The sequence below is a fragment of the Ictidomys tridecemlineatus genome, chromosome 6 (assembly GCF_052094955.1).
Source record: "Ictidomys tridecemlineatus isolate mIctTri1 chromosome 6, mIctTri1.hap1, whole genome shotgun sequence".
Taxonomy (NCBI): domain Eukaryota; kingdom Metazoa; phylum Chordata; class Mammalia; order Rodentia; family Sciuridae; genus Ictidomys; species Ictidomys tridecemlineatus.
Genome location: NC_135482.1, coordinates 58,616,995 through 58,677,942, shown reverse-complemented (window position 1 = coordinate 58,677,942; position 60,948 = coordinate 58,616,995). Strand labels below are relative to the sequence as shown.

Sequence of the window (60,948 nt, the reverse complement as noted above, 5' to 3'; positions counted from 1 at the left end):
TATCTGCTTCAATAAACCTTTAGTGTCCATTGCACACCACTGGATCTTATTTGTTTTTAAAGCTATAACTAGAAGAAAAACATATCTCCTTCTCTATCAGCATACTACCTGCAATTCATAAATGAGCATTGCATAACTCTACCTGAAACATAATTTTGCTAACCATAACTTGAGTACTAGCTATCACTGTTATTAGATAGAGCTTTCCTTCTACTCTCACCATTCATACATGATAAAAGACACAACATGGTAATGGGAAACCATACAATAGTGACAGTGTTTATCTTAGTGAATTCAAATGACCCACATTTGAATGTTGTGTTATTTATGTTCCAGCTTCACAAATATTTGTTAAGCACTGCTTTGATCTGATCATCCCCTCAATCACCCTGCTGTATATTCACTGGATTCTCATATATTTTTTCTTTCTTAGAAATTTTCTATACTATTATATGTGTCCATAAATTTCTAGTTATTTTGGCTACTTGGAAGAAAACTATTTCGTATAATCATTGTGTCACCTGAATGATAATTTGCTTGATCACACAAGCTAGGCATGGTGGTGAACGCCTATAAATCTAGCAGCTAGTGGGGGGCTGAGCCAGGAGGCTTCTGAGTTCAAACCCAGCATCACCAACTTAGTGAGTCCCTAAGCAACTCAGTGAGAATGTGTCTCTATTAAGTGTGTGGGGAGATGCTGGGGATGTGGCTCCATGGTTAAGTACCTCTCAGTTCAATCCCCAAGACAAAAAAAAATCAAATATTTGAAAATCTATTGTCATAAAGTATTTGAAAGATTAGTTATAGATTAACATGAATCAAATTGAGGAAATACATTTCAAATGACTATTAAATGTCCTATAAACTGGTGAGTAGGTCACACTAAGTTCTAGATAAAGGAAGGATCTCTCAGTGTTCTCATAAAGATGATGAATGAAGTGTGGATTATGTTTCTTGTGATGAAATCTAAGCTGATTTGAGAAATATTTGTGAATTGGTAAATTTTTGAAAATGGAGTTTTAGATAGCTGAAAAGAAAGAACTAACTTCTTACTTATGATATTAGTTTTTATTTTCTGTAAATTTGATAGGACAAAAGAGAAATGAAGAATCAATCAGTGGAGATAGAGTTCATTTTACTTGGACTGACAGATGACCCTGTGCTACAAATTGTGATTTTCCTGTTTCTATTTTTCAATTATATCTTGAGCCTGATGGGAAACTTAACCATCATCTGCCTCACCCTGCTGGATCCCCGCCTCAAGACTCCAATGTATTTCTTCCTCCGAAATTTTTCCTTCTTGGAAATTTCCTTCACAACAGTCTGCATTCCACGGTTCCTGATAAGCACTCTCACTGGAGACAGAACAATTTCCTACAATTGTTGTGCAACTCAATTATTCTTTTTTTTCCTACTAGGGATTACAGAGTTTTACCTCCTGGCTGCCATGTCCTATGACCGCTATGTTGCCATCTGCAAACCTCTGCATTACCCAGTCATTATGAACAGCAGGGTGTGCTACCAACTGGTGTTCAGCTCCTGGGCAGCTGGATTCTTAATCATCTTTCCCCCTTTGATCCTGGGACTCAAACTGGATTTCTGTGCTTCCAAAGTGATTGATCACTTTCTGTGTGACACTTCCCCCATCCTGCAGATCTCTTGCACAGATACACATTTAATAGAATTGATGGCCTTTGTCTTAGCTGTGTTAACACTTGCCCTCACATTGTTATTAGTGATCCTCTCCTACACATTCATCATCAAAACCATTCTCAAATTCCCTTCTGTTCAACAAAGAATGAAAGCCTTTTCCACCTGCTCCTCACATATGGTAGTTGTGTCTATTACTTATGGAAGTTGTATGTTTATGTATATGAAGCCATCAGCAAAAGAAAGGGTGAGTTTAACTAAAGGTGTAGCTGTGCTCAATACCTCTGTTGCCCCTTTGCTCAACCCTTTCATTTATACCCTGAGGAACCAGCAGGTGAAAGAAGCTCTCAAGTATATGCTCCAAAGGTTTTGTTCTTTTGAAAACAACAAGGCAGAGTTTAGACATAAATAAAAGTTTCTCCTTTGGAATCAAAATAATTACAAATAAGTTATTTGTAAACATAAATAAATGTCATTTGGAGTAAAAATAATTGAACACCAGGCTTTGGTTCTTACTTCATAGTCTCTGAACCCTAAAGATGATACTAACCCATGAAAGAAAGTCAACCTACAATTCATTATATATAAATTTTTATGTTGGTTTGGAGAAATATTTATATATTTAAAGCATGTGTATAAAAACATTTCCATCTGCCATTGAATCAGAGTATACAATGATGATCTTTAGTAACTGTTCTGAATGCCTGTCATGCCAGTTCTGAAATTTTATCAGAAATGTTTGAATTACATGTCTGACTTCTTTTGTTCAAAATAGCAAAGTTCACCCATGCTATTGTATGCATCCACAGCTTCTTCTTTATGCTGTTGTGATTTAGCAGCATGTCTCCTGTCCTTTTGATAGTTTTTCCTCCCTTACTCCAATACTGTGATATTTTACTTTCTGAGGAATCTCTCCACAAAAAGGAATCTTTATTTTTTTTTGGTGTGAAAAAATGAATAAATTGAATGCCAATCCCTGAAAATTATCCTTTCATATGTCCTTTTGAAATAAAATCTGTCAAAGGGGAATTAATAGGAATGGACTATCTCCTCATGTCTTGCTGATTTTATTCCTCAATTCCCATATTCCAGAGAAGCTTAAGAAAGTATCCCTTAAGTAAAAAAAAAAAAAAAAAAAAAGATGCCTGTAGAGAAATTCATTCCACATTTTGTTGCTCTCTTTATGACCCCCTTTAGCTGAAACTATACTTGAGTTATTTGTTTTTATAATTCAATAGACTCCAAGATTCATCTTGCTTTTAAAGACCTGAGGGAGCCAAAAGCCAAAGTGTGAGTGTTGATGACAAAATGTGTAGGAAATTAATACTGAAAATTTCAGGTTGGAGCCATACAGAAAAGGTATAGAAACTGTGAGTGGAAAATGGCAATGAACTTTAGTAATTTCTTGGAGAGTGCTTATAAAAACCTTAGCAGCAAAGTAGGTAATTCTCAAATACTTAAAGAGAAGATACTCTGGGTATCATGTTAACTCAGCAGCCTGACTACACCTCTGGAGAATAATAACCTTTGCTTCTCTCTAACATCCAATTTTTGCACAATGTCCTTTCATGGTTTTAATTTACTATTCTGAGAAGGAAACTCTGGGAAATGGCTTCTTAATTGTTCCTCTACTGTTAGTGAACAACTAGGAAAGTCATGTGTGATGTTGACTCAGCAACCTATAATTCAATGAAGATTTAATGACTAAAGCATGGTATCAGAGAATGCAAAGCACTGCTTCTATCACTGGCTCTGCTCAAAGAGTGGCACATGCCTGTAATCCTAGTGGTTTAGGAGGCTGATGCAGGAGAATCTTGAGTTCAACACTAGCCTCAGCAAAAGCAAGGAACTAAGCAGCTCAGTGAGACTCTAAATAAAATATAAAATCGGGATGGGGATGTGGTTTAGTGATCAAGTGCTCCTAAGTTCAATCTCATTACTCCTCTCTCCCCGGAAAAAAAAAAAAAAGAGCGATATCAGTGTTGTGGACAGGTGGGGAGGGATAAGAAGTATTTTTCATCTTCTTACTCAATTTCCTCCCATAATATAGGGCTGTTTGAAATTCCTGTTTATTATGAATGCTTAAGTCCATGAAATCTACTAATGTTGATGTCCTGGTTGGTAAGCATGGTTTTACAGGGCAAAGTAGATAATTTCTGATGTAGTGAAGAATCAGGAAAAAAGAACAACCTATGTAAGAAAATATATTACTATTAAAGCAATTTAATTTTGCCAATCTAAAACAGGTCTATGTTTTATGATCTCTATATATTCCTGTAGAACAATATCTCTACTCCAAGCTCTTCTAGGACAAATACTTCTTAGTCATTGAATTACAATCCCTAGGGGAAAAAAAACTATGCTCATTCATTCTTTCATTTATTACTACTCCAAACAGTTATCTAAGAACATGTATTGTACTAGACAAAATAGACATGCTCCTGGAATTTGAATAAAGATAGTTTCATTGACAGTGGAATGAGGTTTATAAAATAAAATGCATAGGACAAGAAATATATTTGAATGCATGTATGATTATATCAAAATTAACTGAAGTATTATGTATAGTTATGGTGCACTACAAAAACATTTAATAAAGATTGGCCTTAAGTCGATAACTTCTTAATACTCTGATAGATGTATTCCTTATGAAACTGTTATCTATTTCTGTAAATATAAAATTATTAGATATAAAATGCTTAGCATATGACCTTGCATAGCATAAGCTTTCAAGATTAACATTTTTTGGACATTTCAAGAAATTTAGGATACTAGCTGTGAAAAAAGGCTCTGAATATGGCCTGCTGTTGCTTCTCAGTCTGGGACATTAGATCTTCTCTAAGTGAACCCAAAGGTGTTGATCTAAAAAGTGGCATAATTTACATATTTCCATTCCAATTGTTTATATTGAATTATTTATGCAAAATTTAATTTTTTTCCAGAAAATCTCAAATTATACTAGTGCATCACAACACTTAAATTTTTATCCAATAGTTCCTTTAGTTGTTAACCCATAAGTAAGTTTCATTTGCATAGTATTAATCTTATATTGATAAGATGCATTGACAAAACATTTTTAAAATGTTGATAGTTGGAAATGTTAACAGCAAGGTAGTTTGATCATTATACACCTTATGTCTATATTGAATTATTAAATTATAACATTATATCCCATATATTGTACCATTAAAATAATAATTAATAAAAAAGGTATGTTGCATTGAGATTCTTTCATTATGGCTGTTAAAAACAGCCAGGTGTGGTGGTGCATAGCTGTAATCCTAGCCACCCTGGATGCTGAGGCAGGAAATCCACAATTTTGAGGCCAGCCTCAGCAACTAAGCAAGGTACTAAGCAACTTATGAGACCCACTTTCAAAATAAAAAAGAGCTTGGGGATATAGTTCATTGGTAAAGTGTATCTGGGTTCACTCTCTGGTGAAGAAGAAGAAAGAGGAGGAGGAGGAGGAGGAGGAGGAGGAGAAGTAGTTGTTTAGATTGCAATAATGTCCCTTACCTATTATGAGATCAACAGATTGAAAACTTGAAATAGAAGGAGATACAGCTTTCATAAATTTACATTGAGTTGTAGTCATTTATATGGCTAATTTACATACATTCCTTGTTTTTCAATTTCTTTTTCTTTTTCTTTTTCTTTTTTTTTTTTTTTTTTTTTTGGTGATGCAGGGATTGAATCCAAGGCCTTGGGCATGCTAGGCAGGCATTCTACCTACTAAGCTATATCCACAGCCCCTCACAATTTTACTTTTTAAATAATTTTATAGTCATTTAATAATTATAATTTCTTGACAGCTAAAGAGTAGTTATAGATAAATCATAAAACCAAATAAGTTTATAGATACATAAACATTTGCCTTGCAAATAAAAATCTTTCAAGAATTTTGGGGGCTAGTGTTGTGGTTCAGTGGTAGAGCACATGCGTACCATGTGTGAAGCACTGGGTGCAATCCTCAGGACCAATAAAATAAATAAAATAGAGATCCATCAAAACTAAAAAAAAAAATTAGAAAAAGAATATTTAGCATTTTACATCATGTAAATTCTATTAAACTTAGTTCATTTGCCCTCTGACTTTCAGAGTATTCAAACTTGTAGGATTTCATATTTTATAATTCAGTTTCCATGTTGAAATAGACATTTATACAGATGTTTATTAAACATTGAAATGCATCTGCTTTTTAGTTGTTACTTTTTTGTTTATAATTTACATGTAATAGGTTTTATCATGTTTTTAATTCACTGCTTCCATAAATCCATTAAAACACTAGACTCAAAAGGACAGGAAATTAGTGGGTTTTATATTTATTTCATCCCCACTGCCTGAAATGGTGCCATGCTTTAGAAAAAGCTTTCAATATTAGAATTTTATATAAAATCAATAACCATGAACCAAAGTCATTTCTGCATATCACTGATATTTATTTATTTCATTCCCACTGCCTGAAATGGTGCTATGCTTTAGAAAAGGCTTTCAATATTAGAATTTTATATAAAATCAACAACCGTGAACCAAAGTCATTTCTGCATATCACTGACCAATCATCAGAAAGAGAAAGAAGGAAAACTACACCATTTTCAATAGCATAAAAAATAAAACACTTGGGGATCAATTAAATGAAAGAGGTGAAAGATATAAATAATGAAAATTACAGAACGCTGAAGAAAGAAATCAAAGAAGACCTTAGAAGATGGAAAGATCTACCTTGCTCTTAGATAGACAGAATTAATATTAACAAAATGACCATACTTCAAAAAGCAGTATACAGATTTAACGCAATTCCAATCAAAATCCCAATGACATTCCTCATAAAAATAGAAAAAGCCATCATGAAATTTATCTAGAAAAATAACAGACCTAGAAAAGCTAAAGCAATCCTTAGCAAGAAGACTGAAGCAGGTAGCATCACTATACCAAACCTTATAGAGCAATAGTAGCAAAACAGCATGGAATTGGCACCAAAACAGACTGGTAGGCCAATGGTACAGAATAGAGGGCACAAAGACTAACTCACAAAACTACAATTTTCTTATATTAGACAAAGGTGCCAAGAACATGCATCGGAGAAAAGATAGCCTCTTCAACAAATGGTGCTGGGAAAACTGGAAATCCATATGCAACAAAATGAAATTAAACCCCTATCTCTCACCAGGTACAAAACCCAACTCAAAATAGATCAAGGACTTAGGAATACAACCAGAGACCCCATGTCTAATAGAAGAAAATGTAGGCCCTATTCTCCATCATGTGGGATTAGGCCCCAACTTCCTTAATAAGAGTCCTGTGGCACGAGAATTAAAATCAGGAGTCAATAAAAGGGATGGACTCAAACTAAAAAGTTTCTTTTCAGCAAAAGAAACAATCTGTGAGTTGAATAGAGAGCCTACATCTTGGGAGCAAATCTTTACCCCTCACACATGTGATAGAGCACTAATCTCTAGAGTATATAAAGAACTCAAAAAGCTAAATACTGAAAAATCAAATAGCCCAATAAATAAATGGCCCAAGGGTCTGAAGAGACACTTCTCAGAAGATGATGTACAAAAAATCAATGAATACATGAAAATATGTTCATCATCACTAGCCTTAGAGAAATGCAAATCAAAACCACTCCAGTCAGAATGGCAGCTATTATGTGTAAGACAACAATAAGCCTTAGTGATGATGTGGGAAAAAGATATATTCATACACTGCTGGTGGAACTGCAAGTTGATACAGCCAATATGGAAAGCAGTTTGAAGATTCCTTGGAAAATTGGAAATGGACCCATGATTTAACCTAGCTATCCCTCTCCTCAGTCTATAACCTAGGGATTAAAAACAACATACTACAGGGACACATCCACATCAATGTTTATAACAGCAAAATTCACAATAGTTAAACTTTGGAGGCAACCTAGATGCCCTTTAAGAGACAAATGAATTAAAAATGTGGGATATATACACAATGCAATATTACAATTAAAGAATAAAATCATGAAATTCGCAGGTAAATGGATGGAGTAAGAGAAGATAATGCTAAGTGAAGTTAGCCAATTCCAAAAATGCAAATGCTGAATGTTTTCTTTGATATAAGGAGGCAGATGCATAGTTGGATAGGGAACAGGGGCATGGGAGGAATAGACGAACTCTAGATAGGGCAGAGGGGTTGAATGGGAAGGGAGAGCGCATGGACTTATAAATGATGGTGGAATGTGAGCAACATTATTATCCAAAGTACAGGTATGAAGACATGAATAGGTGTGAATATACTATGCATACAACCAGAGGTATGAAAAATTGTGTTATATATGTGTAATAAGAATTGTAATGCATTCTGCTGTCATATATAAATAAAAATATTAGAATTGAGAAAGTCTATCAACACAATTACTCAATCCCAAATATGTGGTGAATGCATTGACTCTGTTTTTTTTGCAGGTTCTTTCAGATTTTCTATTTTGTGAAGTCCTTTAGTTGCTTGGAAGTAGGTTTTCTTTTTGAGAACACTTATCCTAAAACTCTTTCTTTGCAAGAAAAGGAATGATGTAAAAAGTCAAAGACACATATTTAGAGATCAACAATCTTTTGAGTACACATAGAATACTTTTACACTAGCAAATTCTCTTACTTATTTAAGAACAATGCAAATCTTTTGACTGAGTCCTTGAAAGCCTGTTTTACTTGCTTGTTCCTCAGTGTGTAAATAAAAGGGTTCAATATGGGACTGATGGACGTAACAAGGACTGTCACCCCCTTGTTAATAACCACTGAATCTTTTGCTGAAGGCTTAACATAGATGAAGATACAGCTCCCATAGGTTATGGAGACCACAATCATATGGGAAGAACAGGTAGAAAATGCCCTTTTCCTTTGTTGGGCAGAAGGGAATTGCAGAATAGTCTTAATGATGTATACATAGGATAGAACTACACATATGAGAGTCATGATAAAAGTTAAAACAGCACAAATTATAACCATCTGCTCAATGAGCCATGTGTCTGTGCATGAGATTTTTAGAATGGGTTCTGCATCACAGGCAAAATGGTCAATAATATTAGAGTTGCAGAATTCCAGAATCAGGACCAAGCTAAATGGTGGGAGTATGAGCAACAAAGCAGCTGTCCAGCAACAAAGGATGAGTCTTCTGCAGACCCTGGTGTTCATGATGGTCACATAGTGTAGGGGTTTGCAGATAGCTATGTATCGGTCATAGGACATGGTGGCGAGGAGAAAAAATTCTGTTACACCAAAGAGATCAGTGAAAAATATCTGAATGGCACAACTGTTATATGTGATGGTCTTATCCCCTGTTGATAAGCTGTACAAGTATCTGGGAATACAAGCAGTTGTGAATGAGATTTCTAAGAAGGAGAAGTTTTGTAGGAAAAAGTACATGGCAGTCTTGAGGCGTGCATCCAGCAAGGTGAGGGAGATGATTGCCAGGTTCCCAGTTATACTCAGCATGTAGGTGAGAAAGAGAAAGATGAAAACCACGACCTTCAGTTGTGGGTCATCTGTCAGTCCCAGCAGGATAAATGTTGTTACTGTGTGATTTCTCATAAGTGGATCCTGACTTCTACTTAATTTGCTTTTAAAATTCAGAGATGTTTGTGTAGGATAGTAATTCACAGAGGAGGAACCTGGAAAACGCATTCATATGTATTTAAATATTTTGTTTACAAATATTGTCATTCACTGGTAGCATAGGTTCTATAATTATATATATTTGGTCATTTCAGGGTAGATTAAAAAATCAAATTACATTATCTATACCAATTCCAAAATGTTATGGTTGCTTCCTTATTATTGCATTCTATTCTTATTTTTTTTCCTGCATCTCAGATTTAATTTTCCCAAACAATTAGATTTGACTACTAGTGTTTTCTGAGACTGAGCAATTTTCCTTATTTATACTGTGAATCCTAAAGCTGAACCATAAACTTTCTTTTTTTATATTTATGTTTCCTTGAAGTCTTGTTATTAATACAATTATATCACACAGACAGTTAATTATACAGGCTCTCCTTCTGTGGCTGAGGATGTCAAGTACACTTTTGTTTTCTGTAAACAACTACTTCCTTATTCCCCTGGGTTTTCCTCATAATTTTCTATTTAAAATATTCTTTTCCTATTGCAGTACATAAGAAAGAGTATTTTGAGGTTGAATTTATTGTATAGGATCATAATATAAGTTAGGTATGGAATATACACCTGTTAAAAATCACATTTTTTTTTTATTTTTTGATGTCTATAAGTGTGAGGCACAGCCCAAAATACTGTATTAGTATCCCAAGGTCCAAAATATATCATGTTTAAACTATTACATATTTCTTCAAGCATGATTTAATTTCACTGTGACTCAGTTTGTTAGTGTAAAATGGAAAAAAAAATATTACTCTTCATATATATATAATCTGTGATAGTATATTATATAAAACATTTATAAAAGTACCTGTCTAATAATGAGTAATAAATATAATTTAACTACTTCAGTGCCCTGGTTCATAATTATTTTCCCTTTGTTGCTTACCATACAGTCAATCCTTATTATCCTGAAATCATGTTTTGCCCCCATGTTTTTAAATATATGACTTACATGAAAGTTTATCAAATACCTCCCTTTTTCTGTTGAAGTTTAGGAAATTTCTAAGTATAATGTTATAGTGTGTGTTTTCTTTATTTGCTTTTCCTAATTTTGAGACAGGGTCTAACAAATTGCACAGGCTGGCCTTGAACTTGTGATTCTCCTATCCCAGCCTCTCCAGTCGCCTAGATTATAGGAATGTGCCACCCTTCCCAGCTCAGAAGTGTTTTCAACCACCCAGTATTTCTAGTAGCCTCTGTTAACTTGCTGATTGTTACATACATATTGAACCTGTCACCTTTTTGCTTTGTCATTTCTAGACATTTTTTTCTTGCTGCTGTCTCTTATGTTGATAGTTCTTAGTGCTTCATTATTTCTTTCTGATAGATTATTTTCCTGAATTTCTCAGCTCTAAAATGTTATTGTTCTTTATGATCTCAATCATATAATTAGATGTACCCCAAACATGACGAAAGTGAAAAATCATGATTTTCCACACCCCTTTTTACTTCTCACCTTGTATTCTTTATAATCAAATTAGTATGCTCTAATTATTAAAACTTTACTACAGAACAGACATTGAAAAAACACTTCACATGGATTATCTGGAGTAATATTAACTTCAATGCTCTGTATTTCTCCATTTTAACTGTATCCCACAGTATCAAATTTTGCTGGAAATGTGCATATCAAGCCATTAGTTTCTAGGTTTTAGTTTCCAGAAATTTTTGTTGGGGATGTTACTACTTTTCACATGACATAAATAATGCTACCTTTTTATTGTTGCCTAATATAATCTTATAAATATCTATACAATACACAAGATTAAAGCACTCTAAAAATACTGTTTAATTAATACATTAATTTACATTTCTAAATTTTAATGAAATCAGGAAAGATTTATTTATTAGAGTCACATATGACCCAATTCTCAAAAAAGAAAATGAAACAAATGACAGCATTTATTATACTTACCCTCCTGGCAATTAATCATAACCTTCCTCTATTAGTTGTTTACATGTATTTTTACAGACACAACTTGAAAATGTTGAGAATAAACTTGATAATTTTTAGCCAATACTGATCGAATTTGGTCACTTCAACACTAACACTATCCTGGGAATACATGATTTTCTTGGATTTTGTCTTTTATCAATTGCACCAAATTTCTCACAGTTTATGATACAGTTCTATCATAAGCCCAGGAAATAATTTTTATTTTTAAGTATCACTGAAAAGTGTGTTCAAGGGAACTCTTGTTACCTTTAGAATAATTGATATTCAGAACTCTTTTGCTCAGAGAAAGGGTTTTCCAAACTGAAGCTAGATATTTATTTTATTTGCCAAATCTGCAACAAATTAATGAAAAAAAGTCTTCTGTGACACAGATTCAAAAAGCACTAATGAATGATTTGTGTAATGAACTTGGGGAAAAACAATCAAACCTACCATAGTAACAATGGGAACATGGACTTTAGAGACAAGAGAAAGCATGTGGATCATTAAAAGAGACTTGTGGGACAACTTTAAGAATCTCATTAAAAACAAAACCTAGTCCAGTTTTCTTTAATTAATTGTTAGCACACAAGGTAGCTAAAAGATCTTTTTATGTTTTATCAATTTTTATGCAAACAATAAATTATACATAAAGATTTTAAAATATTACTCAGCTTTACTTTCTCAGAATGTTATTCTTATTATACAAACCATAAAAATTTTTCAGTCAAAATAATTAAATAATTTTAACAAACTTGCCAATTTTAACTGTGAGCATTCTAAAAGAAAGCAGAAATCTCAATTTCTTTTTGTGCACTAACTTATCTGATATTTTAAATTATGTTAAAATCTAGTACCCCAGCATTTATGTGTCTTCAAATCCACTGAAAGTTCTTCACAACATGAAATTTTTTCTTTCATAAAATTGATTATATAATTCTCTCAGGAGTAGAAATATAATAGAATGCATTAAAACATTGTTAAACAAATTTCTTATAATACAACTAAGTATACGAATATTTTTAAAGCTCACAAACAATAAATATATTTTTATTATTATTAATTTGACAAACCATAATTGTATGCAGTAATGTCATGCAATATGTTTTGATATATGTGTACAATGAGGACTGATCCAAGTATGCTAATTAGCATATCCATTGAAGGGTTATGGAAAATAATATTTCTACAAGACAGCGCCCAAGGAAAAAAATGAAGGGATAGTGTGGCTCCAGAGGAGGAAGAGAAATTAGCCAAACATTAAGAATAGGCCTTGATGAAAAAGCAAACTTTCATCCTTTCCAGGTTCATCACAACACAAGCATCTCCACCAAAAGTAAACCTTCACCCCTTCCCAACCACAATGGGTCCTGAAGGAAGGAGGAAAATACCAAAACTCTGGGCCCTAGATTTTTACAGTCTCCCATTGCAGTGAGTCTTGGAAAGAGAAAATCAAATAGTGAAGCTCTAGGTGAGCTCTAGGTGGGTTCAAGGGAAAAGCAGTGAACAATTGACTTGGGAGCTTTTCCCAGTGATAAGAAGTTTAAATCTTTTTACAATTACCTTCCCGAGTAAAAATTTTAACCTACACAACGTGGTCCCTGACTGTCCAAACTGCACATCTGCAGTCTCCATTGATTAAGTCACCCTCATTGTAAACTATAAAACCCAATTTCTTCTGTAATCCAGAGGGCCATTTCCTGTACTCAGAAAATCAGCACTTCTGAGCCTGATCAATGGACTTTGCTGCAGAATAGAAGAAAGCTTGCTAAAGCAAGGTTTGCTTCCTGTCTCCTGCCTCTGTCATTTGGTGGCCATGTGCTTCCATCCATCACCTCCCATGTTTTAGTGCTTAGAGATTTGAACTTATTTTCAACTCTTTTGTAATATACAATATACTGTTATTCAATATATTCACCCTGATATACAACAGATCTCCTAACTGAAATTCTGTGTTCTTTGACCAGTTAGTGAAGAAAATATATTTGTTGTTACAGGCTGCAAAGAAATGTGGAAAGAGATAGATGAAAAGTGATGGCTGAGGATAAGAGGGTTCCTTCTGGGATGATAGAAATGTTCCAAATTTAGATTATGGTGAGGTATGCACAACTTTGTAAATATAACAAAATAATTTGATTATATATTTCATTGTACAATTATAATCTATTCTTCAAATACTTATATGTATATAAGTCACATATTAATAAAGGTGTGTTTATTATTTTTTCCTATGTATATTTAAAGTGTACTCTATGGTATTTGATTTACTAATACAGCTGTTTTCTTAAAAAATGGGTCACGTTCTTCAATTAAAAGGAAATGACTGAAGTAGGCTGAGTTGGTAAAAATCTCATGGCTAGTGGAATGATGACAGGATCTGGATTTAGATACTATTACCTCAAGGTTAAGTTTTCAAAGAGTTAACTCTTTTGAAAAGTTTCAAGAGTTGAAAACCCCAGGATCTGTGATTTTATATCTTTTATTAGAGAACATCAAGTAACTGGGTACAAACTGGATGCACCTTTAGAAAAATAAAATGTATGATATTCAACCAATCTATGCAATGTAGGTCAAAGGGTACAAACTTGCAGGTATGCAAAATGAATGAATTTAGAGATAGTTTACATCAGGAGGACTATAATTAATAATATTTTATTTTATACTGAAAAATCAATAAGAGATATCAGATGATTTTACTATACACAAAACAAAGACTTTTTGAGATGATGGGTATATTAATTTAATTGATTGTAGTAATCAGTTCATCACGTATATCATATTGTTTACTTTAAATACATACAATAAAATCAATAAAATGATACAAAAATAATAAATATATATGCATAATAAATTGCAACTCTATATTCACTGAAAGCAGCAATCAAAAATGAAATGCAGAAAGCATATTTATGTTATAATCAATATAGCATAAATTCAACTTTGTTTTCAACACTGATACATTCAATTCCTCTTGTTGGAGATATTTTTCTCTTTTATTTTCTGTTACAATGACCCAAATATTTCTTGTGTCATTTTTATTGTGGAGAAACGTGGACTCTCAAGATATTTGAAATTATTCATACTCAAGGACAAAAACTAAACTGACAAAATTTTGTCTTTCAATACTGCCTACAACATGATTCTTCAATACATGTATACATTGTATAATATTCTAATCAGGGAAAAATAATCTGTCTTTGCAAACATTTATCATTTCCTTATGACTGAAACACTCAAGATCCTTTCTTCTAGCTTTTTGAAATATCTGATATATTAATGTTATCTGAAGTCACTCTTCCGGGCAGTAGCACAGCAGAAGTTCTTACTCCTATCTGTAACTTACTACTGATCAATTTACCTTTCCCCCTTCTATTTTCCCCAGCCTCTTGCAACTGCCACTCTACAAACATCTTCAATGAGATGCACCTTTTTATATTTCACACATAAAGTACTTGTCTGTCTGTTCCTGGCTTATTTCTATTTGTGTCTCTCTTCTTTTGGACTGAGGATTATAATAGAAGCACTTAACCACTGAGCCACTTCTCCTGCAATTTTTATTTTATATTTTGGAGACATGGTCTCTCTAAATTCCTGAGGGTCTCACAAGTACTGAGACAGGTCTCAAACTTATGATCCTCCTCCCTCAGCCTCCTGAGTCACTGGAATTACAGGCATGCACCACTGCACCATCTTATTTCTCTTAATGCAATTGTTTCTACTTTCATCTATGTTCTTGCAAATAACAGAGTTTAATTTTATTTTATGTCTGGGAAGTATTCCAATGTGTATATATACCACATTTTCTTCATCCATTCTTCAGCTGATAATCACTTAGCTTGGTTGTCCATTTCTTGTTATTATTTCTGAGTGTGCATAAGAGGATTTTTTTAAATTCTGATTTTTTTTTGTCCTCTGTTTGTAAACCTAGAACAGTACCTATCCTAAAGAAAGTACCCAATAAATATTTATTAGGTGAATTAATAAATGAATCATTTGGAAGTTTTGGATTGGAAGAAATAGTGGTGATGATTATTTGTTCTGTTGTCCCTGAAAATGTGAAAAATGACAAGAAGTTTATATCTATTTTATTTTCTTTTATCTTATTTTTTGGTCTTCAAATTTGAAAATGAAGCAAGGATTTTAAATTTTGAAAGCTATTAACATGCTTATTATAAAATGATGTGATCTTAAAAGATGCTTTTTGAGAAGATGCCACTGGGTGATTATGAGCAAGAGCGTTTTGAATAGTTAACTTGCAGCGGACTTTGGGAAATTCACCAAACTTGTTCATCAACTTCATGTCCCATATTTCTTGAAAACTATAAAAATTATTTTCACTGACTCCTTCAAGGGCTGTTGTACTTGCTTGTTCCTTAGTGTGTAAATGAAGGGGGGTTCATCATGGGAGGGATGGAAGTAAGTAGTGAGGACAGTCAGCCCCTTATTTATTGCCACTGAGTCCTTCCCTGAAGGTTTAATGTAGATGAAGATGCAGGTGCCAGAGGTAAGGGAAACCACAGGTAGAAAAGGCTTTTTTATTCCACTGAACAGAAGGGTCTTGATGATGTAAATGTAGGACAGAACTATGCACATGAGTGTTATAATGAAGGTCAGTACAGCACAGATGATAATGGTCTGTTCCATAAACCAAATATTTGTGTAAGAGATTTTCAGAGGGGAAATGCATCATGAAGAAAATAAATGAAAAAGGCAATATCACAACAGATGCTACAGAAATACAGAAGACAATTAGAAATTATTTTGAAAAACTTTATTCCAATAAAATAGAAGATAGTGAAGACATTGATAAATTTCTTAGGTCATATGACTTGCTCAGACTGAGTCAGGAGGATACACACAATTTAAATAGACCAATATCAATGGATGAAATAGAAGAAGCAATCAAAAGACTACCAACCAAGAAAAGCCCAGGATCGTATGGGTATACAGCGGAGTTTTACAAAACCTTTAAAGAAGAATTAACACCAATACTTTTCAAGTTATTTCAGGAAAGAGAAAAAGAGGGAGCTCTGCCAAATTCATTCTATGAGGCCAACATCACCCTGATTCCGAAACCAGACAAAGACACCTCAAAGAAAGAAAACTACAGACCAATATCTCTGATGAACCTAGATGCAAAAATCCTCAATAAAATTCTGGCGAATCGGATACAAAAACACATCAAAAACATTGTGCACCATGATCAAGTAGGATTCATCCCTGGGATGCAAGGATGGTTCAATATAAGAAAATCAATAAATGTTATTCACCACATCAATAGACTTAAAGATAAGAACCATATGATCATCTTGATAGATGCAGAAAAAGCATTTGACAAAGTACAGCATCCCTTTATGTTCAAAACATTAGAAAAACTAGGGATAGCAGGAACTTACCTCGATGTTGTAAAAGCTATCTATGCTAAGCCTCAGGCTAGCATCATTCTGAATGGAGAAAAATTGAAGGCATTCCCTCTAAAATCTGGAACAAGACAGGGATGCCCTCTATCATCACTTCTATTCAATATAGTTCTCAAAACACTGGCCAGAGCAATTAGATAGACGAAAGAAATTAAAGGCATAAAAATAGGAAAAGAAGAACTTAAATTATCACTATTTGCGTATGACATGATTCTATACCTAGAAGACCCAAAAGGGTCTACAAAAAAACTATTAGAACTAATAAATGAATTCAGCAAAGTGGCAGGATATAAAATCAACACACAAAAATCAAAGGCATTTCTGTATATCAGCGACAAAACTTCTGAAACGGAAATAAGGAAAAACACTCCATCACAATATCCTCAAAAAAAAAAAATAAATAAAATACTTGGGAATCAACCTAACAAAAGAGGTGAAAGACTTATACAATGAAAACTACAGAACCCTAAAGAGGGAAATAGAAGAAGATCTTAGAAGATGGAAAAATATACCCTGTTCATGAATAGGCAGAACTAACATCATCAAAATGGTGATATTACCAAAAGTTCTCTATAGGTTTAATGCAATGCCAATCAAAATCCCAATTACATTTCTTGTAGAAATAGATAAAGCAATCATGCAATTCATATGGAAAAATAAAAGACCCAGAATAGCAAAATCAATTCTAAGGAGGAAGTGTGAATCAGGAGGTATATCGATACCAGATTTCAAACTATATTACAGAGCAATAGTAACAAAAACAGCATGGTACTGGTACCAAAACAGGCAGGTGGACCAATGGTACAGAATAGAGGACACAGAGACTAATCCACAAAGCTACAACCATCTTATATTTGATAAAAGAGCTAAAAACATGCAATGGAGGAAGGATAGCAACTTCAACAAATGGTGTTGGGAAAACTGGAAATCCATATGCAACAAAATGAAACTGAATCCCCTCCTCTCACCATGCACAAAAAAGTTAACTCAAAGTGGATCAAGGAGCTAGATATCAAATCAGAGACTCTGCGTCTGATAGAAGAAAAAGTTGGCTCCAATCTACATACTGTGGGGTCGGGCTCCAAATTCCTTAATAGGAGACCCATAGCACAAGAGTTAATAACAAGAATCAACAAATGGGACTTTCTTAAACTGAAAAGTTTTTTCTCAGCAAGAGAAACAATAAGAGAGGTAAATAGGGATCCTACATCCTGGAAACAAATTTTTACTCCTCACACTTCAGATAGAGCCCTAATATCCAGAGTATACAAAGAACTCAAAAAATTAGACAATAAGATAACAAATAACCCAATCTACAAATGGGCCAAGGACCTGAACAGACACTTCCCAGAGGAGGACATACAATCAATCAACAAGTACATGAAAAAATTCTCACCATCTCTAGCAGTCAGAGAAATGCAAATCAAAATCACCCTAAGATACCATCTCACTCCAGTGTGATTGGCAGCCATTACAAAGTCAAACAACAACAAGTGCTGGCAAGGATGTGGGGAAAAGGGTACTCTTATACATTGCTGGTGGGACTGCAAACTGGTACGGCCAATTTGGAAAGCAGTATGGAGATTCCTTGGAAAGCTGGGAATGGAACCACCATTTGACCCAGCTATTGCCCTTCTCAGACTATTCCCTGAAGACCTTAAAAGAGTGTACTACAGGGATACTGCCACATCGATGTTCATAGCAGCACAATTCACAATTGTTAGACTGGGAACCAACCCAGATTCCCTTCAATAGATGAATGGATAAAAAAAAAAAATGTGGCATTTATACACCATGGAGTATTATGCAGCACTAAAAAATGACAAAATCTTGGAATTTGCAGGGAAATGGATGGCACTAGAGCAGATTATGCTTAGTGAAGCTAGCCAATCCCTAAAAAAAATACCAAATTTCTTCTTTGATATAATGAGAGTAACTAAGAACAGAGCAGGGAGGAAGAGCAGGAAGAAAAGATTAACATTAAACAGAGACACGAGGTAGGAGGGAAAGGGAGAGAAAAGGAAAAGTGCATGGAAATGGAGGGAGACCCTCATTGTTATACAAAATTGCATATAAGAGGTTGTGAGGGAAATGGGATAATAAACAAGTAGGGAAATGAATTACAGTAGATGGGGTAGAGAGAGAAGATGAAAGGGGAGGGGAGAGGGGATAGTAGAGAATAGGAAAGGTAGAAGAGTACAACAGTTACTAATATGGCATTATGTAAAAATGTGGAGGTGTAACTAAAGTGATTCTGCAATCTGTATTTGGGGTAAAAATGGGAGTTCATAACCCACTTGAATCTAATGTATGAAATATAATATGTCAAGAGCTTTGTAATGTTTTGAACAACCAATAAAAAAAAAGAAATGATTGATGATATTGAAATCACAAAACTCCATATTTAGGCCTAGGCTGAGTGAGGGGATTTAAAGAAACAGACCAGCTACTCAACAACAAAAGACAAGCCTCCTGCAGACTCTACTACTCATGATAGTCACATAATGCAGGGGCTTGCAGATGGCCACATAGCAATCATAGGACATGGCAACCAGGAGAAAAAAAATTCAGTTACACCAGAGGTCAGTAAAAAATACTTGGCTGACACAGGCATTGTAGGTAATCATCTTGTCACCTGTTGCTGTGTTACATAAGTATCTGGGAGTACATGTAGAAGTTAATGAGCTCTCCAAGAAAGCAAAATTTTGTAGGAAATAGTAGATGGATATTTTAAGGCAAGGATTCACTAAGATGAGAGAGATAATAGTCATATTTCCATTTATGCTTAACACGTAGGTAAGAAATAGAAAGATTAAAATCTGAACCTGCAGTTATGGGTCATCTGTCTGTTCCAGTAGAATGAAAATTGTTACAGTATTTAGCATTGTTGATTGCTGACTTCTGTTAAATCTACAGGTAACATTCAGAGACAGTTTGATACAGAGTATTTATCAGTTTTACCTCAATCATTTAGGTTTTTTTTTATTCACAATGGTTTTAAAAAATATTTCATGTTTACATTTGAGCACTATTTACCTTTGAAGTGTATATTTAAATGTTTCATGTGTGTATTTGTATATATGTGTATATCTATGTATATAGGCATAGGCTCTAAAATAGCAAATAAATTTTTAGATAAAAGAGATTACATTTCTAAATAATCTTATCATGATTAAAAGAAAATGTGATGATCTCAATGGTTTTTTTGAAAATTAATAATGAAACATATTATTTGATGTTTTCAAACTCCCAAACTTCATCTTATTTACTTGGGATATTCCTAAAGCAAATTCTAAGTGATTTGTGAGTAACTGTGAAGTAAGAAAAATTCTAATTCTGTTTTGTTTTCAGATACTATTTGTCTGACCTATATGTCACATCTACATGTAAAGAAACACTGTTCAAGTTAAATGGTTAGCTGTCAGCTATTCTGAAATATTTCATATATTAGTTTTCTGAGCCCTCTCAAAATATCAATTTTCTTAAGTACCTGTTTCCTCATTTCAAGTCAGAGTTATCAATCTCTTCCCTGTGCTACTTCAGTCATAACACATTTTTTTTAGTAACTCAATGGCACCTATTCCACAAAGTCATTTTAATTTGCCAGTAATTTACCCATTAAATTAACTATTTGAATTAAGTTTTTTTTCAAAATAGATACTTATAGTTATACACTTCCATTCTGAGATTGCATACAGCCATGTATTGTGTATTCATAAAATTAATCTTTCTGAATTGGAATAAATACTTAAAAGTGAAAGACCTTTATTATTCAAAAGAAAACTGTCAGAATGTTCATTATTTTTAAAAAATATTTTAGTTATCAATGGAGCTTTATTTTATTTATTGATATGTGGTATTGAGAATTGAACCAAGTGCCTCACACTTGCTGGGCCAGCAATTAGCCACTGAGCCACAACCCCAGCCCAGAATGTTCATTATTATTTCAAAATAAATATCTCCAAATTTTGGTCAGTTAAATAATAATACAAAATCTTTTATCCAACAAATAAATAATTTTATTTGTACATTTTAATGGAAATATTTATTCATTAATTTTACTAAGATAATAAGTAATTTAACATTATTTTGGCATTAGTCTATGATTAGACTTTTTAAAAGGTCAATATCATTTACAAATAAAATAAGTTCTTAAGCAGAATTTTGCAGTCTGTTTCTGAATGAGTGAAAATATATTGTTTTCTAAATTTTATATTATTTATCCTTACTGCTCTCTTTCCCCAAACATGTCATGATCCCAACATTCAGATATTCTTAAAAATTTATATTCATTTTCTTAAGATAGTCACAACATAAAATTTTTACTAACAGATTCTATTTTACAAACTTATTTGTTGGGTTACTTTTACATTCAGATCCTGAATTTCTATTGTGGTCAAAGTACTTGATATATTATGGCTTTTGATTCAGAGTGATATCTCAGAAAATGAATTTGTAGGTGTTCCCTGTACGTATATTTTTTTTCAAAGATTTGAAAATTGGTATTAATTCTTCCTTGAGTTTTTGTCAAATTCATCTTCAGAACCATTTTATCTTGGGCTTTTCTTTTTCAGGGAAGTTTTGACTACTTCTTCCATCTAATTGTAATTAGTTTGTTCAGGCTATTCTTGATTCAGCCTTGGTAGGGTACATACTTCTAGAAATCTGTCCAGTTCCTCTAAGTTATTCCATTTTGGTGGCATATAATTCTTCATAACAGTTCATTATGATTTTTTTTGAGGTATCTGTCATAATGTTTTCTTTTTCCTTTATGATTTTATTTATTTCAGTCTTCTCTCCTCTTATTCTTAATTAGACTTCCGTAGAATATGTTGTTTTTCTATATTGAAGAAAATAACTTTGTTTGAATAATGTAAAACATTGTACACACTCCCTACAGGTAGAAAGGAACAACAAACCCTTTCTTGTGATTCAATAGAATTATTTTTTATAAAATGATGAAATGTCTGTTATTTTACTAAAAGTTTAATATGATTACAGATAAATCATAAAACCAAATAAATATATAGATATATGAATATTTGCTTTGCAAATACAAGTCTTTCAAGAATTTTCAGGGCTGGAGTTGTAGTTCAGTGGTAGAGCACTTGCCTATCATGTGTGAAGCACTGGGTTCAATCCTCAGCACCAATAAAATAAATAAAATAAAGATCCATCAAAACTAAATAAAAATAGAAACAGAATTTTTAGCATCTTACTTCATGTAAATTCTATTAAACTTAGTTCATTAGCCCTGTGATTTTCAGAGTATTCAAACTTGTGCAATTTCATGTTTTATAATTCAGTTTCCATGTTGACATGAACATTTATATAGATGTTTCTTAAACATTGAAATGCATCTGTTTTTTAGTTGTTACTTTGTGTGTATAATTTACATGTAATACGTTTTATCATGTTTTTAATTCATTGGTTCCATAAATACATTAAAACACTAGACTCAATAGGACAGGAAATTACTGGGTTTTCTATTTATTTCATCTCCACTGCCTGAAATGGTGCCTTGCTTTAGAAAAGGCTTTCAATATTATGATTTTATAAAAATTCATCACCCATAAATCAAATACATTTCTGCATATCACTGACATAAACTTAAAAAAAGACACGAGGAAAATTAGACCATTTTCAATAGCCTAAATAAAATACTTGGGATCAATTTAATGAAAGAGGTGAAAGATCTATAAAATGAAAATTACAGAACCCCAAATAAAGAAATCAAAGAAGATCTTAGAAGAAGGAAAGATGGAAAGATGGAATGTGAGGAACATCAAAAAAAGGTATGGACTCAAACTATAAAATTTCTTTTCAGCAAAAGAAACAATGTGTGAGATGAATAGAGAGCCTACATCTTTGGAACAAATCTTAACCCCTCACACATGTGATAGAGCAATAATCTCTAGAGTATATAAGGAAATAAAAGCTAGACACCAAAAAATCAAATAACCCATTCAATAAATGGGCCAAGGGCCAGAAAAGTCACTTTTCAGAATATGATGTACAAGCAACAAATGAATATATGAAAAAATGTTCAAAATCACTAGCAATTAGATAAATGCAAATCAAAAACACTCTAAGATTTCATCTCACTCCAGTCAGAATGGCAGCTATTATGCATACAGACAACAATAAGTGTTGGTGAGGCTGTGGGGAAAAAGGTACATTCATACACTGCTGGTGGAACTGCAAGTTGATGCAGCCAATATAGAAAGCAGTATGGAGATTCCTTGGAAAACTGGAAATGGAACCACCATTTAACCCAGCTATTCCTCTCCTCAGTCTATAACCTAAGGACTTAAAAACAGCATACTACAGGGACATAGCCACATCAATGATGATAGCAGTACAATTCACAATATTTAAACTTTGGAAGCAACCTAGATGCCCTTCAAGATGAGTGGATTAAAAATGTGGGATATATACACAATGAAATATTACAATAAAAGAGAATAAAATCATGAAATTTGCAGGTAAATGGATGGAGTAAGAGATGATAATGCTAAGTGAAGTTAGCCAATCCCAAAAACCCAAATGCTGAATTCTTTATTATATATAAGGAGGCAGATTCATAGTTCGATAGGGAACAGGGGCATGGGAGTAATAGATGAACTCTAGATAGGGCAGAGGGGTTGAATAGGAAGGGAGAGCGCATGAACTTATAAATGATGGTGGAATGTGAGCAACATTATTATCCAAAGTACAGGTATGAAGACATGAATTGGTGTGAATATACTATGCATACAACCAGAGGTATGAAAAATTGTGTTATATATGTGTAATAATTGTAATGCATTCTGCTGTCATATATAAATAAAAATATTAGAATTGAGAAAGTCTATCAACACAATTACTCAATCCCAAATATGTGGTGAATGCATTGACTCTGTTTTTTTTGCAGGTTCTTTCAGATTTTCTATTTTGTGAAGTCCTTTAGTTGCTTGGAAGTAGGTTTTCTTTTTGAGAACACTTATCCTGAAACTCTTTCTTTGCAAGGAAAGGAATGATGAAAAAGTCAAAGACACATATTTAGAGGTCAACAATCTTTTCAGTACACATAGAATACTTTTACACTAGCAAATTCCCTTATTTATTTAAGAACAATGCAATTCTTTTGACTGAGTCCTTGAAAGCCTGTTTTACTTGCTTGTTCCTCAGTGTGTAAATGAAAGGGTTCAACATGGGACTGATGGATGCAACAAGGACTGTCACCCCCTTGTTAATAGCCACTGAATCTTTTGCTGCAGGCTTAACATAGATGAAGATACAGCTCCCATAGGTTATGGAGACCACAATCATATGGGAAGAACAGGTAGAAAATGCTCTTTTCCTTTGTTGGGCAGAAGGGAATTGCAGAATAGTCTTAATGATGTATACATAGGATAGAACTACACATATGAGAGTCATGATAAAAGTTAACACAGCACAAATTATAACCATCTGCTCAATGAGCCATGTGTCTGTGCATGAGATTTTTAGAATGGGTTCTGCATCACAGGCAAAATGGTCAATAACATTAGAGTTGCAGAATTCCAGATTCAGGCCCATGCTAAGTGGTGGCAGTATGAGCAACAAAGCAGCTGTCCAGCAACAAAGGATGAGTCTTCTGCAGACCCTGGTGTTCATGATGGTCACATAGTGTAGGGGTTTGCAGATAGCTATGTATCGGTCATAGGACATGGTGGCGAGGAGAAAAAATTCTGTTACACCAAAGAGATCAGTGAAAAATATCTGAATGGCACAACTGTTATATGTGATGGTCTTATCCCCTGTTGATAAGCTGTACAAGTATCTGGGAATACAAGCAGTTGTGAATGAGATTTCTAAGAAGGAGAAGTTTTGTAGGAAAAAGTACATGGCAGTCTTGAGGCGTGCATCCAGCAAGGTGAGGGAGATGATTGCCAGGTTCCCAGTTATACTCAGCATGTAGGTGAGAAAGAGAAAGATGAAAACCACGACCTTCAGTTGTGGGTCATCCGTCAGTCCCAGCAGGATAAATGTTGTTACTGTGTGATTTCTCATAAGTGGATCCTGACTTCTACTTAATTTGCATTTAAAATTCAGAGATGTTTGTGTAGGATAGTAATTCACAGAGGAAGAACCTGGAAAACCCATTCACATGTATTTAACTATTTTGTTTACAAATATTGTCATTCACTGGTAGCATAGGTTCTATAATCATATATATTTTGTTTCAAAGTAGATTTAAAAAATCAAATTGCATTATGTATACCAATTCCAAAATGCTATGGTTGCTTCCTTCTTATGGCATTCTGTCTTATACCTTAATCTTTCTTTTTCATATTTAGCTTCCTTGAAGTCTGTTATTAATACAATTATATCAGACAGACTGTTAATTATACAGGCTCTACTTCTATGGCTGAAGATGTCAATTACACTTGTGTTTTCTTTAAAAAAATTACTTCCTTACTTATTCTCCTGCTTTTCCCTCATAATTTTCTATTTAAAATACTTCCTTCTGATTGTGGTACATAAGAAAGAGAATTTTTTTAAGAGAGAGAGAGAGAGATAGATCTTTTTTTTGAGATGGGCACAACAAAATTCCATTTTTAATTTTTCATGTGGTTCTGAGAATCAAGCCCAGGTCCCACCCATGCTACATGAGTGCTCTACTGCTGAGCCACATTCCCAGTCCCAATAAGAAAGTGTATTTTGAGGATGAATTTATTGTAGAGGGTGATAATATAAGTTAGATATGGAATATATACCTGATAAAAATCACAATTGTTTATTTTTATTTTTTAAAGTCTATAATGTGGAGCACAGTCTAAAATACTGTATTAGTATCCCAAAGTTCAAAATATATCAGGTTTAAACTATTACATATTTCTTCCTGCATGATTTAATTTCACTGTGACTCAATGGAAAATAAAACATTACTCTTCATACATATACTCTGTGATAGTATATTATATAAAATATTTATAAAAGTACCTGTCTAACAATGAGTAATAAATATAATTTAACTACTTCAGTGCCCTGGTTCATAATTATTTTCCTTTTGTTGGTTACCATACAGTCAATCCTTATTATCCTGAAATCATGTTTTGCCCCCATGTTTTTAAATATATGACTTACATGAAAGTTTATCAAATACCTCCCTTTTTCTGTTGAAGTTTAGGAAATTTCTAAGTATAATGTTATAATGTGTGTTTTCTTTATTTGCTTTTCCTAATTTTGAGACAGGGTCTAACAAATTGCACAGGCTGGCCTTGAACTTGTGATTCTCCTATCCCAGCCTCTCCAGTCACCTAGATTATAGGAATGTGCCACCCTTCCCAGCTCAGAAATATTTCTAGTAGCCTCTGTTAACTTGCTGATTGTTACATACACATTGAACCTGTCACCTTTTTGCTTTGTCATTTTTAGACATTTATTTTCTTGCTGCTGTCTCTTATGTTGATAGTTCTTAGTGCTTCATTATTTCTTTCTGATAGATTATTTTCCTGAATTTCTCAGCTCTAATATGTTATTGATCTTTATGATCTCAATCATATAATTAGATGTTCCCCAAACACAACCAAAGTGAAAATTATAATTTTCCACACCCCTTTTTACTTCTCACCTTGTATTCTTCATAATCAAATTAGTATGTTCTAATTATTAAACCTTTACTACAGACTAGACATTGAAATAAACACTTCACATGGATTATCTGGAGTAATCTTCTCTTCAATGCTCTGTATTTCTCCATTTTATCTCTGTCCCACAGTATCTAATTTTAGTGGAAATGTCCATATCAAGCAATTAGTTTCTAGCTTTTAGTTTCCAGAAATTTTTGTTGGAGATGTTACTACTTTTCACATGACATAAATTATGCTACCTTTTTATTGTTTAAAATAAAACATTCTTTAAATATCTATACAATACACAAGATTAAAGCACTCTAAAAATACTGTTTAGTTAAAACCACATTAATTTACATTTCTAAATTTTAATAAAATCAGGAAAGATTTATTTATTAGAGTCACTTATGACCCAATTCTCAAAAAAGAAAATGAAACAAATAACAGAATTTATTATACTTACCCTTCTGGCAATTAATCATAACCTTCCTCTAGTAGTTGTTTACATGTATTTTTACAGACACAACTTGAAAATGTTGGAATAAACTTGATAATTTTTAGCCAATACTGATCAGATTTGGTCACTTCAACACTAACACTATCCTGGGAAAATGAGATTTTCTTGGATTTTCTCTTTTATCAATTGCACCAACTTTCTCACAATAGATACTGTTCTATCATAAGCCCAGGAAATTATTTTTTTATTTTTAACCATCACTGAAAATTATGTCCATGAGAACTCTTGTTACCTTTAGAATAATTGGTGTTCAGAATTCTTTTGCTCAGAGAAAGGGTTTTCAAATCTGAAGTTAGATATTTATTTTACTTGCCAAATCTGCAACAAAGTTAATAAACACAAAAGTCCTCTGTGACCCAGATTAAAAAACCACTAATGAATCATTTGTGTAATGAACTTGGGGAAAAACAATCAAACCTACTGTAGTAACAATGGGAACATGGACTTTAGAGACAATAGAAAGCTTGTGGATCATTAAAAGAGACTTGTGGGACAACTTTAAGAATCTCATTAAAAACAAAACCTAGTCCAGTTTCTTTTAATTAATTGTTACCACATAAGGTAGCTAAAATTTCTCTTTTTCTGTTTTACCAATTTATGCAAAAAATAAATTATATGTAAAGATTTTAAAATATTACTCAGCTTCACATTCTCAGAATGTTATTCTTATTACACAAAACATAAAAATTCTTCAGTCAAAACCAATAAATAATTTCAACAAACATGCCAAGATTCAACTGTGAGCATTCTAAAAGAAAGCAGAAATGTCAATTTCTTTTTGTGCACTAACTTATCTGATATTTTAAAGTATGTTAAAATCTAGTACCCCAGCATTTCTGTGACTTCAAATCCACTGAAAGGTCTTCACAACATGAAATTTATTTTTTCATAAAATTGATTTTATAATTCCCCCAGTAATAGAAATATAATAGAAGGCATGAAAATATTGTTAAACAAATTTCTTATAATACAACTAAGTATAAGAATATTTTAAAGCTCACATACAATAAATCTTTATTAGTATTAATTTGACAAACCATAATTGTATGCAGTAATGGCATACATTATGTTTTGATATATATGTACAATGAGGACTAATCCAAGTATGTTAAATAGCATATCCATTGAAGGGTTATGGAAAATAATATTCCTACAAGACAGCACTCCAAGAAAAAAATGAAGGGACAGTTTGGCTCCGGAGGAGGGAGAGAAATTAGCCAAACATTAAGAATAGGCCTTGATGAAAAAGCAAACTTTTTCATTGACTAAGTCACCCTCATTGTAAACTATAAAACCCAAACTTCTTCTATAATCCAGAGGGCCATTTCCTGTACTCAGAAAATGAGCCCTTCTGAGCCTGATCAATGGACTTTGCTGCAGAATAGAGGAAAGCTTGCTGATCCAAGGTTTGCTTCCTGTCTCCTGCCTCTGTCATTTGGTGGCCATGTGCTTCCATCCATCACCTCCCATGTTTTAGTGCTTAGAGATTTGAACTTATTTTCAACTCTTTTGTAACATACAATATACTGTTATCTAATATATTCACCCTGATATACAACAGATCTCCTAACTGAAATTCTGTGTTCTTTGACCAGTAAGAGAAGAAAGTATATTTGCTGATTCAGGCTGTGAAGAAATATGGAAAGAGATAGATGAAAAGTGATCCTGAGGATAAGAGGGTTCCTTTTGGGATGATAGAAATGTTCCAAAGTTAGATTATGGTGAGGTATGCACAACTTTGTAAATATAACAAAATAATTTGTTTCTATATTTAATTGTACAATTATAATCTATACTTCATATACTTATATGTATATAAGTCACATATTAATAAAGGTGTGTTTATTATTTTTTCCTATGTATATTTAAAGTGTACTCTGTGGTATTTGATTTACTAATACAGATATTTTCTTAAAAAATGGATTAAGTGCTTCAATCAAACTGAAATGACTGAAGTAGGGGGAGTTGGTAAAAATCTTATGGCTAGTAGGAATGATGACAGGATCTGGATTTAGATACTATTACCTCAAGGTTAAGTTTTCAAAGAGTTAACTCTTTTGAAAAGTTTCAACTCTTTTTTAAAGAGTTGAAAAACCCCAGGATCTGTGATTTTATATCTTTTACTAGAAAACATGCAACTAACTGGGTAGAATCTGGATGCACCTTTAGAAAAATAAAATGTATGATATTCAACCAATCTATGCAATGTAGGTCAAAGTGTACAAACTTGCAGTTATGCAAAATGAATGAATCTAGAGACAATTTACATCAGGAGGACTATAATTAATAATATTTTATTTTATACTGAAAAATCAATAAGAGATATCAGGTGCTTTTCCTATACACAAAACAAAGACTTTTTGAGATGATGGGTATATGAATTTTCTTGATTGTAGTAATCATTTCATCATGTATATCATGTTTTTTACCTTAAATACATACAATAAAATCAATAAAATGATACAAAAAATAATAAATATATATGTATAATAAATTGGAAATCTATATTCACTGAAAGCAGCAATCAAAATGAAATGCAGAAAGCATATTTATGTAATAATCAATATAGCATAAATTCAACTTTGGTTTCAACACTGATACATTCAATTTCTCTTGTTGGAGATATTTTTCTCTTTCATTTTCTGTTATAATGATCCAAATATTTCTTGTGTCATTTTTATTGTGGAGAAAGGTGTACTTTCAAGATATTTGAAATTATTCATACTCAAGGACAAAAACTAAACTGACAAAGTTTTTTCTTTCAATACTGACTATCTACTAAAAGATATAGACAGAGAGAAAATTCTTAGAAGGTGTAAATTTTATTTTGAGAACCGAGGCATAAAAAAATGAGGATTTTTTTTTTTTGGACATATAAACATTATATGGAAAAGATGAGGAACAAAAAAAATTAGAAAAATGTAAATTCAAATGCCATTGGGATGGGAATTAGTTTCAGATGATGAGCCACATGAGCTTTTTCGGGGGGGAATCTGATAAACAATTTATACTCATATTATACTGCTGTTTATGTCCTAAAAATGTAGTTCTATATTTATAGCTTTTCATATTCCTTTTAGAAATTATTTAAATTTTAAAGATACTATATATTTGGCTGCTTTTATTTATTTGATTTCTTTTTACTTTTTTTGTGTGTTTGCTTATTTCACTAACATTTTGGGTAGATATATTAATATAGCTATCTATATCTAGCATAATTTTTGTAGTACAAAAACATTCAAATTTCTCAAAATAGTATTTTTAACCTTATTCCTTTTTTATTGAGAAAAGCCTATCCTATTTACAATTTTGACTTTATTAATTTGATATAATTTAAAATCTCACAATACTCAACTTTTAGTATTTTAGAGGTTTTTCCTAAATTGAAAGGTTTGTAATTACCTTTCAAGACAAAAACACTAATTTTTGGTGCAATCTAAGCTTTTTGTTTTTATTATTTAAATTTACTTTTTAAACTAACAAATAAAACATAAAAAGTATACATACTTATGGGGTACAACATGATTCTTCAATACATGTGTACATTGTCTAATATTCTAATCAGGGTGAAAATAATCTGTCTTCACAAACATTTATCATTTCTTTATGACTGAAACATTCAAGATCCTTTCTTCTAGCTTTTTGAAATATCTGATGTTTTAATGTTATCTGAAGTCACTCTGAAGGCAGTAACACAACAGAACTTCTTACTCCTATCTGTAACTTACTACTGATCAATTTACCTTTCCTACTTCTACTTTCCCCAGACTCTTGCAACTGCCACTCTACACACAACTTCAATGAGATGTACTTTTTGATATTTCACACATAAAGTACTTGTCTGTCTGTTCCTGGCTTACTTCTGTTTGTATCTCTCTTCTTTTAGACTAAGGATTGAAGTAGGAGCACTTAACCACTGAGCCACTTCTCCTGCAATTTTTATTTTGTAGTTTGGAGACATGGTATCTCTAAATTCCTGAAGGTCTCACAAGTACTGAGACAGGTCTCAAACTTATAATCCTCCTCCCTCAGCCTCCTGAGTCACTGGGATTACAGGCATGCACCACTGCACCAGCTTATTTCTCTTAATGCAATTGTTTCTACTTTCATCTATGTTCTTGCAAATAACAGAGTTTAATTTTATTTTATGTCTGGGAAGTATTCCAATGTGAATATATACCACATTTTCTTCATCCATTCTTCAGCTGATAAGCACTTAGCTTGCTTGTTCCATTTCTGGTTTTTATTTCTGAGTGTGCATAGGAGGATTTTTTTTTATTTTGATTTATTTTTGTCCTGTGTTTTTTAGGATCTAGAACAGTACCTACCCTAAAAAAAAGTGCCCAATACATATTTATTAGGTGAATTAATGAATGAATCATTTGGAAGTTTTGGATTGGAAGAAACAGTGGTGATGATTATTTGTTCTGTTGTCCCTGAAAATGTGAAAAATGACAAGAAGTTTATATCTATTTTATTTTCTTTTATCTTATTTTTTGGTCTTCAAATTTGAAAATGAAGCAAGGATTTAAAATTTTGAAAGCTATTAACATGACTATTATGGAATGATATGATCTTAAAAGAGGCTTGTGGATAAGATACCATTGGATGAGGATGAGCAAGAGCGTTTTGAAAAAGTTAACTTGCCAGCGGACTTTGGGAAGTTCACCAAACTTGTTCATCAACTTCATGTCCCTTATTTCTTGAAAAATATAAAAATTCTTTTGACTGACTCCTACTTGCTTGTTCCTTAGTGTGTAAATGAAGGGGGGTTCATCATGGGAGGGATGGAAGTAGTGAGGACAGTCAGCCCCTTATTTATGGCCACTGAGTCCTTCCCTGAAGGTTTAATGTAGATGAAGATGCAGGTGCCATAGGTGAGGGAAACCACAGGTAGAAAAGGCTTTTTTATTCCACTGAACAGAAGGGTCTTGATGATGTAAATGTAGGACAGAACTATGCATATGCATGTCATGAGGATCAGTATAGCACAGATGATAATGGTCTGTTCCATAAACCAAATATTTGATCAAGAGATTTTCAGGAGGGGAGATGCACCACAAACAAAATGATCAATGGTATTAGCATCACAAAACTCCAGATTTAGGCCTAGGCTGAGTGGGGGAATTAAAATAAACAGACCAGCCACCCAACAACAAAAGAGAATTCTCTTGCAGATTCTGTTACTCATGATAGTCACATAAGGCAGGTGCTTGCAGATGGCCACATAGCCATTAAAGGACATGGCAGCCAGAAGAAAAAATTCAATTACACCAAAGAGGTCAGTAAAAAATACTTGGCTGACACAGGCATTGTAGATAACCATCTTGTCACCTGTTTCTATGTTACATAAGTATCTGGGAATACATGTGGATATGAATGAGATCTCCAAGAAAGCAAAATTTTGTAGGAAACAGTAGATAACTTTTTAAGGCAAGGATTCACTAAGATGAGGGAGATAATATTTCCACTGATGCTTAACACGTGGGTGAGATACAGAAAGATAAAAATCAAAACCTGAAGTTGTGGGTCATCTGTCAATCCCAGTAGAATGAAAATTGTTACAGTATTATTCACATTGTTGATTTCTTACTTCTGTTAAATCTACATGTAACATTCAAAGACAGTTTGCTACAGATTATTTATCAGTTTTACCTCTATCATTTAGGTTTTTCTTATTCAAGATGGTTTTAAAAAATATTACATTTTAACATTTATTACATTACAGTAAGCATACTTTATTTGATCAATTTAAACTTTTGCTTTAAGCCCTCTGGAAAGTTTTCTGCAAGTCTGATGACTTCTGTCACGTACTCTAGTAGAAAATGGCATGTGCTACTCTATTAACACCTAACAAAGAATACTAACTTGGGGCAGGGATCAGGCTGCGTGTGTTTTTTCATCATCACAGTCCCCACAATATACACTGTTATACACATGTTTTTCAATTGTCCAAAAATGTTTCTAAATGAATTCATCTATTGCATATTTTCTAATTAGATGCCTACTAAACTATTTTCCTTTCAATTTAGACTCTTAATTTAGACATTAACTTTGTTTATTTAAAGTTTCTGTGACTTTGAACCACTGGAAATTTTGTTTTTAAATTTTCACTTTTCAAGAGATCAACTTTTCTGCTTTATTATTACCTTTATTTATTACCTTCATAGCTCATAAAAGAGAAACTACCTTCATCTTGCTACTATTTTCAGGTATAAATCCTTCCTCCAGTTGCCCTTCTGATCTCTCAGATCATATCATTGAGTCCAATTAAACAGCCCTATCATCATTGGATATTGCTCATGCTTTAAATGAGACTATTTTTTGTTTATTCTGTTTTCAAAGTGTGTGTTTGTAATGAGGACAGAGAACTCTAATGAGGTGATGAAACTTATGCCAGTTTGTCATTCTTTTGGAGGGCTGGGGGTTGTTATATGCACATTTATCAGTTTCCTATGTGAGTTGATAAATAGGTAATATATTTCTGGATAACTACCAAATTTTAACATTTCAATGTCAAATTGAAATGCATAAACATCTCCCCAAAGTGGCATTTTATTATGCAAGAAAACCAGATTCTATAAAGAAAAAAAAATATGCTTTACTAAATATAATTTTTTTTCTTTTCCACAAATAATAATATTTAGATTACAAAAAAGTAAATATAATTAAAATAAAATAATAAAATTTATTGCACTTACTATTTTAACAGTCATTTATAGTTTCTGTAAATCTTAGAATTTCTAAACTGGAAAAGGTAATTAAAATGATTTTCATATGAATTTCTTGTTACATTTGCTTGTGAATCCACTGTCAAGTTCATGACAACTCTAGGTTGCATAAACATCTCAGAGGTATCCATCTTCAAATAGTTCCTTGGACTTCCTTCTACTGTTTTTATACCCTTAAAATAAAAGAAAGAAATAAAGAAAACATTTTAATATGAAGACTGTGGAATGTTAGGAATCTGCTTCTGAGGATAGTTGGCACTGATTTCTCAGGACAAGGGCACCTTTGTTGTATCTAGCTTAAAATTTGCTGTTTGATAAAAATGCAACCAAATGAAAAACGGGGTCCCTGGTGACCTACAAATGGTTTCTAATGAATCTTTGGAGTAACGAAATTTGAGGTTATAAACAAAAGTATCCTAATTTTGGCTTCCTTGGAGACAGTGTCCTTAGAGACAGGAGGATGCAGCTGTGGACAAAAGTCAGCAGAACAAAAGAAGAATCTAATGGTGAAATAAAACACAACTTTAGCTCCTTTTTAAAAACTTTCACTTTACATAAACTGAGGGAGGATCATAAGAAACCACATTAAAAGTTTGTTACATGAATTACTCATTATAGTTGGGAAATTCCAATTAGAAAGGAAAAATGTAAAATTACATAACCCATGTTGAAAGGGCACTCGCAAAGTCCAAAGACCACACCACACGCCAGAGATTTATTGTCAGTAGCATGGAGCAAACCAACATGGCTGTCCCTCTGAGCAGCAGCATGTTGGCACTCCCAGAGCAGCTTTATAGCCTCCAAGAGGAATTTCACATGCATGATTAGGGGTTGTGACATGGGCTGGGGTAGGGTTAACCTTTTAGCAGTTACATGTTTTAGGGGAAGCCAAGCAGTTGTGCCTCAGAATGGAAACTTTGGGAATTCCTAGATAAAATGATTCTCTACCCCAAATGGAAGATCACATGCCAATATATGTGTTTACATTTCTAACTTTTTTCTGCAAATATAGCAGTATATTTATAAGTGCTATTTAAAAGTAAACATTAACAACATAATTTGGATAATTGGGTATATAATGCCAAATGTTCTTAAACTTTTTTGGGGGGTGGGTGGGTGGCATTGGTGGTTGAACTCAAGAGCACTCCACCACTTATCTACATCTCCAGCCCTATTTTGTATTTTATTTAGAGACAGGATCTCACAGAGTTGCTTTTAGTGCCTCACATTGCTGACGCTGGCTTTGAACTTGCTATTCTCCTGCCTCAGCCACTGAGCTTCTGGGAATACAGGTGTGTGCCACCATGCCAAGCTAAATGTTCTTAAACTACACATAATTATATATATTTATGGGCTATAGTGGGATATTTTGATTCATGCATATAATGTGTAATGATCAAATTAGAGTATTAAGCAAGTCCATCATCTCAAACATTAATGATTTCTTTGGGACATTCAGATGTTTTCTTCTAGCTATTTTGTATATAAATAACTTATGGTCAAGTATCATCACCCTACCATGCTTTAGAACATTAGAACTTGTTCTTTATTACTATATTTTGGCCTTCAATCACTAAGCTCTCTCTATTCCTCTTTTACTTTACTCCTAGTAGCCCTTGATGACCACTATTCTACTCATGGCTTCTAGGAAATTAATCATTTTTTGCATTCTACATATGAGTGACATCATGCAGCAGATGTCCTCCTGTGCCTGGTTTTCAATATTTTTATGGATGAGTTAGTATTCAATTATATAAATGTGTGTATGTGAGTGTGAGTGTGCAAACACTTTCTTTATCCTTGTATCTGGTCATGGAGAGCTGGGGTGATTCCATATCTTGGCTATTTGTGAATAATGCTACAGTAGACACAGGAGGGCAGATATCTCTTCCATATACTTATTTCCTTTTCTAAAGGAAATAATCCAGCAGTAGGATTCCTGGATCATATGGTGATTGTACAGTTTTGAGGACCCTCCATTCTGGTTTTCATAATGGGAGTACTTACTTACATTTCCATGAACACTGTATGATGGAAACAGCCAAACCAGTTGTCTTTTGTTTGTTTGTTTGTTTTCTTGTTTTTGTCTTTATGTTAATAGCCTTTCTACCGGGCATTAAACAGGATCTCATTGAGGCTTGCTTTCATTTCCCTGATTATCATTGAGGTTTAGTGTATATTCATAAACTTTTTAGCCACTTGTAGGTCTTCTTTTTTTGTACTGGGGATTCAAATCTGGGGCACTCAACCACTGAGTCACATCCCATCCCTATTTTATATTATATTTAGAGACAGGGTCTCTCTAAGTTGCTAAGTGCCTCACCATTGTTGAGGCTGGCTTTGAACACTCAATCCTCCTCAGTCTCCCAAGCCACTGAAATTACAAGCATTTCCCACCGCACCCAGCTGTAGGTCTTCTTTTTGAGACATTTCTATTTAGATCATTTGCTCATTTTAAAATTAGATTTTTACTACTTTTGTTATTGAGTATTTGAGTTCTTTATATATTCTTGTTATTCATTCTTTGTTGAATAAATAGTTTGAAAAATTTATTTTCATTCTGCAGGTTTACTTAACTCTGTTGATTGTTTCATTTGCAGTGTAGAAGATTTTTCATTTGATATAATACCATTTGTTTATTTTTGTTTTGTTTCCTGTGCTTTGTGAATTATCCAAAAAGGACTTTGTCCAGACCAATATCCTAAAGTGTCTCTCCTATGTTTTCTAATAATTTCAAAAGTTTGTGTATGACATTTAAGTCATTTTGCGTTTATGTTTGTATATAGGGAGAGGTTGAGATCTAGATTCTGCATATGGATACATGTTTTCCCTACCACTATTTGTTGAAAAGACTGTCATTTACGCATTGTGTATTCTTGAAAACTTTGATGAAAAATAGTTGGCTGTGTATCTGTAGATTTACTTCTACCTTATCTCTTCTGTTGCTTTGTTTTGTGTATTTACTTTAATGCCAGTACCAGGCTGTTTTTGCTACCATAGTTTTATATTATGTTTTGAAATCAGAAATTGTGCTGCTCTAGTTTTGCCTCTGTTGCTCAAGATTGTTTTTGCCTATTTGGAAGTAATGTGAAGAATATATTTGGTAATTTGATGGGGATTGCACTGAATCTGTAAATGATTTGGGTAGTATTGCATTTTAACAATATAAATTCATCAAATCCATGAACATGAAAGATCCTTAAATTCTGGGCCTTGTTCGGTTCTTTTTATCAATATTTTATAGTTTTCATTATAGAGATATTTTTGCTGCCATTGAAAAGTATTATTCCTCATAGTTCACATTTTTTTTAATTTTTCTATTTTTAGATTTAAGAATTATTGTAAAATCATCAGTGGGTAATAAATTTATCAAATGCTTTTCTAAAATCTATCAAAATACCTGTTGATAATGTGCTTTTCATTTCATTCTTTTTTTTTTTTTTTTTTTTGATACTGGGGATTGAACCCAGGGGCATTTATATACTGGGCCACATCCTCAGCCCTTTTTTGTATTTTTATTTAGACACAGGGTCCCACTGAGTTGCTTAGGGTTTTGATATGTTGCTAAGGCTGTTTTTAAACTCACAATCCTCCTGCCTCAGCCTCCCAAGCCACCTGGATTATAGGCATGTGCCACTGTGTCTGGCTTTTATTTGATTATTATTTTTTTTTTTTGGTGGGGGGTGGTTACCAGGGATTGAACTCAAACTCAACTATTGAGCCACATCCCCAGCTCTATATCATATTTTATTTAGAGAAAAAGTCTCACAGAGTTGAATAGTGCCTTGCTTTTGCTGAGGCTGGCTATGAACTTGTGATCCTCCTGCTTCAGCCTCCCAAGTCACTGGAATTACAGGCATGTGCCACTGTGTCTAGTTAATTTGATACTTCAAACATTATATATTATAGTGTTTAAAAAAATTAAAATTAATAAAATATATTTGTGTTTTTTCCCTATTTTCTAAATTTCCTTTTCTTCTATGCATTGACAATGAGACCTCAATTTTATTCAACCACATGAATCTGTCAAATTAAAATGAACCCCTGGCAATAACTATAGGGCATGCTTCTGTATTGGAGCTGAGATTTTTTTTTGTTTGTTTGTTTGTTTTTTGTTTTTTGTTTTTTGTTTTTTTTGAGCTGCACTCCCAGCCCCTGGGTTTAACTTTTTAATTTTTTTTTATTAGTTGTTCAAAACATTACAAAGTTCTTGACATATCATAAGGAATTTGGAGCCCAACTGAACAATCTGTAGATCAGAGCCAACTTTTTCTTTTATCAGATGCAGAGTCTCTGATTTGATATCAAGATCCTTGATCCATTTTGAGTTAACTTTTGTGCATGGCGAGAGAAAGGGATTCAGTTTCATTTTGTCGCATATGTATTTCCAGTTTTCCCAGCACCATTTGTTGAAGATGCTATCCTTCCTTGATTGCATGCTTTTATCCCCTTTATCAAATATAAGATAGTTGTAACTTTGTGGATTAGTCTCTGTGTCCTCTATTCTGTACCATTGGTCCACCTGCCTGTTTGGGTACCAGTACCATGCTGTTTTTGTTACAATTGCTCTGTAGTATAATTTGAAATCTGGTATAGCTATACCGCCTGATTCACACTTCCTGCTTAGAGTTGCTTTTGCTATTCTGGGTCTTTTATTTTTCCATATGAATTTCATGATTGCTTTATCTATTTCTACAAGAAATGCCATTGGGATTTTGATTGCCATTGCATTAAACCTATAGAGAACTTTGGGTAATATCGCCATTTTGATGATGTTCCTTCTGCCTATCCATGAATAGGGTATATCTTTCCATCTTCTAAGATCTTCTTCTATTTCTCTCTTTAGGGTTCTGTAGTTTTCATTGTATAAATCTTTCACCTCTTTTGTTAGGTTGATTCCCAAGTATTTTATTTATTTTTTTTTTTTGAGGATATTGTGAATGGGGTGTTTTTCCTCATTTCCATTTCAGAAGTTTTGTCGCTGATATACAGGAATGCCTTTGATTTATGCGTGTTGATTTTATATCCTGCCACTTTGCTGAATTTATTTATTAATTCTAGTAGTTTCTTTGTAGACCCTTTTGGGTCTTCTAGGTATAGAATTATGTCGTCCACAAATAGTGATAATTTAAGTTCTTCTTTTTCTATTTTTATGCTTTTAATTTCTTTCATCTGTCTAATTGCTCTGGCCAGTGTTTCCAGGACTATATTGAATAGAAGTGGTGATAGAGGGCATCCCTGTCTTGTTCCAGATTTTAGAGGGAATGCCTTCAATTTTTCTTCATTTAGAATGATGCTAGCCTGAGGCTTAGCATAGATAGCTTTTACAATGTCAAGGTAAGTTCCTGTTATCCCTAGTTTTTCTAGTGTTTTGAACATAAAGGGGTGCTGTACTTTGTCTAATGCTTTTTCTGCATCTATCAAGATGATCATATGATTCTTATCTTTAAGTCTATTGATGTGGTGAATAACATTTATTGATTTTCTTATATTGAACCATCCTTGCATCCCAGGGATGAATCCTACTTGATCATGGTGCACAATTTTTTTGATTTTTTTTTTTTTTGTATCCGATTCGCCAGGATTTTATTGAGGATTTTTGCATCTAGGTTCATCAGAGATATTGGTCTGTAGTTTTCTTTCTTTGAGGTGTCTTTGTCTGGTTTTGGAATCAGGGTGATGTTGGCCTCATAGAATGAATTTGGAAGGGCTCCCTCTTTTTCTATTTCCTGAAATAACGTGAAAAGTATTGGTGTTTATTCTTCTTTAAAGGTTTTGTAAAACTCTGCTGTATACCCATCCAGTCCTGGGCTTTTCTTGGTTGGTAGTCCTTTGATTGCTTCCTCTATTTCATCCATTGTTATTGGTCTGTTCAAATTGTGTGTATCCTCCTGATTCAGTAGGGGCAAATCATATGACTTAAGAAATTTACTGATGTCTTCACTATCTTCTATTTTATTGGAATATAGGTTTTCAAAATAATTTCTAATTGTCTTCTGTATTTCTGTAGCATTTGTTGTGATATTTCCTTTTCATTTCATATGTTAGTAATTTGAGTTCTCTCTCTTCTTCTCTTTGTTGACATGGCTAAGAGTCTGTCAATTTTATTTATTTTTTCAAATAACCAACTTTTAGTTTTTTCAATTTTTTCAATAGTTTATTTTGTTTCAATTTCATCGATTTCCGCTCTGATTTTAATTATTTCTTGCCTTCTGCTATATTTGCTGTTGTTTTGTTCTTCCATTTCTAGGGCTTTGAGATGAAATGTGAGCTTATTTTTTTGTTGTTTTTTTTTTCTTTTTTTGAGGAATGACCTTCAGGCAATGAATTTCCCTGTTAAAACTGCTTTCATTGTGTCCCATAGATTCTGATATGTTGTGTCTGTATTTTCATTTGTCTCTAATAATTTTTTTTATTTCCTCCTTTATGTCCTCTGTAACCCATTGATCATTCAATAACATATTGTTCATTTTCCATGAGATGTATGATTTTTCTTTTCTGCTTTTATCGTTGATTTCCAGTTTCATTCCTTTATGATCAGATAAAATACATGGCATTATCTCCACCCCTTTATATTTTCTGAGGGTTGCCCTATGGCATAATATATGGTTTATTTTTGACAAGGATCCATATGCTACTGAGAAAAAAGTATATCCACTTGATGATGATTGATATATTTTATATATGTCAGCTAAGCCTAGGTTATTGATTGTGATATTGAGTTCTATGGTTTCTTTATTCAACTTTTGTTTGGAGGATCTGTCCAATGGTGAGAGAGATGTGTTGAAGTCACCCATAATTATTGTGCTGTGGTCTATTTGATTCTTGGACTTGAGGAGAGTTTGTTTTATAAATGCTGCAGCACCATTATTTGGTGCATAAATATTGATAATTGTTATGTCTTGTTGGTGAATGGTTCCTTTTAACTATATATAATGTCCTTCCTTATCCCTTTTGATTAACTTAATCTTGAAGTTGATTTTATTCTATATGAGGATGGCCACCCCTGCTTCTTTACAAGGACCGTGTGTGTGGTATGTTTTTTTCCAACCTTTCACCTTTAGCCTGTGTATGTCTTTTCCAATCAAATGTGTCTCCTGGAGGCAGCATATTGTTGGATTTTTTTTTTTATCCATGTTACCAGCCTATGTCACTTTATTGGTGAATTTAAGCCACTTACGTTTAGAGTTACTATTGATATATGATTTGTACTTCCAGCCATGATTAGCTTTACCCCCCCCCCCTTCTGTAATGTACGGAAGTACTTCCCACTGTTGGTTTTGGTTATTGTTTTTCATTTCTTCCTCATGTAGTGTTTTGCTCAAGATGCTTTGCAATGCTGGTTTTCTGGCTGCAAATTCTTTTAACTTTTGTTTATCATGAAAGATTTTTATTTTGTTGTCATACCTGAAGCTTAATTTTGTGGAGTACAAAATTCTTGGTTGGCATCCATTGTCTTTCAGAGTTTGAAATATGTTGTTCCAGGATCTTCTCACTTTCAGCATCTGTGAAGAAAAATCCATTGTTAACCTTATTGGTTTACCCTTGAATGTAATCTGCCTCCTTTCTCTTGTAGCTTTTAATATTTTCTCTTTGTTCTATATATTGGATATCTTCATAACAATGCATCTTGGCGTTGGTCTACTGTGATTTTGTATGCTCAATATCCTGTATGCATCTACAATTTGTACATCCATTTTCTTTTTTATGTATGGAAAGTTTTCTATAATTATTTCATTTAGCAGGTTGTTCATTCCCTTGGTTTGAACTTCTATGCCATCCTGCTGGCTTCTACTTGCTCTGCTCTGTTAGTGATACTCTCATTTGAGTTTTTAATTTGGGTTATAATTTCCTTCATTTCTAAAATTATTGTTTGATTTTTTTTATAATCTTTATCTCCTGATAAACATGCTTATTTGCTTCTTTTATTTGCTGTGTATTTCATTTTCAATAAGTTTTTTCATTGTTTGAATTTGCTGTCTCATATCCTCTTAAGATTCCATTCCATCTGTCTAAGGTATTCTTTGAGTTCTTTATTTGGCCATTTTCCTGATGCCTCTAGGTCCTCCTGTATATTTAGACTGTCCTGCATTGTTTGTACTCCTTTTCTTCCTTGCATTTTCATGCTGCTTATGTTACTTCTTGCTCTGTTTGACTGCTAAGTTACTGATTACTCTTATAAATTTATTTGCTTTTGTGTGTCTTTGGGGTCTCTCTTTTGTGGTGGGAGACTATGACTAGAGATGATGAGTTTTGTTGCACTTTAGTGTAGATTCATTCATTTCCTAAACTGTGTATGAATTCTGATGGCATATAGCGGTCTGCGGTTTGGTCTTGGGACTTATATTTAGGTCCAATGATGTGATGGTATTGAGGTTGATATCTCTTGGCAAACTTGGAAGGTTGCTCTACTGACGAGGGATATTAACAGGAGAATGGTCTTGAGTATTTGAGGGAAGTTAAGGTCTTCGTAGCACTATATAACGTCCCAGAACATTGACCTATACATATTTAGTAAATTACACATAAACAGTGTCGTATTACTTAGGAGGAAAGGTATTAGAAGGGAAGGGAACAAGTCACTAAACAGAATGAGAGTAAACAGATAGAATTCAAGGAAAGAGGAATAAGAAAATTGAAAAGAAATGAAAAGACAGAAGAAAAAAGTAGAAAATAAAAAAGAAAAGATTTTTTTAAAATAATCAAAAAAGTGAAAATAAAAAATACAAAAAATATTTTAAAAAATTAAAAAATAAAAAAATAAAATTAAAAATTAAAGAAAAAAATTAAAAAATGCAGTCTTAGAGTTTGATTAACTTCTCTTCCAGTAGGTGGAGATGTGCCCACCGGGCAAAGCTTCTCCTCTCAGTGCGCGAGAACAAATCCTCCTCCCCAACTGGGTGAGTCTCCACTCCTGAATAACTCAGGCAATTTCTTGTGTCTAGTCACCTTGCTACTGGCCCTGTTCACAGGTGATGCTCACCACAATACTGGTTACACGCGAGGTCTGCTGCTCACGGGAGCCCTATCTTCTTGAACAACTGGGCACACTCTCCCTGCTTGCCAATTCCTCAGCCCCTAAGGTTGTGGAGCTTGGAGCTGAGAGCCCTCAGTGTATTTTGCTTGCCCTCTGGTAGCCACGCCCCCAGGAGCTGGTGCAAGAGACCTCAGTCGTCTGCACTGGTGGGACCGGTAGCCGGGGGGTCCTGCGCCACTCCTGAATCCCTCGGTCTGACTGTCACGCTCAGGGGAGAGCTGGGAAGGGCCCTTGAGGTTTTCCTGCTGTGTGTGTGGGGGGGTAGGGGGTTACACACCTGTCGCCGCTGGTATCAATGAAGTTATCTCCTCCGCCACTTTCTGGTGATGTCAGTTCTCTGCCATGTTGGTATCCCATTCGAACGGCAGCATTTGGTTCCCTTTGCCGGGTGACCAAAGCAACGGGTGGGTCCTGACCAGCCCTCCCAAGCCCCATCTCAATCCTGTTGCCACTGCCTATGAAGACTTGGTTGGTATTTACCTCCACAGTATTTGGTGGGACCCGGACCAAGAAGCAGTTTCCATGGGTTCTTTAGCACTGAGCCAGAGCAGTTTGTCTGTGAGATGCAGGCTAATGGGAGCCTGAATTCGGCCCCTACAGGCTTGGTGTGTGTTCTGAGAGGCCCAGACTGTTCGCCCCAGATCCAAGTTAGCTCAGCAATGCCTAGTGACCTTGAGCAAACAGCATTTAGATGATTTAAGACTCCCTATGCCCTCACAGCTGGAGAGATCAGAGACTTGATACCTCCATGCCTGTAGCCATGTTGGATCAATAGTTTACATTTTTAATAGCTATTATAAATGGATGACTTTCTTGATTTCTTTTTCAGCTACTTTATTATTATTTTTTAGATATGCTACTAAGTTTTGTACATTAATTTTATATCCTGAGAATTTACTGAATTTGTTTATCAGTTTTAATATATTTTTAGAAAAGTATTTTGATTTTTTTCTATATAAAAATTGCCCCTGCAAACAGGGACAATCTAATTTTTTTCTTCCTAATTTAGATGCCCTTTATTTTTCCTGTCTTAATACTCTGTCTGGATTTTACTACTGTGTGGAATAGAAATAGTGAAAGTGGGTATTCTGTTAAGAAGAGCTTCAAACTGTCCTCATTCAGTAGAATCTTAGCTGTTTCCTGTACTTATACATAGTTTATTGAGAATTTTTATCATGATGGGATGTTGAATTTTATCAAATGCTTTCCCCATATCTATTGATACTGGTGATTGAATCCAGGGGCATTCTACCCACTCCTTCTTTTTTTCTGAGAGGAGGTAGTACTTCTTGCTAAATTCATTTAGAGGACAATTATGCTATTTTCATTATTATAATTTTATTTTTAAACTATTTATTTCCAGTATCTAGAAATAAAATTGATTTTTGTTTATTGACTTTCAATTTAGTAGTTTTGCTATGCTCACTTAGTTCTAGTAGACTTTTTTTGATCTATTGTTTACATAGACAAAGATTTGCAAATAAATATTGTAGCTCTACTTATTTTCTTCAACTTTTCTACCTTTTTTTAATTGAAATTTCACTGTGGCTACTCTTGCCTTATTCCTGATTTTAAGTAGAATGGATTTAGGTTTTTATTTTTTGCCATTAAGTATGATCTTAACTCTATGTTTTTGTTAAAGTACTACTTTAATTTAAACATTCTATTGAAATAGAGCATACATATTTGAAAAAACAGTATTACTAACACCCTCTGCTATTTTGAAAATGTTCTTTTATATGAACTACTTTGTCATACATCATTTTATCATATATATGTGTGGGAGTTTTTTTAGTCTTCATTTTTCTACTAATATATTGTTTCATCTTGCATTAATGTCATTTTGTTACCATGCTTATATAATAAATCTTGGTAACATATAGGATGCATCCAGCTGTTCTTCAGAATTGTCTTGTGCATTCCTGGCTTTTAATATTTTGACATAAGTTAGGAGTCTGTCTGGAATTTCCCACAGAAACAATGAAATGTTTTTCCTGCTTAAAGCATCTATTCCTGTACTTCTTATCCATACCTTCTGGTCACTAATTTTGTACATGGAAAGGACTTAAATTTTGGCAGGCCAGAGGACATCATTTTCGCTGTTGACTTGTGTCATCCAAAATGGCATTGTGAAGTTCAAACCTTCAGTATTTCAAAAACTAATGTTATTTTGAGGCAGGGCCTTTTAGATACAATCAAATTATGATTAAGTCATTAGGTTGGGTGCTAATTCAATATGATTACTGCTCTTATAAGAAAGGGAAATTCAAACATGGACACCCACATGCTCAGAAGGAAGAGTATTCAGAGACACCAGTAAAAAGATTTATGACAGCAGATCTGGGGTTATTATAGCAGGCCTGGGTTGTTGCTCAGTGGTACAGCACATCCTGGCATGTGTGAGGCACTGGGTTTGATACTCAAGCACTACATAAAAATAAACAAAATAAAGTTTGAAAACAAACAAAAAAAAGATTTATGATGGCAGAGTCAATGACTGGAGTGATGTGCGTACAAATCAAGAATCATGAATAAGTAGTTTTGGTCTCTGTCTACAAGTACCTTATTGTTTTTGTAGACCCATCACACATCTAAAACAGGGAAGGAACAGAGTTGAGTTAACAAGGTTTTCAGTCTGTATGTGATCCACGTGTTATATAGTAAATTCCTTTCCCTTTCCTGGACTCCTTATTCAAATATTAGAAAAGAGGTTTGGCTTAGCTCTAAGGAGCCATGTGAATCTAACTTTCAATGACTTTAAAATGAAGTATCGTAATGCTGATTCAATTATCCAAGATTCCCAACAGTATGTTAAGACATGTAATTAAGTATCTTGAAGATTTCCTGGTACTGAGACAACCTCCCATGATCAGAGCAGAATATGAGAATAAGAAATAATGGGAATGCATTACAATACTTATTACACATATAGAGCACATTTTTTCATATATCTTGTGATATATAAAGTATGCTCACACCAATTCATGTCTTCATACATGTACTTTGGGTAATGATATCCATCACATTCCACCATCATTGCTAAACCCCTGCCCCCTCCCTTCCTCTCCCACCCCTCTGCCCTATCTAGAGTTCATCTATTCCTCCCATGCTCTATATGTGTATTAAGAATTATAATACATTCTACTGTCATTTATTTTTAAAAAAAATCAGTTAAAAAAAGAAAATAATGGGTTCAGAATAAACCACTCATGGTTTAGCTAGGAAAGTCAAAGATAGCTGCTTTCATTCCCAACATTTCCAAATATGGTATTATTCAGTTAATTACATCAAATCTGCTTCTTGGCACCTTGATTAAAATATCAGCAATAGTCTTCCTACTCTATAGGCATTATTTTCTAAGGGCTTAATTTTAGGAAAATCTTCTTTAAATGTAAATGAATATCCAGAAGATGTCTTGGACCTTTGATGGCAGTAAACAGAAACAAGATAGAGACTAATTTGTTAGAAACATCCATCCATTGATCTAGAGTTGAATGACCATCACCTGGGGCAAAAAATAAATTATAAGCATATCAGGAATTATACATGAGTGTATGAACCTAAGATATCTATACCACTGAATTTCTATTGGAGTTATTATACCATCAATGTGATTTGAAGATTTCTTAAAGAAACAATGGGATAATTATTTTGAATTTTCCCATAATGTCTAGCCAAGAATAGTTGCTCTCCTCATTTTCCACCCCTCATAGAGACAAGATAGACTTCATGATTTTGAAAAAAAATGAAATTTTTAACTATTTCAAAGTTTTCAATGGTCACTATCTGAATGGTCCACCAATTATCCCAGGGCATTAAAGGTTGGTAGTTACTGGACATAAGGGATACCTCAACAATAGAACAGTGGTTTTGCATGTGTAAGACTCTGAATTCAATCCCCAGCAACACACACACACACACACACACATGCAAACACACATACACACACACACGCAACTTTGTGGTTCCTAGTAGGTAGGCTGTTCCTTGGGAAAGGGGAAAAAAGAAGATTGCCCTTACAAATTATATGATACTTTCCCTCAAAGATTAGTTATTTTTTTTCCTTAATTAAACCCTATGGGTTAGGGAAACATTTAGAAGGTGCCAGGAAAAGGCATCATATTAATCAAGGTTCGAAGAGTCACCATATTCAGCTTTTGCTTTCCAAACAAGATTCATGAATCTGGAATAATTTCCCCTGTGCAAAGTACAAAAAAGGAGAAAATGTTTTCTAATCCCTTTGTACATTCTTTCTTGGGGACAAAGAACTTTCCTGAATTGTTGAGACTGGTCTGCATATCATGACTTAGTGTTGACTCCACCTGCTTGTTGTTGCCCCATCACAAAACAAAGCCCAACCAAAATGCAATATATTCTTTAATCCCAGCAACCATCAATTATGCTTAATGTACTGTTTGGAATATGACGTTTTGCTAATTTATGGCTAGTATACAGTACTCAATTTGGTCTGTCTGATACAGTTCAGTTTTTTTAACAATAATGACATATTCATTCTTATCTCAACACAATGATTATTTATCATTTAGTTGAGAAACTGTAGAGGAGGAGAATAGTAGATCATTGATACCTTAAAATCGATAATTGGTTTTAAGCACCAATTCATCCCCTATTCAAAATTTACCAAGCAGTAAACTTAGAAATTACTGCAGTATTTGGTGAAAAATAAGACTATGTACTTATACAGTCATATATTTTTTGGTGTGTTGCAATGTTACAGTTCAGGAACATTGTGTTTGGAAATAAAAATGATTTCTTTGACACAAGCAGAAACATAAAAAAAAAAATAAAAATAGTAATAAGGCACCAAAAGTCATCGTTTCAGAGCCATGGAGAATATGTAATGTCAAGTGAGAGTGAGTCTCATGTTAGAAAAAAAAAAGAACCTACATTATAAGAGTCAAATCTTCCCACAACTAAAGTTGAGAGTGTGTTTAGCTTTTAACTTCCTCTATTATCTGAGAATATACTTAGAATTTGACTTATTAGATATTTAGCCATGAAAACTAAATCACTGAAGGCTCAAAATCTTCCAAAGCTTCAAATTTTTAAAAGCTTATACATGGTGAGCTGGTGCTCAGATTTTGATTTGAATATTTTGATTTGAATTTTGATTTAAATAAAGTGGCTATTAAAATTCAACTGTCACTGGGTTTATGAAGAGATGGAGGTAAAAGACAGAAGAGAACCCAGTAGGATCCTTAACTATAAATCGAGGATAGCTCCATTTAAAAACATAGCAGGGTTGGATATGAAAAGAGCAACAAGAGCATCAGTTTAGCCCCAAATGTATCAGTCACCTGAGTCAGTTATTCAACAGTCAAATTTTGAATTTTATTTGTTGATGTTCTATTAGTATCTCTGTGTTTAGAAGTTCTGACCAATAATTTTCATCTGATCATCACCACCTATTAAAAACTTAAGTGTAAGACATGAAATTGTAAAATTTCTAGAAAGAAAACATAAGGGTAAATTCATATATATATATATATATATATATATCCAAAATGTAAAATGGAAGGAAATCACAAAGAAATTTAATAGAACAGCCCCCAAAACTCAATTTAAAAGGGTGAAAGACATTTCTTAAAAGAAGACTTAAGAATAGCCAAAAGATATTATCTTTGAGTTTCATCCAGCTATAATTCATTAAAAATTAATTTGAAATGCAACATTAGACCCCATTCCTTTCTGGGATCCATGTGTGTACTAACGAGAAGTAGCACTAAGTCAAAATAGGAAACTGTAAAATATCCCATTTAAAAAGATAAGGAAGGTGCAGTGTCTCTGAAAAAATAGCAATAATGACTGTCCCTCCCTCTGTCAACTTTCTCTCTTGAATCACGTCTGATTGTGCAGTGTGCTTGTGTAATACAATGCAGTAGGAGGGATATTGGACCTCGAATGACCTGCCCTGGAGTAACATGACCTCTCATGTGAGCAAGTGTGGCCTATAGCATAAAACACCACATGGAGTGGACTTAGTAGTCTCCATAAAGAACCATCCTACTTTTGCATTTGTGACTGAGATCAGACATTCATCCTGCCGATCCTGAGAACAAGTCAGGCTGAGATTAGTTGATTGCTCCCCAGATCACCATAAATATCCAGCTAGCCCAGAAATCTGTGTTTGAGAGTGCTAATTTGAAGTTATTTGTTATTTGTCCATAGTCAACTCTACAAAGGTAACAGGTACACAGATGAGGGCTACTGAACACAGGCCTAGAGTACACAAGACGGGTAGGGAACAGTCCATATATTTTACTGCTTTAGTTTTTGAATTTCTATCTATTATTTCATCTAGCTAAGCTTCTTGCCTCCTATTGGCTTGTTTAAGCTACATTAAGTATTTGACATTAGCACATTTTTTTCAAATTGGTCCTGGTTTTCCATCCTAAAGATGGCTTTACGATACCTCAGTAGAGTTTATTGGATACCTATTATGGGGGTTATCAATTTGTGCAGAGATTCCAATCTTTCATTTTGGAGATAATCCAGTGAATCTGAATTCTAAATCACAGGGGTTTAAAGTTTCCTTTTTCAAGCTAGATATTTTCAGGTTCCTTAACTTGTATATGTTAATTTTCAGGTATATGGTGACATTCTGGTTTTCTTTATTTTTTAAAATTATCTTGTTTCTGATTGAGAATATTATTAATATATATGATATTTTTTCTGTTGTCAGGAAGGTTTTTTAATTGGAAAAAAGAATGGTCATTACTGCCCTTTGTTTTTCTGTTAATTAAATAATATAACTTTCTTTTTAGTTTTTGCTTAAACTAGTTTGAATATACTCAAGACTCCTTGATCCTGGAAATCTGATTCCATTTTCTCTGAGGATAGCTGTAACCTCAAAGAAAATTTATTTGCCAAAAGAAGTGAAAGAATATTTTAATTGTTAATTCAAGAAACAGTAGTGCTATAAGTAAGACAGGAATACTATACCAAGGATAAGGAAGAGATAAAAAATTAAGAAAGTGAGAGTATATACTTAAGGCTATCTGCTCTAGTCTGATAAGTTAAATGTTTAAATTCAACATTCTATTACTTTGAGATCATTGAAATTCTTTTGATTAAGTCTGCAAAAGCTTGTTTCACTTGTGTGTTCCTTAGGGTATAAATAAATGGGTTTAACATGGGGGCAACTGAAGTAGTAAGCACTGAAACACTCTTATTAATTGCTACTTGATCTTTTGGTGAAGGTTTGATATAAACAAAAATACAGCTCCCATATGTGATAGAAACCACCAGCATGTGAGAAGAGCAAGTAGAAAAGGCCTTCATCCGTTGCTGAGCAGAAGGAAACTTTATAATAGTTTTGATGATATAAATATAGGACAGGACTATACACAGAAGTGTTATGAAGGTGGTCAGTGCAGCAATGGCAATGGTCATCTGTTCTATGAACCAGGTATCTGAACAAGAGATTTTTAGCAGTGGAGAAGCATCACAGAGAAAATGATCAATGACATTATAGTCACAGAATTCCAGGTTTAAACCCAGGCACAGTGGCGGTAGTATGACCAACAAGCCTGCCACCCAACAGCAGATAACAAGCCAACTGCGGGCTTTGCTGTTCATGATGGTCACATAATGCAAGGGCTTACAGATGGCTACATATCGATCATAGGACATGATGGTCAGAAGGAAAAATTCTGTAGCTCCAAACAAGATGATAAAAAATACTTGAGCAACACAAGCATTATAGGAAATTGTCTTGTCTCCAGTTGACAAGCTATAGAGGAACCTGGGAATACAGGCCGTGGTGAATAAAGTTTCTAAGAAGGAGAAGTTTTTAAGGAAAAAGTACATGGCACTTTTAAGGTGAGAATCCACTAAAGTGAGTATAATGATGATCAAGTTCCCAGTTATACTCAATGTATAGGTGACAAACAGAAGTATAAAAATCAGAACCTGCATTTGAGGATTATTGGTGAGTCCCAGAAGTATGAATGTAGTTAATGATGTATGGTTTCTCATCACTGACTCTCACTTTTCAATTTTGTCACAAACCCAGAGGACATTGAACTGAGAACGTTTATCTAAGATCTCATAGACGATGGCTGGGAAATCCAATTCTGCCATCAGTAGTCATTTTCTTCTTTTACTTGATATATGACTGTTGTCAAAATTCCTGTTGATAAGCATTGTATGTCTCATGAAGAGAATGTTTCTCTTTAATATTGGTTTCACCATGTTATAGTTCACATACTTATTGCCTTTTGCACTTTCTCACACATTTTTTTAAATTACTGTAGTATCAGTCTTTTTTGTCTCTAAAATGAATTAAGATATAAGACTAGGAAAGACCTTTCATGTTATATAATTTGATGAGTTTTATAATGTCCTTTTGTTTCCAATGGTTCTTCAACTACTCATAAGTTGAATCCAATGACTGCATTGTTGTCAAATTCCTGTTTAATGTGAAAGAAAGAAATGAGTTTGACAGTATGAAGTGATGTGTACAGTGTTTGAATGTTATCTTTCATTGTTATGATTAAAGAGGTTTGTGTAAGTCAGATTTCCATCACTAAAAAATCCCTCAGATAATCAATGTAAAAGAAAGGACACTTTTTCTTGTCCTTTCTAAAGCATTTCACTCTTGAAAACAGTGTTTATAGCCATAGAATTATTGTCATCAACTTAAGTATACATCTATATGCCTTACAGTTACATGTATCAAATTATCACTCTGTACCCCATATATTTGAATAATTAAAATAATAATTAATAAAAATGAAGAAGTCTATGTGCAGTTAACTCTGGTATTAACTTTTTGTGTATCTTTAAAGGGTATTAGTGATCTTATATTCTAGGACAATGGATAAGATATATATGTCCAGTTAAAATAAACTTATTAATAAAATTACTGTGTAACTACTACTTGGATCAAATATGGAAAAATAGTGAGAGCCTCAGAAGTTGCTTCTTTATTTCTTAGTTACCACTACCTTCTTCCTTCTCTCTTGAACTAACACATATCCTGATTTCTTTTCCTTTAATCTTTCCATTTAGGCATGTGTTCTTAAACATTTTAAAATATACATAAAGAGGAAAGCAGAATGGTAACTACCAGGTCCTAGGGGGAAGTAAAAAGGAGCAAGGGTTCTTATTTAATAATTATAGTATTTTAGTTTTGCAGGATAAAAATATTCTGAAGAGCTCTTTCACAACAATGAAATATAACACTACTAATGTCCAGCCTCAGCAGTAATTTGTCTTAGAGTGCAAGAAATCAAAGATTTATAATTCTTTTGTGGGTCAACACCTATCCTATATCTGTTCTTGTTTTTTTAAAAAAAAAACTGATTATAGCAGTTGCTTAAATATTTCCTCTCTTTAACATTTACCTGGACAGCTTGTCATTTTTTAATATCACAAAGTTAAAAACATTTACCTTGGAGTCTTGATGGGATGTGACAGAAAGTTTCACTGGTTGTTTTAAAACATTTCCTTTCTACTAAGGGTAATGAAGGTAGATATCATTTACTTTGTTCCTAGATCCATAGGTTAGTCTAAAGGGGATTAAAAAACAAAACCATAAGGAGAGATTACAATTTACCTCAAAGTTAGACCCCCACCTTGACACCATGGCAAGGATCACAAAGGCCAAATGCAGCACATGGTAGAGAAATGGGCTTCACCTGCAGCTAGGTGCCTGCCTCCATTCCCCTCACCCCAGCTCACTCCAGGCACACCGTTCAGTCTCTATACCTAGGATTGTATCTTTTCATTCAAAACCCATCAGTTTTTTTAAGTCATTAATAATTCATTCACTTGAGAACACTGTCATAAAATCGTCATTAAGATGCAGAGATTGAAAACTTGAGTTTAGATTTTAGAAGGCTATTAGAGGGTAGAGTCACCAATTGACAACACATCAACAAATAAGAAGTCAGTCGATGGAGGTAGAACTTACATATTTTATACACAGCTTTTGATGAACTAAAGGATGAGATTGTGGTATATGTTGCTGAATGGTGTTCTCCCAGAATTCTACTAAAGTAGACCACCTTTGTTTTATTGATACATGGAAACATGGCATCAGAGACTATCATATATTTGCCACTTCTATTAAAAGGCTTACTTCATAAATGATATTAAATTCATTCATAAAATATCAAAATAACAAAATTACATTATTTATTTTGTTATTGATACTTTTCTCAGAAGAAAGCAACATTCTATAATTTAAAATAGGAAAATAAAAAATGATAAAGGTACTTACTTTTTTATTTGTCATGGCTTCATGTGTTCACTGAACTCCAAAGTAGTAATGGATGGAAAAAGTCACCCAGTAATATCTCAGTGGAGGTAGGTGGATGGGCTCTGGCCACTCATTCTTAGGAACACATCCTTACACAGGGAGATCTGCAAAGCAGTTTTTACTAAGTCTTCTACCACCTACACAACATGAGGACTTCTTGACAGAAATCCTGTCTCTTCTTGAGCCAAAGGAGTATTTTCTTTACTCTCTGTTTCTATAAAGATAACAATAATTTAAAAGCCTAGGAAGTGTTCCCTATCCCTCCCTCCCTCTCTCCCTCTCTCTCTTTGCCTCCTTTTCATTCTCCCTCTCCCTCTGACTGTGGTTCTGATCTTTCTGGGAAGAGGTAGATATTTCTAACCTGACAAAATTGACTTCATAATAAAAGCTTCAATTTTCAATTAAGTGAGGTAAACAAAAGTGTCCTTAGTGGCCTTACCTACACATTAGTAATGAATCTCTAATGTAATAGACTTTGGGGCTTCAGAGGATAATAGGCAGTGCCGGGAAAGTGTCCTCAGAGATACAGGTGTAAACATTAGCATCATAAGCTGGACAAGGGCACCACAGTAGCCATCACAGGCAAATGCAACCTTATTTATTTTCTTTTTTTACAACTGAAATAAGAACTTTATTTTAAAAAAAATGACCATAGAAAAGAACATTTAGACAGTTTTAAAAAGCATAATAGACTGTGAAGTGGCTCTGTTTTCCTTAGAAGCAAGTATAGGAGTGTCACCAAGAGCCAATAGGCATAAGCAGTCCTTAGAGACCCATGTGAAGCTATTGCAAGTCTCCAGGCCGCTGCTTGTCCCCTTTCCTCTTATTTATGATATGAAAGAGCCCTTTTCTCCTGACCTTGTTTTGCTGTGATGACCTTTAAACACTTGATGTTTTTATTTCTAATGAAAAATAATGCAACAAACAAAACCCACCTTCTTTTATTTTAGCATTATTTTAGGCATTATAGCATAGTAAGGTTGACTTTTTCCTTTCCCACTGATTGTAGAAAATTAATAATAGTTAACATAAATAAAATCAAAGAGAAAAAAGGCTTATAAAAACAGAAAAAAATAAAATAAAATAACAACCAGTGATATTTATAGAATAAATATCCAGACATTTATTGTTTTTTTTATTTTTATATATTGTTATTTTTATTTTAAATATCTGTTGTTATTTTAAAATGTATACTCTTTATACATTTTTGTTTTCATTTTTATATGTAGCCACTTTTTTTGTATTTTTATGTTCATGCTTTCACTATGCATAGGTTCAGTTGTGATTTTCTTTGAATTGATCTTCAAATTTTTTTTTAAACCACTTTCTGAGTTTTCCTCTGAGAGTCTAATCACACAATTGCTAGAGCTTTCACTTTTTATCCTAAATGTTGGAGACTCTGCTATTTTTTTAATACATAACTATTTATTCTAAATATTACATAATTTTTATTATTCTAATTTCAAGATCATTGCCCTTCCCCTGTGTAATCTATATTATATTTTAAGCCTAATCAGTGAATTTTTTCAGTTGCATAATGTATTTATTTTTATCTTAAAATTTCACCTTAAATATATATTTTATACTTTTCTGTGGGCTTTCTTAACTTTTTGTTTATTGTGGGTTTTTTTCCTTTTATTTCAGAAATTATTGTTGAACTGTTTGCTTTAAAGTCCTTGTCTGATTATAGCACTATTGAAATCTGCTTGGGTTTGGCAATGACTGATTATCTTATATTTTCCAGAATGGAATATATTTTACTAGTTCTTTTTAGTAATTCATCTACAATTTAGGATAGGTGAATTGTATCCTGGACTTTATAGATATATATTAGTTTAACTCTGAGTTTTAATATAATCCTTTGGAGATTTGGTCTAATAGATAAATTGTTCTAGTAAGCAGTGTACCCTTTTATACTTAGACCATGAGCAAAATATTACCTACATTTGTGCTGAGAGCCATTGCCAAGTAGGAATGACGCATCGAAATTTTCTTGTCAGCCTACCCCATGTTGCTTAGAGGAAGGACTCTCCATTGTGGAAATGGGCTTGTCTTAGACTCAGGTCATTTGCAGTGACATTGCATGTATGCTTGAGTAAGGTGACCTTGCTCAAGGACGGGGCAGATCCGGGTTTAGGGCGGATCAGGTTTTAGGGAGTATCCAGCTCCTTGGGTTTAAGGTAGTTCCAGATTTAAGGTGTACTCTGCTGGGAATAGGGCGTATCCTGCTGCCTCAGACACGCCAGCTCCCAGAGTATTTGGGATTCAGAGTGGATTTGGCCAAAACGTGAATTTCCCCAGAACATGTGTAGAGTGCCGGTGTGAGTTTGGGAATAAAGAATTGCTGCTTGAATCTACAAGGCTGTGAGAGGCTCGTGATTTTGTGCCCAGCCAGACTGCGGCACATTTGTGTTTTTTCAAATTTCAGATAAGCAATTTAAGCTTTTGCTAAAGTCTGTTTTAGTCTAAACCATAGGCATTTGGTTCAGGGTTAAGCTTAAAATTTGTGCAGTCTCATTAATGTAGTTAGGAAATAATCCTCCTTTCCCTTTCCTCTCCAGAATTTCTATTTACTGAATGTCTCCAATATTCAGGATAAAAAGTAAAAACAGTAAATAGTTTTCCATGTGTTCTGTTATTGTTGTCAAGCATGTTCTATAAATTTCATATAGATGCTCTTGGTTGATGAAAATCTCAATAGAGATCTTCACTATTCATTTAAAATTTTCATTTTGTAATTTAAGTTCTAAATATTAAAAGTCAAGTGACTTTTGTTAATAAAATATTAAAGTCTATTAAATTCTAATAAATTGCAGATGGATTTTGTAACTATTCACAGAATTTATGAAATAAATCTTGAACACTACATGATTTATAATTGAAAATAATGTTGAACTGCATATATTTATTGGATTATGTGAGTATTCTAGATTATTATTTCAGCAGAAAACAAGGTTGAACCTAAATTCTATCCAATTAAACAGCAACATAGAGAGTATTGATGTTAGATGTGTGTGTGTGTGTGTGTGTGTGTGTATGTTTACATATCCTATGAATACATCTTGTATCTTAAATTATCCTCTTAAGATACCTGATGTATTAATCATTATAGAATATATAATGTAATAATCATTATAGAATATGCTTCAACAAGTATGGCCAATGTGGCTAAAAATTTCAATGATGTTTTAGAGAAAAAACCTGAGATAATACTCTATTCATAAATTCATTTTTATAACACCACACATTTCATTCTCTTCACTTCATGATTCATTGTCTACATTTATCAACCTAGTTATTTTTCAGATGTCAATTTGAGATTAACAATAATGAATCCCCAGGCCTGAGTCCATCCAGCCACTGGCAGACACCCCCTGGTGATCAAGTCCAGCCCAGATCCAACTTGTTGACCTTCGTGGAGCCAGGGCCCAGGGTAATCATGAGTCTACCTTCTCCACACCTGGAGCCCAGGTCTAACCCATTTACATCTTGAGACACTGCAGCCATCCCCATAGCCTTTCCCACATTGTAGCCTCTACTTTGGGACAAAAGACAGGGCCTAGAAGCAGCTGCATCTTATAGTAGATATTAAAAAGCCAGTGTAAAGCCCACACTTTCAAGCACATCTCTGAAAGACATTTTATCTATCTTTGGGCACCTTCACTGCTATATTGAGTTACCTCCTCCTATTGCTGCTACCACCTATAGTTGCAGCAGCATCCATGCTGGGACACCAGCAGGGTCAGGAAGCCCAACACCAAGGTGAGATACAGATAATCTGCACAGATACTATAAGACTGTAGGGTTCAAACTGTAATATCTCAGATGAACACTGCAAGAAAGGAAGACACACAGACAACATGAAAAAATAAAGAAGGAAATTTCCCCAAACAAACCAAGATACTATAATAACAAAACCCATGGACAGTACAGTTAATGAAATGTCAGAGAAGGAGTTTGGAATGTTCTTAATTATGATGATCTGTGAATTAAAGAATAACCTAAATGAGCAAATATAGGCAAAAATTGATAACTACATTGAAGCCATAAGAGAGCAAATACACTCAACCATTGATGACATCATAAACAAATAAGGGAGAAAATGTAGACATCAATTGATCACACCAGCAAAGAGGTAAGGGAGTAAATACAGGTAGCAAAAGATTACTTCAAGAAAGGAGAGAGATTCTGAAAGAAAAAATCAGAAATCTTTGAAATTAACAAAACAATAAACCAAATACAAAACTTAATAGAAAGCATCTCCAACAGACTAGATCACTTAGAAGACAGAAATTCAGATAATAAAGACAAAGTATACAATCTGGAGTTTCAAACCCAAGCAATGCACAACTCGTTCAATGAGATAATATCAGAAAATTTCCCAAACATGAAGAATGAATTGGAAAAGTCAAATACAAGAGGCTTACGGACACCAAATGTACAAAATTTCAACAGATCTACACCAAGGCACATTATAATAAAAATGCCTAGCATACATAATATAGATGGAATCTTTTTTTATTGGTTGTTCAAAACATTACAGAGCTCATGACATATCATCTTTCATACATTTGATTCAAGTGGGTTATTAACTCCCATTTTTACCCCAAATACAAATTGCAGAATCACATCGGTTACACATCCACATTTTCACTAATATGGCATTATGTAAAAATAGATGGAATCTTAAAGGCTACAAGAGAGAGGAATCAGATCCCAAATAAGGGAGAACAATTCATATCTCAGCAAATTTTTCAACCCAGACCCTCAAAGCCAAGAGATCCTGGAATAACATACACTAAGCTCTAAAAGAAAATGTATGCCAAGTAAGAATCTATATCCAACAAAATTAAGTTTTAGATTTGATGATGAAATAAAAAAGCTTCCATGATAAACAAAAGAATTTACAACTAGAAAACATTCACTACAGAACATATTGAGTAAAGTATTCTATGAAGAGGAATTAAAACACAATAAAAATCAGTAAAGGGAGGTATTAAACAAAGAAAAAAATGAATCAAAGGAGAAACCAAGTAAAGTTAAATAACAAAAATTAACAAAAATGGCTGGGAATTCATATCATGCCTCAATAATAACCTTGAATGCTAATGGCCTCAACTCACCAATAAAAAGACATAGACAATAAAGAGCCAACAATATGCTCTTTCCAAGATACTTCTTTCATAGGAAAAGACATCCATAGACTGAAGGTGAAAGGTTGGGGAAAATTCATAATATTCACATGGACTGCACAAGCAAACAGTTGTTTACATTCTCATAACAAATAAAGTAGACTTCAAACCAAAATCAATCAAGATGGATAAAGAAGGATATTTCATACTGATTAAGGAAACCATTCATCAACAAGGCATAACAATAATAAATACATACGCCCCAAACAATGGAGCATCTATATTCATCAAACAAACTTTTCTCAAGTTCAAGAGTCAAATAGACCACAAAATAATAATTCTGGGTGACTTGAACACACTTCTTTCAACACTGGATAGTTCTGGAAAAAGAAACTGGAAAAAGAATCCATAGAACTCAACAATACAACCAATAACTTAGACTTAACTAATATATATAGAATATTTCAATTACAACAAGTGAATATACTTTCTTCTCAGCAGCACATGCATTCTTCTTCAAAATAGACTGTATATAATGCCACAAAGAAACTCTTAGCAAATACAAAAAAGTAGAGATTCTACCCTGCATTCTATCAAATCATAATGGAATGAAATTAGAAATCACTGATAAAAAATAAAAGGTATTCCAACACCTGGAGAGTAAATAATATGCTACCGAATGAACAATGGGCTCCAAAAGACATCAAGAAGGAGATTAAAAAATTCTTAGAGGTAAATGAGAACACAGATACAACATATCCAAATCTTTGGGACACTAAAATCAGTACTAACAGGAACGTTCATTGCATGGAGTTCATTCATTAAAAGAAGAAAAGGTCAACAAATAAATGACTGAACATTACATCTCAAAGTCCTAGGAAAAGAAGAACAAATTGACAACAAAAGCAGTAGTGGACAGGAAATAATTAAAATCATCTGAAATCAATGAAATTGAAACAAAAGAAAAAATTGACAAAACAAAAAGTTGGATCATTGAAAAGATACATAAAATTGACAAATGCTTAGCCATGCTAATGAAGATAATAAGACAGTAAACCCAAATTACTAACATATGTGATGAGAAAGGGACTATCACAACAAACAGTGCAGAAATACAGAAGATAATTAGAAATGATTTTGAAAGTTAATACTCCAATAAAATAGAAAATATCAAAGGCATCTATATTTTGCCCAAATTGAATCAGGATGATATACACAATTTAAACAGATTTCAAATGATAAAATAGAAGATGCCATCATAAGCCTACCAACCAAGAAAAGCCCAGGACTGGATGGTTACAGATCTACAAGACTTTTAAAGAAGAACTAATACCAATATTTCTCAAATTATTTCATGAAATAGAAAAAGAGGGTGCACTTCTGAACTCATTCTATAAGGCCAATATCACCCTGATTATAAAACCAGGCAAAGACATGTCAAAGTAAGAAAACTTCAGACCAATATGTCTAATAAATGTAGATGCAAAATTTCTCAATAAAATTCTGTCAATTTGAATAAAAGCATATTAAAAAGATCGTCCACCAAGATCAACTGGGATTCATCCCAGGAATGCAAGGTTGGTTCAACATATGGAAATCAATAAATGTAATTCATCACATCAATAGTCTTAAAGATAAGAATCATATAATCATCTCAATAGATGCAGAAAAAAACATTTGGCAAAATACAGCACCCCATCATGTTCAAAGCACTAGAAAAACTAGGAATAACAGGAATATATCTCAACAGCATAAAGGCTATCTATGCTAAGCCCCTGGCCAACATCATTCTAAATGGAGAAAAATTCCCTCTAAAAACTGGAAAAAAACAGGAATGCCCTCTTTCACCACTTCTATTTAATATAGTTCTTAAAACACTGGCCAGAGCAATTAGACAGACAAAAGAAATTAAAGGGATACACATAGGAAAAAAACCCTCAAATTAGCACTATTTGTTGATGATATGATTCTATATCTAGGGGACCCCAAAAATTCCACCAGAAAATTCTATATTGAATTCAGCAAAGTAGCAGGATATAAAAATTAACACTCATAAATCAAAGTCATTTCTGTATATCAGTGACAAATCCTCTGAAAGGGAGATGAGGAAAGTATCCCATTTATAATACCCTCAAAAAAAACCTAGGGAATCAGTTTAATGAAAGAGATGAAAGACCTCTACAATTAAAACTATAACACACAAGAAGTCTTGAGAAGATGGAAAGATCTACCTTGTTCTTGAATAAGCAGAAATAATATTGTCAAAATGAGCATACTACCAAAAGCATTATACAGAGTTTATACAATTCCAATCATACACTCAATGACATTCCTCATAGAAATAAAAAGAGCCGTCCTAAAATTCATCTGGAAAAATAAGAGACTCAGAATTGCTAAAGAAATCTTTAGCAAGAAGAGTGAAGCAGGTGGCATCACTATACCAGAACTTAAACTACACTACAGAGCAATATTAACAGAAACGGCATGGTATTGGTACCAAAATAGACTTGTGAACCACTGTAGAGAATAGAGGACACACAGACTAACCCATATAATTACAGTTATCTTATTTTAGACAGAGGCATCAAAAACATATTGGAGAAAAAATAGCCTCTTCAACAAATGGTGCTGGGAAAACTGGAAATCCATAGTTAACAAAATGAAATTAAACCCCTCTCTCTCACCATTCACAAAACTCAACTTAAAATGGATCAAGGACTTTGGAATTAAGTGAGAGATACTGTGTCTATTAGAAGAAAGAATAGTCCCATATCTACATCATGTTGGATTAGGCCACAACTTCCTTAATAAGACTCCAATAGCACAAGAATTAATATCATGAATCAATAAATGGAATGAATCAAAACTAAAAAGCTTATTATCAGCAACAGAAACCATCACTGAGATGAATAGATAGCCTACATTTGGGCACCAATTTTTACCACACACTTCATATAAAGCAATAATCTCTAGAATATATAAAAAACTCAAAAATATT

General features: G+C 33.5%; 4 protein-coding genes across 4 annotated transcripts; 1 reads left to right on the top strand and 3 right to left on the bottom strand.

Moving 5' to 3' along the window:
• The first annotated feature begins 1,099 nt into the window (after positions 1 to 1,099).
• LOC101969099 (olfactory receptor 6C6) lies at positions 1,100 to 2,062 on the top strand. Its single transcript, XM_040281935.2, has one exon. It carries the CDS (start codon positions 1,103 to 1,105, stop codon positions 2,060 to 2,062), a length of 960 nt encoding a protein of 319 aa, XP_040137869.2. The 5' UTR covers positions 1,100 to 1,102.
• A 6,211-nt stretch (positions 2,063 to 8,273) lies between these two features.
• On the bottom strand, positions 8,274 to 9,267 carry LOC144378350 (olfactory receptor 6C2-like). The gene has a single exon (XM_078052372.1). The coding sequence runs from the start codon at positions 9,207 to 9,209 to the stop codon at positions 8,274 to 8,276; it is 936 nt and encodes a 311-aa protein (XP_077908498.1). The 5' UTR covers positions 9,210 to 9,267.
• A 14,477-nt stretch (positions 9,268 to 23,744) lies between these two features.
• LOC144378349 (olfactory receptor 6C2-like) lies at positions 23,745 to 24,758 on the bottom strand. Its single transcript, XM_078052371.1, has one exon. It carries the CDS (start codon positions 24,681 to 24,683, stop codon positions 23,748 to 23,750), a length of 936 nt encoding a protein of 311 aa, XP_077908497.1. The 5' UTR covers positions 24,684 to 24,758; the 3' UTR covers positions 23,745 to 23,747.
• Positions 24,759 to 49,595: 24,837 nt separating this feature from the next.
• Positions 49,596 to 50,531, bottom strand: LOC101958094 (olfactory receptor 6C2). Its single transcript, XM_005342775.3, has one exon. It carries the CDS (start codon positions 50,529 to 50,531, stop codon positions 49,596 to 49,598), a length of 936 nt encoding a protein of 311 aa, XP_005342832.2.
• Between the last annotated feature and the right edge of the window lie 10,417 nt (positions 50,532 to 60,948).

Excerpts from the sequence above, each read along its gene's own strand:
- LOC101969099 (XM_040281935.2), top strand. The coding sequence starts at position 1,103 with ATGAAGAATCAATCAGTGGAGATAGAGTTCATTTTACTTGGACTGACA.
- LOC144378350 (XM_078052372.1), bottom strand. The coding sequence starts at position 9,209 with ATGAGAAATCACACAGTAACAACATTTATCCTGCTGGGACTGACAGAT.
- LOC144378349 (XM_078052371.1), bottom strand. The coding sequence starts at position 24,683 with ATGAGAAATCACACAGTAACAACATTTATCCTGCTGGGACTGACGGAT.
- LOC101958094 (XM_005342775.3), bottom strand. The coding sequence starts at position 50,531 with ATGAGAAACCATACATCATTAACTACATTCATACTTCTGGGACTCACC.